Source organism: Ambystoma mexicanum, chromosome 11 (genome assembly GCF_040938575.1).
Source record: "Ambystoma mexicanum isolate Mex_15411 chromosome 11, UKY_AmexF1_1, whole genome shotgun sequence".
NCBI classification, from domain to species: Eukaryota; Metazoa; Chordata; class Amphibia; order Caudata; family Ambystomatidae; genus Ambystoma; species Ambystoma mexicanum.
This window is the reverse complement of record NC_090934.1, coordinates 115986163-116058251: the sequence shown is the minus strand read 5'-3', so window position 1 is coordinate 116058251 and position 72089 is coordinate 115986163.

The following is a 72089-nucleotide window of genomic DNA, read 5'->3' as shown; positions in this document are numbered from 1 at the left end:
TCACTCCTACTAGGCCTGCATATTCCTTGTAGCTCACTACTGCATAATGGAAGTGCTACAACAGACTACTGTCAGCATTTTTGGCACATACTTTGAATACACTATTGGCTTTCAGCGGCTAATGCTGTCATCTAAAGCCCTGATTGGCAAGGTTGCAATTTTGTGTATCACTACATTCCACCCCTATTCAAAGTGTGTGCGACAATGCTGACTAATACCCATCAATATAGTATTTAGTGCAGTGATAAAGACCTTGGGGCTTTGCAAGAGGTTTAAGCAAACTATCTTCTAGCGGTTAGTCAGCGTGGCATGCAAGGTTAGTAAAAACACTACCTAAACAAAAATGTACACAAAGTGAACAGTGACATATACCCTTGCCAAAACCTGGACTACACAAAAATACCTAAATAATTATTGTATAACTGATTGTCAGTTAAAAAGCAGCATGCAGTTAGAATGTCAAGGCAATCCGGTGTAGTCTAATCTACAATGCACTATTGCATTTATGTATGGTTACCAATTCTAAACCTGGCAGCCTTTCACTCTAAGGGCCTAACCTCCCCCTGATCCCAGGGCATTCAAACGTGACTATGGGCTGTGTGATTAGACACTTCCCCCATGTATGTGGAACCCAACCAGAAACCATCTAATTTCGTGAACAAGGTGAACCCATGGGCACCAGGTTATCAAAATAAAACAATTCTATTAATTTGCATCAAAGCTTGGCATGTGTTATTCATGCAATCAAAAGCAAGCGATTTGATCCATATGTTTGCTGGCAACTGTAGCTCTGCGTGCCAGTGTGTGGAGGATGGTCGCCCCCACTCAGTAAAAAGCCAACACCTGCTGATTAAACAATGTTTACCATAAAATGCATCATGTGTATTTAGCAGTCTTGTTGACCTGCCCTATGGCAGAAAGAATGTCTTCATACCTAAAATTCTGCCATCTCCAGTGGTTGCCAATACTTGTAGCAGTGTTGGGCGTATCAATGGGCCCCACTAGGCCAGATGTTCTATAGCAGAGCTGGCATCAGAACCCATAGTGGCTAGCTTATTGTGCAGAGTTTCTATGTCACAAGCATATAAAGCTCCTGTTACTCCCCGCTGCTCCTGCAATTAATGAATCTAGCTCCCTAGCTACGTGCACTCTGGTGATGGGCCATAGAAATGGACTCCATTTGTAGCAGCTTGGTAGTACTAAGGAAACATTGCCTCGTGATAAATCTATGTCTAAGTGTATCACTGTAATAATAGAGGTGTGCATTACCAGCCTACAATTTAAATGTTGCCTACTACTGGAAAATCTAACATGTTCACAGTGTCTACCTATTGTGACTTGGAGAATACCCTTCTTCAAGTGGGATATCTACCATATACAATATTAGTTTTAGCTACAAACACCATACTACCATCCGGCAGTGGCTGTTTCATCACACCATTGTGTGAAATGCATTTAGTCAAGTTATAGTCCATAAAATCTTGGCGAGAACACTCGCTGCAGTTCTTGGTCAGAAAAAACATCACATTAAACAAATTAAACAAATCATTGTATCCATTCACTGAAACATTTGGGCCTTGGATTTCATAGACACCAGTTATATGAGTCAGTGACAAATGATGTCTGACAATGTGCCAGGCCAGAACGCTAGCAATTCCATGTGGATACTCATTTGTAGCGCTTTTCCAAATAATTATTCCAAATGTCTACAATCAAAAGGTGACTCTTTGCATTGGTGTGCTGGAGACAGCTGTCCCCACAAAAACATGAAACTGGTTGATTTAACAAAAACCGTGTCACACACTGTGTCATAAAATCAAACATCAAGTCAGTCATGGTTTCATTTACCTGCCTTAAGGCTGTAAAAGTATCCAGTGTTTCAAAAATTACCATCTCAAATTAGAGCTCACACACTTGGCAGCATTACTTCAAATTAAGAATCTTAACCTATGCACAGTTGACTTTGATGTGCGCACTCATTTTATCTCAAAATAAATTACGCTCCTGCTTGCATAATCCTGCTGCCCCAACAATTCATAAATCATTTTCCTGCCTACGTGCAACGTAGAAGTTATTTTTTTTTTCAAAAAAGCAAACATCTCTGGTTAAAGCAATTCGGTTGGAAGAGCAAAACCATTTCGTTTTTTCAGATTCATCTCAAAAAGTGCATTTAAAAACCATTTTTCAATGTGTTAGCATTCAAGTGCTGTTTCACATAGCTGTTTGTGGTGCATGATGTCACAGTCCACAACTCATTGTCCACAGTCCTTTAAACAAGAAAGGCAAAACATATTAGCTGAATCATTTGAATGTGTAGCATCAAATATTTGATAACTAGCCAAGTCTGCACCGTGCCAGTTCAGCAAAAGTTATTACTCTGTTGGACACCTTTCGCAGGTTGCAGAACAAATGTCCTCATACGTCATGCATATTAGCAGCATTGAGTGCGGTGCAGGACATGTTCAACGTTCATATATTTCATCACGCAGTGACTCGCTTTCTCTGAGAATGCGTCTGCTTGACTGATCAGTGTCACCCGCAAATTGCACACATCTACCTCAATCATGGCACGCAACTGTCTTGCTTTTTTGCCTGGGCAAAATACAAACAGAAATGTTAGGATTTCATCAAAAGTACAATGTCATTATTCTTCACATTAGGATGTCATCAAAACTTCAATATCAGCGTTATCCACCCCTTCCCTTAACACCACCCCCATCTTCAGAAGTCTCATCAGGTAACTACACACTTTATCATTGCTACTGCAATTATTTGTCACCCTTCTGCATGTTATTGGGGGATTATTTACACTCAACCATACGGGGTGTAACTGCCTAATCACAAACTCATTTGTGCAATGCGATCATAGTTGGTCAATGGTACCTCAGACTGATCTGTGCTTTTACAAAAGCCATATAATAAGTACCCAGGTCGCACTTCTCAATGGATCAATGCTTTCCTTTGTCATCAGAGCGATCACGAATGTCAGGCGCCAACTTGCTTCCAGTGTCTCATGATCTTGATTTAGTTTGCCCTGCTGGCATCACTCCATATTTCAAAGGTAAAGTCTTTCAGTCCAATACCGCCTGCAGTTGTACAAGCAGCTTTGTTTATTTTTCTCCATACAGCTAGTGTCTTTCAAGCCTCTGGTTTTCCACTTGTCATTTTTTTTTTCTTCAAAGGGTGTCTGCTGATTTCTTGGACCACCCCTTTGAGCGCGATAGTCTAAGTCAGTTTCTTTTGTTGCTTCAACAAATCATTCATTCTTGCACTAAGCCGTGAGGCTTCTGGATCATGGCTAATATGCAGTGTTCATGTTGTACTCCAAAGCCCCACTCTGCATGTTGTCTCTTGCAAAACGGCTACCTTTGTCAGTTTTGCTTCCATCTGGAATGCCATAATGTCTTTGTCAGTTACTCCAGCTCTGGCAATGTAGCTTGCATTTTTAAACAGCTGTGTATTTTCACTTCTCAAAGCGCCTAGAGGTTTCTTCTCCAGTGCACAGAGCTTTACTTCAGTTCACATCACATGGAGCACTGGAATGCAGCTTGCACAGCAATGTCGCTTTACTTCACATCACATCACATGGTGCATGGGGATGCAACTTGCACGGCAATGTCTCTTGAAATGGGCAGCTGTCTTTTCTTAGCCAATCACAGATGCACAGATTCCCCAAATGTTCAGATGTGATGTGCCCATGTGCCATCCTGCATGCAGCGTTTGGTTTCCTTCCAGTGTTGATACTGGGCAAATTCTTTACTTCTGCTCAGCTCTGTTATTGCATGCCGGTGTTAGAAAGCATGCATACATCAGCATGTAAGGTAGATTGTGCTCTTTTTCAATTTCTCACTCACAGCAATTATTGCCTTCAGTTCTGTTTCAGCATTTCTGTCTTTGCCCCCCCCCTCCTCAGTTTTTGCTCACACTGACGGTGTCTCTCACAGGGGATGGAATGCAGGAATGTCATTGTTTATCTTTCCTGTGCACATGGCAGCGCCATACCACACAGCAAGCTTATCTCTTTGCTCTATAACTCTTAAACTGTGGCGGCTTCAATGAAAGGCACTCATTTCAGACAGTTCATCCAGATTAACTCTTTCTTGCACTGCTTTTCTCCAGCAACTCAGAAAAGCTCCCATATCTGCCAGCTTCTGTAAACACCATTTCACTAAACAGGAGTGCAGTATTCTGCTTATTTCTGCCTTCCTCCAACAGTTTTTTTTTTTTTGCGCACCTCGCCCAAGACAGTGCAAGTTATCTTCAAGGCACAAGCTCTGCACACACAGCAAGACTCTTATTTTCAAAAGAGGCACTTTCTTGTCATCAGATTCTACTCCATGTAATTTAGCAAAATGTCAAAGCGTCTTTTAGACTGTTTTGAAACTGATCAATGTTCCATTTAAAGGCATACGTTTTTTTTTCTTTTTCCTCGTAACCTTGTAGTTTGGCTTCACAATCTCACTCCAATGCAATGTGCGATCTTTCAAAAGAACCCGCAACCCACTAAATCTTTGTGCTGTCTTATCACACACAGATTTTTCATTCTGTTGTACCATTGCCAGAATATAACCACTTATTTCAGTGCATTTAAAAAATGCCATGTGTAGTGCAGCTCCCTGCACGTTTTTTTTTTCTGCAAGAGCAACCCACACTCTATATTGCTTGTGGGCTGTTAAATGTGTCAACAACATTTTTCACCATGTACCACAGTCAACAGGTCACTATTTCCAAAAACATACATCACTTATAACGCAACAGTACAAATCCATGGCATAGCGTGGGAACAGTCAAAAATACTCCAGGGGCAATTTAGAGGCAATTTAGAAAAATATAAATTGTCTTTTCCCCCCAAACCATTGCAAACTGATTCTGCAATTTCAAATGAATACACAAAAATCGAAAAACCAAATACCATTCACTCACTTTCTTTTTTAAGTGAGTCTCTCACCCATTATAAGCATGGCACAACTAAAATGCAATATAACCATTTTAGTGTGTTTCCTTTAAACACAATGCACCACCAGCACATGGAATTTACAGTTGCCAAAAGAAAAATAAACCCTTTAGGCTTTCAACACAGATGTTACTCTTTCTCCTAAACACGGCTCATTCCCCACGTTATCTTCAGGAATGTCAACACTTCAAAAGCATACATTTAAAAAAGCGAACCTTCGCCTCCGTACATTACAGCCCCCCACTCGCTAGCACACTGGGGCTGAATCAATGATTAGAATTACTATTCACAATTTGCATGTCAAATCCTCGCAACTATTTTCCCTGCCCTCATGACAGAATAGAATTGAGAACTCCGTCTCACTTTGCATTTCAAATTACAACTTTAAACTGGGGAAACCGCATGATAAAATTCTTTCCTAATTGAACATACATCTTTCTTGACCATTCATCGGAGCGCTTTAAACAAAGCCATTTCCCGCTTGTTTATCGCCTTGTACTCCCTGGCTCCATTCCCAAGCAATAAGTCAGTCACGACTAATTTACTGAAGGGAGTCTTAACCACACAAGCTATCGGCCACGGCAAGCCGACACAACGCTGCTGTCTTTTGAAGTCTCAGAGCTGCAGTGAGACCACCAAGGAAATGCGACAGCCTGCTCCTCACTCTGCACTGTGTTCTCTCACACAATTTGTCATTTCACAGCAAGGCACTGCTCTGCACAAATCCCACCGCTGCCACCAAATGTCTTGATATGGGCCAAATCTTCCTCGGGACCAGCCCTCGGGAGCAAAAAATACCCAATTCAGCCCAAAATACAGGTTCTATTGTGCTGAGCAGTGAACTCATGCTAGTGACAAATGACACCTTCAATAAGTTTTAGTATTTATTCTAAACAGTGAATTTCGTTTACATTTTGGGATTCAAGTTAGAGAAGATTACAAAGCACAAAACTTAGAGAAATGCATAATATAGAGAAACATAGAACTTAGAAACACATAGAGAAACATAGAGAAACACAGTCTTACGCCCCTTCAATCAGCCCTGGGAGACCATGGCCCTCATAAGCTAGCTGTAACAAGCCCCGCTCAGAGGACAGCGCTGCTGGGTGCCGTCAGAGCTCCAAATTCCGGGCACTTGATCTTGCTCGAACCAAGTCCACAGGTCGATCTCCCACCTGAGTCATGTGAGCATGCATATTTTATAATCTTGTGCTGTCCGTCCATGACGCACAGTTCCAGAACTTTCCCTGTGCAAAATATAGGCTGGCTCATGGAAAAACCCAGCTCTGAATTTCCACTGTGCTCCTTTTTCTGTGCCCCTCCCTGGAGCCCATCTGCACGAAAGCTCAGGAATGTCTTATCAGTGCCTTCCCAGAGAAAAGGAGATTAGCTTAGGGGCCATGCAGGGCTACCGTTAGTGAGGCAGAGCAAGCTCTAAAAGACATGCACTCATAGCTTAGTGTTCATAGCGCTTAAGACTGGCTATCTAAGCGCTATATAGGTGCCATAATGTTCCAAACACTCCAAAAATATCTATTAGCTACAGAGCTACATAATGTGACCTATCACTCCTACTAGGCCTGCATATTCCTTGTAGCTCACTACTGCATAATGGAAGTGCTACAACAGACTACTGTCAGCATTTTTGGCACATACTTTGAATACACTATTGGCTTTCAGCGGCTAATGCTGTCATCTAAAGCCCTGATTGGCAAGGTTGCAATTTTGTGTATCACTACATGGGGTAAATGGGAACAGACTCAACAATTCGTCCTATTCAGGATAGTATGAGTCATATTCATAATCAAAAGCAATGTGTTATTATTGTACCCTCTGCTGTGTCTCACTTCTAATGAGGGGAGAGTATAAGAGAGCACATGTACTGGACTGCTTGTGGCAGGAGCATTGGTAGCAGGCAAAAACGTGCTTAAAGGATGCACAGTTTCCAAATACCAAAATATTGGGACCAGTGTAATCAAGATGCAAAGTGGTGTCATAATTATTAACATATGTTTCCTACAGCAAAATCTTCTAGGCATTCTTTTAGTCTCTATCTCTATAATATCATCAGTGTTAGTGCAGGAGGGAGCAGGAGTAAGTATAGGCATTGTCTGCAATGTTTATCTCGGCAATGTTTGTCACAAAGAATTTCTTTACAGCAGCGCACGTTAAAAAGCAAAGCATTCAAATAGCAGCAAAGCATTCAGGCCACTTCTGGTTACCCTGCTTAATAAATGATAGCAAGCTTATGTGATTCTGCACAGTGCTCCAAAAGGTCCGAGCAAGCATCTATTGTGTTGGTACCATATGCGCCCCGCTTGTTCCCATGTCGTGATCACATTGGTCCTTCACTTTTCAAAGGTAGCACCGGGAAACCGCGTCTCGGAGCTTTCAATTTGATGCAGATTGATACATCTCATACGCTCCACTTCCCTAGGCCTCTGATTCCCATTTCATCTGTGTTGGTAAAAGAGGCAAAACAAACACGCAGATCAGATCACTTCCGGTTTTGAGAGCGTAGGTTGTACCTTATCGCTCCAGGTACTGTTGTGTAGCATGGTGACATCTGCTGCATTGATGTCATGGAATCTACAGGGATTCTAGAAGGGAATGCGGAGGAGAGAAGAGGACATTGAAGAGGCAGTTGGACAGACTGATTCATCTCCCTTCAGAGACTCCTTATTTGTTATCCCTTTTTAATATGCTTATCTTTAATTAATATACTAATAAAACCCCAGTTATATTTATCCGATCATGCCTCTTCATCTATGCTAAATGTTTGATCCATGAACAATGCACCCTCATCTCCTGATGCAGGATCAGTGCCAGCCTGCGATGCAATGAGTGAGGCTGCTGCAGTAGTCGGACAATGCTGAGGCACCTTTGGCCTTTCGATCTTTGTTGCAATCTTCCCAGGCCCTTTCTCGGGCTTAGGAAAAACTTCTGGCAGAGAACTGGCGATGGTGTCTGTGTGAACCAGTGCAGCTATTTCTCTTTCAGCGATCAGATCAGGCAGCTCTTTCAAAGGGAATGGAATTCTTTTCGTATGCGTAGCATGGATCCATGCCTTGCGACCATCCACTCGGACTGCAGTCTGTTTCGCCAGGAGGACCTGGTAAGGCCCCTTCCAATGCGATGCAAGTGAAGATTTCCACTCGAAATTCTTGGTCAGGACCCAATCTGCAGGCTGCAGACAATGCCCTGGGCCGTTATATCTGACAGGAAGAGCCTCCTGCACCTGCTGATGAATTAAATGCAAGTTTTGAGTTAACAGTTTACAGTAGTGATGAGCGAGGGGTATTCGATCTCTCTTAGATGCTTAGGCTGCGGGGCACTCCAAACATTTGCTGGTCTCCCCATTACAATCTCATATGGGGAGAGTCCAGTCCTTGCCTGCACAGACATTCTCATACATAATAAAGCTAATGGCAACGCATCAGGCCACTTCAACTGACTCCCTGTGCATATCTTTCTGAGTTTATTCATCAAAATAACATTTTGGCGTTCCACAAGACCAGCACTCATCGGGTGTCTGGCCGAGTTGAATCTTTTATCAATCTGGAGGACTGCACAAATCTGTAGTATCACGGCTGCAATAAAATGCGGCCGTTATCTGACCATATGACACGTGGCAAGCCAAAACGGGAGAAATACTCTTTTAACATTACTTTCGCTGTGCTCATTGCTGTGCAGTCTTTAAGTGGATAGTCCTCCACCCATTTGCTAAATGCACAGACCACTACAAGGACGTATTTAACATTTTGACACCTTTCCATTTCTATGAAATCAAAATGGATCACTTCAAATGGCACAGAGGGGGGGGCAAAACTACCCACTGGAGTCGTGGTTCCTTTTCCAGTGTTATGTTGCAAACAAGTCATGCAGTTTTGAACTAGTCTGTCAGCAGTTTTCCTAATGTGTGGATTCTGCCATACTGTGTCTAGATGCTGAATCTTTTTTTTAGCACATATGTGTTGGACTATGCACCATAGTGAACATCGCTGTTACATATGCATTGGGCAACATCCATTTATTACTCGTTTTGTCCACCCAGCAACCAACTATGTCTAATTTTGGTGTACCCTCAAACCAAGCTTTTATTTCATCTGCAGTTGCTTCTGGTTGCATCTCTTTAACTGTGGCAATTCCATTTTCTACCATGCGGGGTACCTCTTTCGACCTCTCAATATACAATTTTGCATGTAAATCAGTGGCAGTTTGTTTCGCAATTTTGTGTGCAAATGCGTTTCCCTTTCCAATGTTACATGTTACCTTTTTATGCACTTTCATTTCATTATTGCTAATTGTTTAGGAAGCGCAAGTGCGAACAACAATCTTACTATCAAAGTGCCATGTTGGATCATGCTTCCGTGTGATGTCAGAAAACCCCTTTCAGCCCAGAGTCGACCAAAATTGTGTACCATCCCAAATGCGTACTGACTGTCAGTATATATGTTTACATTCAGGTTTTCAGAAATTTCACATGCTCTGGTTAACGCTATTATCTCTGCAGCCTGTGCTGAATTGTATGGGATTCTTTTGCTTTCTACAATACTGTTCCGTGTCGTGATGGCATATGCAGCAGTTGATGTACCATCGGGTACTTTGAAACAAGAACCGTCACAAAACAGTTCTCCATCTGGCTCTTTCTGTCGGGTATCTTTTAGATCAATTCTTCCTTTTGTTTATTGCTCAGTAACCATTAAACAATCATGGGGGAATTCTTTTTCACCCGTTCTTGCATTGGGAGGTGGCATTAACTCAGCCAGATTCAAATCGCAACACCGCATAATTTGAATATGCGGTACAAATAGAACTATTTCATACCTCGTCAGCCTGGCTGATGTAAGGTGTTGTATCTGCGTTCTATTTAAAAGAACGTCTACTGCGTGAGGCACCATTATGGTTAAAGCTTGACCCAAAACCATCACCTCGGTTTGTTTTACTGATGCGGCAGCCGCAGCAACAGCTTGCAAACAGCCCTGGGTCAAGACAGCCAAAGCACAACCATTGTTTTCATGCACAAATAACTTTAAACTCTTGTCATAATTTGGTGTGCCCAAAACTGGAGCTGAGCACAATGCAGCTTTGAGCAGATCAAATGCTTCTTGAGATTCCAAACTCCATGGCAAAGGCAGAGCAACATCCTTCTTTGTCAATGCCACCATTGGTTTCAAAATCATGGCGAAGTTCGCAATCCACTGCCTTCAATATGAGGCCATGCCAATTATAGCTCTGACTTCCTTCTGCGTTTTTGGAATAGGCATACCAGAGATGCTTTCTATCCTTTCTGGTGTAAGTCTTCTTCCCTCCTTCGAAAGGAGGTAGCCCAAGTAGGCCACTTCCTTTCAACAATGCTGGAATTTTTTTAATGAAGCTTTGTGTCCATATGCTGCTAAATGTGTCAAAATGTAACTGTACTCTCTTTGCAAATGTCTTCTGTATCTGCTGCAATCAGTAAGTCATCAATGTACTGTAACAATATGCAACCTGTTGGTAGCTTTAGCATGTCTAGTTGTTCTTTTAATGCTCTACTATAAATACTCAGGCTTTCAGTATAGCCTTGTTGAATTCATGTGAATGTAAATGAACGTCCTCCTAGAATAAAAGCAAATAAATATCTGCTATCTGGATGTACTGGAATGCTAAAAAACACATTCTTCAAATCTACAACACTAAAATATGATGCAGATGCTGGAATCATAGTTAAAATGGTAGTCACATCCGGGACCAATGGAAATTGGGATCAACAACTTTATTCAATCCGCGCAGATCAATTATGAAACGGTACAGTATATCATTACTTCCTTTCTTATAAACCAGAAGAATTGGACTGTTGCAAGTGCTACCTGAAATCTCTTCAATTACGTTTCTTTTAATCAAATCAGAAACAATGCATTTCAATACTTTCTCCTCTTCCGCCGAGATCTTATATTGTGGAATGTGTGGTAATGTAATTCCTTCTTTCAATTTTTTTTTACTAGCTCTACCTTTAAACAACCAACATCGTTGTCATTCACTGCCCATATACAAGTTGGTACTCCACTCAATAATGGTTTAGATAGAAATTGTGATACAGGAGCTTTTTGTGGTGATACTGTCAAATACACTCCATCAGGAGAACAATTTTTATTTATTTATTTAACATTTATAAAGCGCTCACACAGCCCGCAGGCATCGAGGCGCTGTTACAGGAATTGTTATTTTTTTTTTCTTAGTTGCAATTGTGTTTTTTTTTTTTTGTCTTAGTTACGCATTTATAACACGCTTAAACACCCAGAGGTTTCTAAGCGCGGACCCGGGGATCGAACCTGTTGTTGCTTTGTGTCGTCTTGCTTTCAAGACGCGCAAGCTGCCGCTGAGCTATCCTCCCGGGACAATGAATAACCGCATTCAATTTCTTCAACAAATTTAAACCCAATACATTTTCGCCGCAATTTTGTGTCAAAAGAAATGGGCAAGACTCAGTGAATGGATCTAGTGTTAAAGGAACTGACTGTGACACTGGACTAATTACTGGTGTACTTGCGAACCATACTGAGATGTTATTTTGCCCTGACAGTGGTATATCTGGAACCTGGTGATGGTCAATTGAACATTTATGTGCACCTGTGTCCACTAGAAAAGTGTGCTCCCTATTCCCAACCGTCATTTCTACGTAGGGCCCTTTCTGGTCTATGGTAATAGATACTGGTTCCAACTCCTGTCTCTGGCTTTCCTAGTAGAACAGTGCATAGTTAGATGTAAAGTCGCCAGAGTAATATTCATTGGACTGATTATTGAAAACATTTCCATCCCCCGTACTATTCTGCTGTTGTTGGTTTTGGTTCTGATTCTGGTTGTGATTTGCCTGGCTGTTGTGAACCTGTGGCGCTCTTGGGTTTCTATTCTGTTCTTGTGTTCCCGGGCGACCTCTATTCGGTCTTCTTGGGAAATTCCCATTCCAATTCTGTATCTGCGGGCACTGTGCTCACCAATGGCCTTCTTGTCTACAATAGGCACATTTATTAAGCCCAATCGGACCACCGTGCATGTTGGAAAAATTAGATCTGGTTTGTGTGTTCCCACCACTTCTGTTATTGTTTGCTACTTGCTGCATTAATACCCTTGTTTTAAATTCCCTTTGTCCCTTATTTCTTTCTCCTTCTCTGCATTTACTCTATTCTCATAATATTGGGCCATGTGTAATACTTTTCTCTGTGATTTCGCATGCCATGCACTTTCAGATGTCATTATTAACTTTGGAATTTTCGGTAACAACCCTTGCACATACTTATCAACAAACAGCCTCTTCCCGGGTTCAGTACTCAAATCTTGGTCCCTGAAATCTGCAAATACTTCTTCAAATCGATTAAAATAATCTGTCACAGCTTCATCTTTGCCCTGTACGCAAGCCGTTAATTTGTCCCAAACAAATCTTTTCTCAGGTATTAAAATTTTCAATTTCTGTAATATTCGCACTGGTAAGGCCAACATGACCGGCGGCGGTTTCTCGCCAGCTTTTCTGTCTGTATCAATTCTAATCAAATTTTGCCATGTATCACCCAAAATATCTATATCATCTATATTCGTAATCTGTTTCCATATGTCTACAGGAAGAAATACAGGGATTAATAGATCAATATCACTCATTGTAAAAACAGAGGAATTAAAAACAGACTCAATTTCCTTATAGAAACCCACCAGATTTTTTCCAAGATCAGGGATCGTCTGCTTAATATTATTTACCTCCTGTCTAGAACAAGTGCATGAACGAACTGTGCTGTATAATGGGCTTCTATTAAACGTGGTGGATTTTCATCAGCGGCAGCAATCTCTACTTTCGGGACAAACATGGGGGGCACTTCTATCATAGGCAATTGTAAACTAGGTGTTTCCTCATCTGTTCCTTTGCTAAGTAATAAAGCTAAATCGAGAGAAAAGGCAGCCATTCCAGTTTCAGGTGAAAATGCTCTTTTGTATATTGTCATTAAATCAGGGGGACAGCATATTTTTTTTCTCAAATGCTCATCTTGCAAATACTCAACCATTACCTGCAATACCTTCCTCTGCATCTCTAGTGTATACTGACTAAACGTATCATGCACTTCTATTGGGGAAATGGTGACATCCGTAATCTAGCTAAGCGCCTCTCGCATACACATTTTCATCTCCTCACTAATAGGTTTTAACGGTGGTAAAAATCGCTGCTCGACATATGGCACTACCTGCTGATTCCCTCTTCTTTTCATCTCTTCATTCAATTGATCAAGCTCATTTTTAAACACAAATAGTCGGCCAACATGTTCTTGTACTTCCAACCCACTATCCCGCATACGAGAAAAAGACATTTAGATCCCGCAACTCCTGTAGTCCAATGTACCAGTCAATTTTTCCCATTTATACACAAGATACTCCCCCATGCATTATAACAATACCTGTTGTTCGCCAAGCCTCTTATAGTCATACATGGAGCTCTGCACGGCTCCCTCATCGTTACCTTCAATATTCATTTATGCCCCATCTTTCAGCTGCTCTTTCCTCTCTTTGCTAACCGTACTACGAGTTACTCTAGTGCTTCCTTTCACCTCAGGCCCCACCACAATAGAACTGCTTCCTGCAGGGGCTGCTAATTCACGCTCTGTCAGCAGTGGAGGAAATGGTGTCACGTGCACAGGGGGAGATGATGTAGATGGAACAACAGGAGTGGGGGGTGGCAACTGAGGTGGAGGAGCAATGGGTAGAGGTGCGGGTCAATACTACTTTGAGGACGTTCATTTCTTCATTCATTCAGAATTTTGTTTATTAGCTCATCTGATGTATGAAAATCTTGTTTTGGATATATTTTATGTATGCCTAATTGAAAGGCCCTGTCCATTCTTCTAGGATCCTCTGTCACTTTAAGCTCATCAAGTTCTAGCACTTTCTCTGTGATTGATTTTTGTCTACGTGCATGTTTCTCCCTAATTCTCAGACGGAGATTAGCTTCCTTCCTCCAGTCTCTAACGACATCAAATGCCACTGGGCGTGCTTTCTTGCGTAGCAATACTGATTCTAAGTGTTCTATATGTGCCAATTCAAAAGTCCCATCGCTAGGCCACTGCAAGTCTGATACATTTCTGGTCTGCTTTTGCCAAATTGCATTAAACATTATTGCCCCTACTCCATACTTCACATGCATTTCAAACGCTTGCGACCCTATGGGTGGCGCAACCTGGCCAGTTTCCAAAGATTGTCTACCGCAGTGAAATAATCCCACTAGGCAGGAAGACAATCTCCCAGGCATAATTGATCTTTACTTGTTTCTTACCCTGGGCATTTGATCTTGCAAGAGCAACACTCAATCAATATCAGGGTGATTAAGAATCGGGGCAACTCTCACCTAATGAATCAGTTTGTCACTCAAGACGCAATTTGTCCGTATACAGACGCAACCAAGAATCGTCGTGACTGTGTATCTGGCTCAATCTGTCTCGTTTCGGGTCCCTCGCCTCAATACTCTCTGGACGCTGCTCATTGGTCAGGGACCGGCTGTGTACAGATCTCCAAAGGAGTCTCCTATCACTTTTACAGGGGTGCCCCGAACACCTTTCGATCCCGGCTCAACAGCTTTGTCCTAGATTTGTTTTTGCCTTCTTCAAACTTAACGTATATGATGGAGCAAAAGGGGGAGGGTCCCTATTCGGGTGCCATTTTTTCTAGGCCCTGAAGACCCTCTGCATATGGATACTAAGGCACAATCACCATATACTAGTGATACGACAGACACAAGGTTCAATTTTCCAAGTACTATGGTTTATTGCAAAGTATGCTCAGTCGGACGACTGGGTCTAACGTCTCACAACGTGTGTCACCCAGAAATCGTGAGACGCAAGAGCGCAAACATCATTCAAGCAGTTACATATATACAAACAAGCAGGCCTTCAAGGCACATCAAAACCGCCCATAATGTATCTTCTTGAGCTAGGGTTCAGTGATTGACAATTATGACAAATATGACACATTATGACAAGTTTCTTACTCAATCTATTATACTTAGCAACAGTTGCAGACATAGTTCTTTGTTAAGGATATCGTGTTTGCGAGAGAGACATATTCCAAAGCACGTTATCTAGCAGTTTCTATTCGTGAACTAGGGGTTAGCCTGTTCTAATGAAGATCCGCGAAGGAGGACTGCTAGAAGAGTATAATTCATGCTTTATCTTCCTATCTAACCTCTCGCCCTGGCTTTTCAACCAATACCTGGCAACTCTCGCCCACTGCATTGCCATTTTCTGCTCAAATTTCCAGTTCTATGCTGACGACACTCAACTCATTTTCAGGCTGCCCTCTGCCACCTCCTCTCCCTCTCTCATCTCTGATTGCCTAACTGCCATTCAAGATTGATGTGCCGCCAATGATCTTTGTCTGAATGCCAGCAAGACGGAGATCCTCATCATCGGCACACCTTCACCATCCTTTCCCCTCACTCTCTGACCGGCCTCCCTTGGCCCTCCTCCTACCCCCACCTGCGAGGCTAAGAACCTCGGGGTCATCTTTGACTTCACCCTTTCCTTCTCCGCCCACATCTTTGAGGTCTCTAAAAAGTCAAATTTCCGACTGCACCTCCTCAGAGGTACTCTGCCTTTCCTCTCTTTCCCTCAGAAGCTCATGGTATCTCAAGCTCTGGTTCTCTCTAGCTTGGACTATTGTAACAGCCTCTTTCTAAATCTACCTGCCTCTACTCTCCGCCCTCTGCAACTAATCCAGAACAGGACTGTGAGACTTGTTCTTGGCCTCAAGCCCTGGGATCGTATCTCTCCAGCTCTGAAATCTCTTCACTGGCTCCCAGTGGATGCAAGGATTAAATTCAAAACCCTCTGCATTGTCCACAAGGCTCTCTGGGGCCTGGGTCCAAAATACCTTCAGCTATCCCTCCGCAAATACCTCCCCTCTCGAGCTCTTTGCTCCTCTACCTCCAACTCACTCAGGGTCAGTAATTTTTCTAAGAAACGAGCTGGGGGTAGATCTCTGTCTTCGGCTGTGGCTTCCCTCTGGAACAGCCTCCCTGCCACTCTAAAACTTGAGGAGAACCATCTCCGGTTCCGGAAGCACCTCAAGACCTTCCTCTTTTCTTCTGCCTTCGCTCCCCCTCTCCCCTGCTGATCTGTTCTCTCTTGGCACCGTTTACCTGGCCACCCTCTGTCTTTTGGGCCCAGGTACCTGCTCATCCTGTCACCCTGCCACACTGCCTCTGGGCCACCCCTTGCACTGGGGTCTGTAGCTGTACCCATACAGCCCCCCCTTTTTCTTCCTGCACTTATCGGACCTACCCTGTCTGCTGCCTTAAACCTAGCACTTGCAAATTGCTGGCTGCATTACCACTGTTTGTTTCCTTTATTATTTATTTATTGTTATTTATCTGTTTCTCCTCTGCTTTGCACTTTCCCCCTCCCCCCTCTCCCATGCACTTGCGCGTTCTCAATGTCACTGGGTCTAGTAAGATCGCTGTTTTGTTCTCCCCTGTTCCCCTCCCTTGCCTTGTCGCACTCTGAAACACTTGTGTACGAGCGCGATAGAAATAAAATATCAATCTATCAATCAATATTACTACAGCTTTAATGAGACAGGCCGGCACATGGGCCGCTGATTAAATGCCGTTTCTGCTTGCCTCCAAGGACTTTGTGAGGGAGGAAAACAGTGCATTCCTGTACTGTTTGGCATTCCTGTCTGGGTTGATCTTTCAACATGCAGTCTGTGGCCTTGCACCGTGTATGAGCTTTCAGAATATAATACTTTTTGCAAAGCATTTGACAGAAAGGAAAAAAGCAAATGGCGGATGTTACACAAGATGGACACCCTGTGGTTATACTGACGATTCTGTGTTTGCGATGTTGGTCATATGATGTGATTGGTTTCCGGCCAACATAATATACCTACTGTACTTGGTTAGGGTTGTTTGTGGACTTACAGTTTTCTGCATATTTAAGTAACTTTGGGTCTCACCCTAAGTTGCTAGGGGAATCCAGACGTTGACCCCTTGCTCACTGTTCTTAGAAAGGCACAGCTCCACCCTACTGATGAGGTCCAACCAGACCGAAACACGTGTCTGGGGTTTCTGTTGGCACTCTTGTTCAGAGGAGAATTGCTTAGCATTTTGGTGCGGGACTGCCCCGGGACCGGACAAAGACTGATATGTTTTAGATATTTCTCCTCTGTGAAAGCTAGTGAGCTAAAGACTGTGAGTAAGTCTCTCGGAAACAGGACTAATGTCTGGCAGAGGGACTCCCACAACCCTTCTTATTTTATGCATAAGACTTTTATGCATTAGGTTTCTGTTATGCAAACGCTCCAGCATTTGTGTGAGCATGTTTTTTAATGCTGGTGACAATGCTGTCGATGCCTATGGAATCACCCTGCATTTTACACCACCAAAAAGCTGGGGATTCCACAGAAATCCATTGTAAATGTTGTCTGTTATGCGCAAATGGCAAGCAGCATTGACTCATTTTGCACAACAGAGTGCAAAAGGGTGGCATGCAAGGGAGTATGCCATGTTTTTACACTGCATTTTTGCTCTCTGCTGTGCCAAGATGGACAATTAAACGGCGGTAGAGCGGTCTACGAAAAAGTGCAACAGTAACAGGTCCCATCTGCGTGATTTACGAGGACACAAACATGAGCTCCAAAGGGTTTTTCCCCGAGCGACAGTACAGCTCGGCATTTCCAATCCACCACCACAAAGGCTCTCAGTCTTCTCCTTTTGTGGGGGTCTTTGCAGGTGCAGTAAACCACTGGAAATGATACCTTGGGTGGAAACCAAGGCTCCCTTTGGCTGATTGAGAAACCATTATGCTCTAGACTTTCAGCTTTGTTTACTTTCAACAACACAGAAGAGGAGGGTCTGGGGTTTGGGTCACTACTTCTGGTGATTGGATGGGATTGTGGGTAAACTGAAGCAGTGGTGCACGTGCTAGGAACTGAGTAATGGCTCTGGCGAATCCCCCATACAACCCCTCCTGGTAGCACTTCAAGCGGAGGGTGGTCACTCCTAGTCCCCAGAGCCCTGCTGACATTCCCAGGGTTTGCAGTCAATGTGACTTCCTCATGAATTCCAGTTTAAAGCAGATCCTGTTTCTCACCAGGGGTCTGCTTTGGATTGCTAGACAGTTTGGACTACAACTCCCATCAGCCCTAGCCAGTAGAGTTAATAGGAAGGAATCATAGGAGTTATGGTCCAGGTCATCTGTAGAGTTGCAGATGAAAGAGGGCAGGGGTCTGACTCCTGCAGCTCTCCGGATGTTTTAGGCTGTGAGTCTCGTGACTAGTCACCATTGATGCAGGCTGGGGCTGATGGGAAATGTAGTGCAAAAGATCTGGAGATCCAAAGTTTGCAGGTAACTGCACTGGGAAACCAGTGGCCAGCTCCAAGGCACCCTGTCCAGTAATGACATGGCTATGAACGTCTTCTAACTCAAGCAATCAGATGAACCGCTCCAGTGCCACGCCACCTTCACCAAAATCAGTCTTCATAACATTTTGTCTTACAGATTTGGTGACTTTGAATCGACAAAATGAAGGGCAGCTTGTTATTTCGGTTGGAGGAAGAGGACCGAGGACATTATCCCATTTTCTTTAAAATGTGTACATTAGCATATCCAAAAATAAAAAGAAATAAAAGAGTATCTTTCCAGCACTGCTTTCCACTTAAATGGATTCTGCTTTTTAAAAAAAGAGCCAGGCTCCGAATTTCAATGCCCCACTTAGGAATAGCAGAAGAAGGTTGATTATTGTAATGGGTGAGTCAGGGCTCGCATCATCATTTCAAACCAGCGTGGACGGCCATTAAGTGGGGATGTGCCAGCAGGCAGCAGGACGCGAGAGGCGGTGGGGGAGGGGTATGAACGGTGCTCCCTAATGCTCTGCTGCTGTCCTTTCAGACTGGGTCAAAGGTCAGTGCGCCGAACTCCCACAAACCATTGCAAGAACGGAATCCTGCAGCAGGCGTGACTCGGAATCCACGGTCCGACCCCATACATTCCCGTGGGGTTTCATTAGAGCTTCTCTGCTGGCCGACTCAGATGTTTAATAATGTATCCTTTCAAATATTTAATTCCCATAAAACATTCGTCTAGCGTGATGGATGGGATGACCTTTTGAAGTACTATCCTACTTGCAGTAACTTTCCCACTTAGGAACGTAGGGAAGGGAGGGTACCCGGGTACCCCCACAATTGCTAACATAGATGCACACGCTGACATGTTTTGGCGGATAGCAGACATGCAGGTGGCCCATATACGACTCACCTCGCCCATCACATGCGCCTCTCTTACATCCATAAGACTAGTCTCCAGCTCCGTCATTGCTCTCGTTTACAGCTTGTTTTGTTTCTGAATTCTGTTACTGAGTGATAAGTCCCTCTTGTAAGGGAAAAACATGTTTTTTTCCAGGTTTGTATCATTCAGTTGGAGTTGTCCGTAAGTATGGTATGGTTTATTTATAAAGCACCTATAGACAGGCAAGTGTTTCAAAGCGCTCAAGTAGTAGTTGGAAAGAGATTTTCCTCGCTAGGGCATTGCAGTTCTGATCTCCATAAAACATTCCCTTAAGGTAGTTAGTTTCCGATGATTCCTGTGGCCATTTGTGATGTTTTTTTTAATTTATTTTTTATAAGGTTGGAGCAACAATAATGTGAAAATGACGTCTCCCTTTCAGAGGAAATTGAGGGTTTCTGTGAGAGGGAGGTTCTGCAGCAGGGGTGGACTGGCCTAGAGGGGACCCTGAAGATTTCCCTGTGGGCCTCTGCACGCGGGCTCTGTTTTGTGTGGTTTATTCTTATCCAAATCTACTCATAGGAAAAGAGTAGGGCTTGCACAAAATGTGTAATATGGGGACACTTTGAAATGACTTCCAGGGCCTCTTTTGGTTTGCAGTCCACCCCTGTTCTGCAGGGTACATTTTGAAGAATTTTCGGTTATTAAGGTTTGGCACCTCTGAGCCACAGAATAAAGTGTTCTCCTTAATATTAGAGTGTAATGTTTTCTTCTGACACTTGCATTCCCCCATACAAGGCTTCACCACCCATCTGCCCGTAAGCACTCGATGCCACAACCGATTGGGTTTCTACTTTGAATTTCCTTGTACAAATTAGAAAAGCAATTTGCCCAATGTCTCTGCTTCACACAGGGCTTGACTTAGGCTCCTCACTCTGATATTTACATCCTATTCATCCGTATAGGGTTGCCCCTGCCAAATAGTAATGTATGTAATTATGTCCTATGTAAAGCGCTTTAGATTAAAGCACTATATAAAAAACAAACGATGATTATTATTGCTAGTTGCATGCACGGGACCGCCAACGCTTGCGCTTGCTGGGCCCCTGCCTGCAATTTCTGAACACTCGCAAAGATGCGTGCTATTGTGAAGGGAAAAAGAAGGCAAACCACCCTTACACTACTCTTTTCCGCTGCCTTTTGTGAGAGATAAAAAGCTGCCTGCAAATATTACTTTACAGGCTGCATTTTGCAATGGATACCAATGGAATCTGCCTGCTATTTACCAGGTAAATCGGAGCAGTATGATGACATTGGAATCCTTTGCTTTTTACGCCTGCATGGCACTCGAATGCAGGCATAAAGCGGAGTGCTCCCCCAAGCTGGAGGAAGAAAGCGAAGCAGAGATGCAAACTCTGTCCTGTTGCCCACCTACGCCTTGGAAATGCAGAAAAATGAGTTGCATCGGAAAACGGAAGCATCATTTTTAACCTTAATGTTCCACTCTGCTTACTGGAAAATATGCTCCCACGGGATTGGCATCCCACAGGAGAGTAGTGGCCAAGTGTAAGACTGATCCTACCAGCATCCCTCAGGAGAGTGGCCTAGTCTAAGACTGCTTCCAACAACATCCCCCAAGAGAGAGGCCTAGTGTAAGACTGCTCCTAAGAGCATACCACAGGACAGTAGTGGCCAAGTGTGAGATGGATCCTAAGAGTATTGTACAGGAGAGTGACCTAGTGTAATACTGATCCTTTCAGCATTCCACAGGAGAGTGACGTAGTGTAAGACTGATCCAGATAGCATCCCACTGGAGAGTGGACTAGTGTAAAACGGATCCTTTCAGCATTCCACAGGGGAGTGACCTAGTGTAAGACTGATCCAGACAGCATCCCACTGGAGAGTGGACTAGTGTAACACTGATCCTGACAGCATCCCACTGGAGAGTGGCCTAGTTTAAGACTGATCCCAATGGCATCCCACAGGAGAGTGGCCTAGTATAAGACTGCTCCTAACAGCATCTACAGGAGAGTGGCCTAGTGTAAGACTGATCCTAACGGAATCCCACAGGAGAGTGACCTAGTGTATGACTGATCCTAACAGCATCCCACAGGAGAGTGGCCTAGTGTAAGACTGCTCCTAACAGCATCCCACAGGAGAGTTGGCTAGCGTAAGACTTCTCCTGACAACATCCCACTGGAAAGTGGCCTAGTGTAAGACAAACTCTAACAGCATCCCACTGGAGAGTAGTGGTCCAGTGTAAGACTGACCCTAAACGCACCCCACTGGAGAGTGGCCTAGTGTAAGATTGATCCTAACAGCATCCCACAGGAGAGCCGCCTAGTGTAAGACTGCTTCTAACAGCATCCCACAGGAGAGTGGCCTAGCGTAAGACTGCTCCTGACAACATCCCACTAGAAAGTGGCCTAGTGTAAGACAGCTCCTAACAGCATCCCACAGGGGAGTCGCCTAGTGTAAGACTGCTCTTAACAGCATCCCACAGGAGAGTGCCCTATTGTAAGACTGCTCCTACCAGCATCCCACAGGAGAGCAGCCTAGTGTAAGACTGCGCCAAACAGCATCCCACAGGAGAGTAGTGGCCTAGTATAAGACTGATCCTGACGGCATCCCCCAGGAGAGAGGCCTAGTGTAAGACTGCTCCTAATGGCATCCCACAGGGAAATGGCCTAGTGTAAGACTGCTCCTAACAGCATCACACAGGAGAGTGGCCTAGTGTAAGACTCCTCCTAACGGCATCCCACAGGAGAATGGCCTAGTGTAAAACTGGTCCTAACAGCATTCCACAGGAGATCGGCCTAGTTTTGTTTGTTTGATTTGTTTTTTATTTTTATTTTTTATTTTTTTTATTTGCTCCTAACAACATCCCACAGGAGAGTGGCCTAGTGTAAGACTGCTCCTAATGGCATCCCAGAGGGAAATTACCTAGTGTAAGACTGATCCTAACAGCATCCCACTGGAGAGTGGCCTAGTGTATGACTGATCCTAACAGCATCCCACAGCAGAGGGGCCTAGGGTATGACTGATCCTAACAGCATCCCACAGGAGAGTGGCCTAGTGTAAGACTGCTCCTAACAGCATCCCACAGGAGAGTGGCCTAGTGTAAGACTGCTCCTAACAGCATCCCACAGGAGAGCCGCCTAGTGTAAGACTGCTCCTAACAGCATCCCACAGGAGAGCCGCCTAGTGTAAGACTGCTCCTAACAGCATCCGACAGGAGAGTGGCCTAGTGTAAGACTGCTCCTAACAGCATCCCACAGGAGAGTGGCCTAGTGTTAGACTGATCCTAACAGCATCCCACAGATGATATTTCTTCTCGAGCTCTGCGCTCATCTGCCGCCAACTCCCTCGGGGTCAGTCGCTTCTCTAAGCAACAAGCTGGTGGTAGATCTTTCCTTGGCTGGGGCCTCCCTCTGGAACAGCCTCCCTAACTCCCTGAAACTTGAGCAGAATCATCTCCGGTCCGGAAGCACCTCAAAACCTTCCTCTTTGCTTCTGCTTTCTCTCCTCTCTCCTGTTGAACTCCTGGCTGAAACGGAAACTGCACTGGTCACCTGGCTACCCTCTTATCTCAGGCTCATGTCCCTTCCCCTGCCTTTGCACACCTGCACTGCCTCCCTGGCAACCCCTGAACTTGGGGACTGTTTTCTGTATTCCTACAGTTCCCTACCAGCACTTGACAACTTATGTCTGCACTTACCTTGTACTTGCCACCAGCTGGCCGCACCTTTTACTTATTGCTTTATTTATTCTATTTATTTGTACTGTCAATCCCATGTACTGCACTGCCCCCTCCCACTTGCCCCCACACCTTTCCCCTTCCCCCTGCACTTGCGTGATCTCAATGTCACCTGGCCTAGTAAGATCGTTGTCTCTGTGTTCCCTCTGTTCCCCCTCCCTTGCCTTGTCGCGCCTTGAAACACTTGTGTATAGAGGCGTTATAAATGCCATATCACATCACATCATATCATATCATATCACAGGAGAATAGTGGTCAATTGTAACACTAATCCTAACAACATCCCAGAGGAGAGTGGCCTTGTGTAAGACTGCTCCTAACAGCATCCCACTGGAGAGTGACCTAGTGTAAGACTGCTCCTAACAGCATCCCACAGGAGAGTGGCCTAGCGTAACACTTATCCTAACAGCATCCCACAGGAGAGTAGTGGCCAAGTTTAAGATGGCTGCTAACTGCATCGCACAGGAGAGTGACCTAGTGTATGACTGCTCCTAACAGCATGGCACAGGAGAGTAGTGGCCAAGTGTAAGACTGATCTTGACAACATCCCACAGGAGAGTAGTGGCCTAGTGTAAGACTGCTCCTGACAACATCCCACTGGAAAGTGGCCAGGTGTAAGACAAATCCTAACAGCATCCCACAGGAGAGTGCCCTAGTGTAAGACTGCTCCTAACAGCATCCCACCAGAGAGTGGCCTAGTGTAATACTGATCCTCACAGCATCCCACAGGAGAGTGGCCTAGTGTATGACTGATCCTAACAGCATCCCACAGGAGAGTGCCCTAGTGTAAGACTGCTCCTAACAGCATCCCACTGGAGAGTAGCCTAGTGTAATACTGATCCTAACAGCATCCCACAGGAGAGTGGCCTAGTGTATGACTGATCCTAACAGCATCCCACAGGAGAGTGCCCTAGTGTAAGACTGCTCCTAACAGCATCCCACTGGAGAGTGGCCTAGTGTATGACTGATCCTAACAGCATCCCACAGGAGAGTGACCTAGTGTAAGACTGCTCCTAACAACATCCCACTGGAGAGTGGCCTAGTGTAATACTGATCCTAACAGCATCCCACAGGAGAGTGGCCAAGTGTATGACTGATCCTAACAGCATCCCACAGGAGAGTGCCCTAGTGTAAGACTGCTCCTAACAGCATCCCACTGGAGAGTGGCCTAGTGTATGACTGATCCTAACAGCATCCCACAGGAGAGTGGCCTAGTGTATGACTGATCCTAACAGCATCCCACAGGAGAGTGGCCTAGTATAAGACTGCTCCTAACAGCATCCCACAGGAGAGTGACCTAGTGTAAGACTGCTCCTAACAGCATCCCACAGGATAGTGCCCTATTGTAAGACTGCTCCTAACAGCATCCCACAGTAGAGTGCCCTATTGTAAGACTGCTCCTAACAGCATCCCACAGGAGAGTAGCCTATTGTAAGACTGATCCTAAAAGCATCCCACTGGAGAGTGGCCTAGTATAAGACTGATCATAACAGCAATCCACTGGAGAGTGGCCTAGTATAAGACTGATCATAACAGCATACCACAGGAGAGTAGTGGCTTAGTATAAGACTGATCCTGATGGCATCCCCCAGGAGAGAGGCCTAGTGTAAAACTGCTCCTATTGGCATCCCACTGGGAAATGGCCTAGTGTAAGACTGCTCCTAACAGCATCCCACAGGAGAGTGGCCTAGTGTAATACTGATCCTAACAGCATCCCACAGGAGAGTGGCCTAATGTAAGACTGCTCCTAACAGCACCCCACAGGAGAGTAGTGGCTTAGTATAAGACTGATCCTGATGGCATCCCCCAGGAGAGAGGCCTAGTGTAAAACTGCTCCTATTGGCATCCCACTGGGAAATGGCCGAGTGTAAGACTGCTCCTAACAGCATCCCACAGGAGAGTGGTCCAGTGTAAGACTGCTCCTAACAGCATCCCACAGGAGAGTGGCCTAATGTAAGACTGCTCCTAACAGCACCCCACAGGAGAGTAGTGGCTTAGTATAAGACTGATCCTGATGGCATCCCCCAGGAGAGAGGCCTAGTGTAAAACTGCTCCTATTGGCATCCCACTGGGAAATGGCCTAGTGTAAGACTGCTCCTAACAGCATCCCACAGGAGAGTGGCCTAGTGTAATACTGATCCTAACAGCATCCCACAGGAGAGTGGCCTAATGTAAGACTGCTCCTAACAGCACCCCACAGGAGAGTAGTGGCTTAGTATAAGACTGATCCTGATGGCATCCCCCAGGAGAGAGGCCTAGTGTAAAACTGCTCCTATTGGCATCCCACTGGGAAATGGCCGAGTGTAAGACTGCTCCTAACAGCATCCCACAGGAGAGTGGCCTTGTGTAATACTGATCCTAACAGCATCCCACAGGAGAGTGGCCTAATGTAAAACTGCTCCTAACGGCATCCCACAGGAGAATGGCCAAGTGTAAGACTGGTCCTAACAGCATTCCACAGGAGATCAGCGTAGTTTTGTTTGTTTGATTTGGTTTTTATTAGACTGCTCCTAACAACATCCCACAGGAGAGTGGCCTAGTGTAAGACTGCTCCTAATGGAATCCCACAGGGAAATAACCTAGTGTAAGACTGATCCTAACAGCATCCCACTGTAGAGTGGCCTAGTGTATGACTGATCCTAACAGCATCCCACAGGAGAGTGGCCTAGTGTATGACTGATCCTAACAGCATCCCACAGGAGAGTGGCCTAGTGTAAGACTGCTCCTAACAGCATCCCACAGGAGAGTGGTCTAGTGTATGACTGATCCTAACAGCATCCCACAGGAAAGTGGCCTAGTGTAAGACTGCTCCTAACAGCATCCTACAGGAGAGTGGTCTAATGTAAGACTGATCCTATCGGCATCCCACAGGAGAGTGGCCTAGTTTAAGACTGATCCTAACAGCATCCCACAGATGATCTATCTTTTCGAGCTCTGCGCTCATCTGCCGCCAACTCCCTCGGGGTCAGTCGCTTCTCCAAGCACCTGGGCAGAAATACACCTGTGTAGACTTTTGTACCCTTTGTGTGCCATGTATACACACTGTTTTATTTGTTGTTCCATTCCTCCTTAAGAAGCCATCCTGTCCAGTATTGGGGGCATAGATAGTCATCAGTGTCAGAGGGAGGCCTTCGATTTGCACATTCACAAACAGGAATCTAATCTGCCTTGTTTATCTGATAGGGTTTCCTGAATCTGTACGTTGAGGGAGTTGGCGAAAGCAATTAGTACACCTCTTTTCTTCTCTTTGTCATTATTATGTCAAAATTCTACTTGTGCAGAAAATGTTCTGCCTTTTTCCTTTTTATAGGGGAGTTTATCCCCCTGATATTATATGTTAAGACTTTCAGCCCCATCTCCTGAAGGTAGTGTTCTGTCCTTCATGATTGGCCTAGACTCGTTTGCTTGGTTCCTTGGCCTTCCAGTGGGTGACCCTCCCCCCTCCCGGTCCCTTTCCCTTATGTCCCAACTGAATTCCTCAACTTTCTCCCCTTCCCTCTCCCCCACCCCTGTAACGTCCCTGAGGAGGGCTCTTGGCCCTATGATCGCTTGGGCGTGTTGCCCTTCGTGCCATGCCCTCTCTAACTCAAGTATCACTAGGTCGTGGGGAGTCCTAAACCCCACTAAAATGTCTCTGATGATACCTGGACAGCCCCCAGTCCTCGCCGCCTCTGGGTGTCTGCTTAAGGTCTCTTCTATATCTCTTTACTTGCTTTTGCCAGTATCCTTGGTGGTCTTCCCATTGTTTATGACCGGATATCGAGGGTGGTTGCTAGTTGGCCTCCTGGTTCTTCGTGGGGCGATTGTGTTTTGAGCTTATTGTTTTCCACCCTCTCGAGGCTCTCCACCCCAGCGTTGGTTTGCCACCGCTGGCTTGTTCCCCGTCCTTTTCTTGAATGTTCATAATACGTACGCCTTCTTCACATGTGGTTACTCTCTGTTGCTTCCCCTCCCACGTAAATAAAAGGCTGAATGGGAATGTCCATTTATATCGAATTTGTCTTGAGACCAGTTCTTTTGTTATTGGTGCCATCTCCCGGCACTTCTGGAGTGTCGTTTGGGCCAGGTCCTGGAAGAGATGTATTTCTACCCCATTCATCCTCATATGATCCATCATCATTGCTTTACGAAGAATCTGCTCCTTTTGCGTATTTGAAGCCATTGCGATTAGGACATCCCTAGGACGGGCCAATGGTTCTCCTGATCTCTGCAGGCCTACTCTGTGTATTCTATCTATCGGCACCTCGACTTCCTCATCCTCCTCTAATATGTCTCTGAAGACCTGTTGAACGGCGGTCCTGAGGTCCTTTTCTTCGACTGTCTCGACCATATTTTTAATTCTTATATTCGATCTGCAGGTAAGAATTTCTAGGTCCTCACATTGGATTTCTTGGTTGTGGGACAGCTTAACCAAATGCTCCTGCACTTCCGCGTAATGTTGCGCTTCCTCATCCACATTCTGCACTGTTTTCTCCAGGATGTGTGTTCTTTCTTCTACGTCCACTTTCAGCTCCTGTACTGCTTTTTCATCTCGCCCTTCATTGTCTCAAATTGAGTGTGCATGGAGGTCATAAATTGTTATTGAAATTCCCTAAACCAGGCTCTCATATCCTCTTTGGTAGTCATGTCGGCTCTTTCCCTCTCCATTTGTGCATTCTCTTCCTTCCTCTTTTGCGTTATGGCCATTGGGTTCGCAAGCTTGTCCGCCCCCAGAGTTGTACCAGATTCTGGTCCTGCTTCACTTTGGTGGTTGTTGCTTGTGTCTGGCGTCCCCTGGATTTGGACATGTGTGCTACCCTGGCTCTGATCGTGGCCTGTGAGCGATCTGGTTTGGCCCCGTTCCCTTGGTTTGGGTCTAGCTTGTCGGTGCATGTGTACTCTCACTGCTGGGTCCGGTTTGCGCCTCTGACTGTGTCATCCCTGCATCCCTTGGCGTCCACGGCCTGTTTTGTGTGGTTTAATGAGTCCTCGGGGGATGAGAGAGTGAACTGCATGTTTTAGACTCATGTTTCTTTATTTGCCCTTCTGGCCTCCTATGGTGTCTGTCATGTGTCTCTCTTTGCTTCCTGATGATTTGTTCTGTGGGTACCCCCGCCTTTTTTTGGCTGTTATCGTTGGCAGCTCTATGGGGGGTTTCTGTGTTTATGGTGCTGCCCTGCTTGAGTCCCTCACCCCCTCTCATCCCTTTGTGCTGTCCGGGTGGGGGAGTGGTGGGATCCCGTTAGGGATCAGGGAGATTGCTCTCTCTTATTGCGTCCCAGGGGCCCCTCTCTGGGTAATATGGCAGGGGGGTGTGGGTGTCCCCCGCTGGCCCTTTCTGTGATGTCTCCTCACCTTGAGTAGACCCTCGATGTGTCTGCCAGCCTGGCACTACGGAGGCGCTCCGGCAGCCTCCCCGCCTGTTCTGTGTGTGCCTGGGGCGGGCCTGTCCTTATGCGGCTGCGTGGGGTCCTTGACTAGTCCGCCGTGTGTCTGGGTCTCCTGAAAGGGTGGATCGCGTGTCCTTGGGCATCTGCCCTGGTATGGCCCACTCCCTGCGTGGAGCCAATGCTTTTGGGGAGGATTTCTCACGGGCTCGGATCTTCCCGCATCTCTGCTACCCCCCCCCCCCGGGAGCCTTTCAGTTTCTTTGCTCCGTCGCCTGGTTATCCTCGGAATCTGGCCCTTGTGTCCTCTCAGGCCTCCTCCAGTAGTTGTGGGGGTGTTCCTTCTCGCCTCTGTCCGCCCTCTCCTACTACTCTGGTTACTGGGTCCCTCCATCTGCGGGGCGAACGGCTGCCTGCTATGTCGGTTCGGGAGACGAATCCGCCACTTCACCCATCCTCTCGCTCGTTCCTGGGTTTGTTTGCCTCGGCGGGTCCTCCCCTGGTCCTCGTCTCAGCGGGGTGGTCCCTCTGCTCTCTGGCCGCGTATCTGCAGCAGGGCCAGGTGTAAGAATTCTTCTAACGGCATCCCACTGGAGAGTGACCTATTGTAAGACTGCTCCTAACGGCATCCCACAGGAGAGTGGCCTAGTGTAAGACTGCTCCTAACAGCATCCCACAGGAGAGAGGCCTAGTGTAAAACACATCTTAACACCATCCCACAGGAGAGTGGCCTACTGTAAGGCTGCTCCTATCGGCATCCCACTGGAGAGTGGCCTACTGTAAGACTGCTCCTAACGGCATCCCACAGGAGAGTGGCCTAGTGTAAGACTGCTCCTAACGACACCCCACATGAGAGTGTCCTAGTGTAAGACTGCTCTTAACAGCATCCCACAGGAGAGTTGCCTAGTGTAAGGCTGATCTTAACAGCGTATGTGAGGGTTGGGCCCACTAACTTCTAGCTGTGGTGCCTTCCATCCTCTGGGCACGCGCCCAGTGTCTCTTTCCTCTCTGGGAAGTTTTGGACTGTGTATTTAGTTCCTGTATGTTTTACCTTGAAGGCCACCTGCACGCCAGTGGTTCGTGATTGGTGTCTTCCTCCAATATGTCTGCCTCCCACGATTCATTGAATTTGAATTTGTATCATATGCAAAGAAGGTACGTGTGCACCGAAGCACTGTACTATATGCATACACATTACACCATGAATATTAAAATGCCTATGAAAAACAAGAGACAAACAAAGCTTCAATAAATCAAATTATCTAAAACAGTATCTAGAGCAAAGTTTTCAATAGTTTCCTGTATTCTAAGTAATCAGATGTCATGCACCAATTTAAAAGAAGAGCATTCCAGCGACAAACAAACACCAGAAAATGATCTCTTAGTATGTTATGTTATGTTACTTGGCATTTATATAGCGCTCTATATATCATTGGTATGACTTCAAAGCACAGGGGACCGTAGTTCTGGTCAGTAGAGAGAGAGTGTTGTAAGGTGCGTGGGTGCACCAGATATGTGTGCAGCTGATGTAATTGCTGGATGGTAGCTGCATCCTAGTGTTAGGTGTGGTGCTGAAGATATCAGTTGGATGTGTGCAGTCTGGTGGGTGGACACCCAGACTGGGATCTGGCTGCCTTAGGCCTAAAGCACGCATATGTGAGCAAGTAGGCCGGGATGTGCTCAGCTAGCTGCGTTTTATTAGGGGGATGAGGTGTTCATGGGGTAGTATTCGTATGTGAACAGCTAAGTCGAATTAATCAGGGGTATAGCTGTGTTCTAGTTGAAAGGAGGTGTATAGTAGAGAGTAAGCATACTGATATGATATGATGGTTATCTTTAATGCGCCCGAGAAAAAGCACGATGGCAGGCAACAGAGTGACACACTGACACAGAGACAGGGCTGGTTTACAGCGTCGGGAGGGGGATATGGATATATAGCAGCAGCATGGGAACAGGAAAGCAGTGTATACAGTGATTCACGTGTGGGGCATGTTGACATTTACATTCGCATTTCTATTGAGTAGATGAAGATTGATGAAAATTGGCCACTTCCAGCAGAAACATTTCCCGGCTCCCGAGACCATGCAACAGCCCCTGCCCACCAGAACAGAAACCCTCCGTCTAGCAGTCAAAGACTGAGGGCCTGGGAATGAAGAGCTTTGTGAAAGATACAAGCTCATTTAAAAGAAAGCCTGGCTTCCAAATGGAGCCTATAAAGGGTTTTTAATATAGGGCAAATTGGCTCCAATTTTCTTGCACCGTCATATGAAAAGCCTCCCTTTGAAAGTACCCAGAACGGCCTGTAGAAGGTCAACCGAAACCGATTTCCATAAATCAATTTAAGAGAATTGAATTAACAGGAGATGAAAGAGGTTTTACGCTCTCAAAGACAGCAAGTGAAAGGTAGCACCCTTTACAAAATCATCTACATGAGGGATAAAAGACAGACAGGAATCGAATGAAATCTCAAAGAATAAGCAGACAAAGCAAACAAAACAAACTCTAGAATAAGAGCATGAAGAATGAATTGACGTCTGAGGGTTAAAAAAGAAAACAAAAGAAATGTGTTTTGGAGGCATTACATTTCACAAAGTGAGAGGCCATCATGCTTCAACTCCCAGCAAACCATCTCAGAGGTGCCCGCAGAAGAGATCTCAATATAGAGGAGGCTGTCATCAGCATACTGGTGGGTGTGGCCACCGCAGTCAGCGACTAGATCTCCACTGGCTCCTTCCAAAGACTAAAAAGCATGGGAGCAGTGACGGACACCAGGAGCACCCCAAATGGAACTAGAAGTGAGGCAGAGGGGGCCAGTCCCACAGTGACCAACTGCCTCCCATTAAGCAGAAAGAACGGAGCCCCTCAAGGACCCCCGTCGAAAACCCACCCGCTGAAATGAAGTATCAAGGGGTACCCCACCCACGCACCTCTTAATTACTCATTCACAATGCACTACAACAGCATAGTATGAAATTATGGAGCTATTTGAGGTTCACTCTGAAAAAGTCGGGAGTAAGAAAGAGTTACTCATTCACAATGCACTCCGATAGCATAGTATGAATGTATTGATTTATTTGAGGGTTTCTCTGAATAAGTGAAGAGTAAGGATGAGTTACTCATTCACAAAGCACTCTGATAGCATAGTTTGAATGTATTGAGTTACTTGAGGTTTACTCTGGATAAGTCGGGAGTAAGGAAGAGTTACTCATTCACAATGCACTAGGACAGCATAGGGTATCCAGTCATTTTACCGAAAACAAAAACAGAGATAAGTTTTAACGAGAACCATAATACCGAAAAAATACAGAAAATATAAATTAAATATATGTATATGGTAGTGGGGTAGGGGATTAAATAGGTGGGGATGGGGCTAAAAGGATAGAAAAACACGGGATTTGCGGGGCACCCCCCAAATTAAAAAACTTTAAAAAAAAAATCTGTATGTTTTCGGTATTTTGGTTTCTTTGAAATGTACCACTGTGATTTTACCTTTGGTAAAGTCACATATAACCTAGTCTAGCATACATGTATTGGGCTATTTGAGGTTTACTCTGAATAATTCGGGAGTAAGGAAGAGTTACTCATTCCAAATGCACTACGATTGCATAGTATGAATGTATTGAGCTGTTTGAGGTTTACTCTGAATAAGTTGGGAGTGAGGAAGAGCTACTCATTGTAACTTATTTTTAAATTAAATCGGCCTCCCACTTTTAGCAACATGGTGAACCCGAGCATTTGCATTTTTACGCAGTGTTTCTGGAATGTGTGCCTTAAAAGGTCACTTTTTGACACATTATTTAAAACAATCTCTTGGGTTGAGCCCCTACTCTCCCAATCCCCTTTAATCCACCCGAATTGATGTGGTTTCGTTTATAGCATTCGAGCCAATTCTAAGGGAATCATTTGCACCCTACCACTTTAAAAGGTCACCAGTGACATTACATTGGCACACATGCATCGGTGATGTTTGACAAATCAACTGCTAGATTAAGAGAGCCCCTTAGGTTGGATTTGGAATATGGCAGTAGGAACTGCTTTGCATCATTGGTTCTGTGCCTGGCAACTGCCAGTTCTCTAGTTGATGACACAAAGTCTAATTGAGTAAACCCTTGCACCTAGCAATGCCAGCTAAGATTAACTTGCTATCGCCATCAATTTCCAAACCTCAACTCCAAACCCAGATCTGTGCTATCCTAACCTTCAGAAGGCCCAGAGAACACAAGGATGGCCATCGTCTAAACCTCTTCAGTGCGCAAGTACATTATAAACCCAAGCCTTAAGATGTGTACGCCTTGGAGTTATGCATCAAAGGATTTTCATTCTATTTGGGGACGTTGTAGGGTCACAGAATGGGATATACGTTTCCGCTAAGCATTCCCGCTCTGCCTTCAAATAGCACATAGTTTTCACCAAGAGTGTATTGACAAACTGGTGGAAAACCAATGAATTCCGATAGACTCAGCCTGACTTTGAGCCCTCGTGAAAGGAGCCGGATTTCATTGCATTACATTGCAAATACCGCCTGCAAAGTGTAATTTTCAGGCAGAATTTCCACTTTTTCTAAAATGGAGTGGAAAGTAAAGAGTAAAGGCCATGGTGGCAGTGTTTTGCTCTTCATTTCCAATCTGATTTGGAAATGACCAAAATTGCATGGAGGGGTCCTTGGACACCATCACCCCTGTTCTATTTCCGAATTGTAGCATGTGGCGCCCATGTATTCTGAGAGGGCCTGAAGGTTGTCGGGTAGCATGTGCTGTTCCACGGCCTACCTTATGATCCACTATTGGATGGAGCGGGAAAGCTTTCGAGTGAAAGAGCAATTTCCACATCTAAAGCTGCATCGTCCATTCAGTGCCGGCCTTAGTGGCAGCAGCGCCCTGGGCAGAAAAAGAACAATTTGGGGTCTTCCCCATCCTGCCGCACCACTGGTCAATTAGGTGGCGGGGGTTGGAGGCACCAAATCTTTCTTTTTGTGGTGGGAGCAGTCATTTTAAAATTAAATGCGCTCGTGGGAGATGGCGCATTTAACAACAATATGGTGCTGTGGCAACTTATTAAGATGATTATCGCCCCACTCCCGTGCCGGAACAGGGTGGAAATGATCTTAATAGGGTGGCAGCAGTGCCCTGGGCAGAAAAAGAACAATTTGGGGTCTCCCCCTCCTGCCGCGCCCCTGGTCAATTGGGTGGCAGGGGTTGGAGGCACCAAATGTTTCTTTTTGTGGTGGGAGAAGTCATTTTAAAATGAAATGCGCTCGTGGGAGATGGCGCATTTAACAACAATATTGTGTTGTGGCAACTTATTAAGATGATTATCGCCCCACTCCCGTGCCGGAACACTGTGGAAATTATCTTAATAGGGTGCCAGCATTCTATTGTTGTAAAAGGCGCCCGCTCCCGCAAGCGATTTTAATTTCAAAATGACACTTCTCCAACCACGCTAGCTCGGGGGGGGGGGGGGCTTTGAAAGGCTCTCCTGATCTGGCGGCCTGGGGGACTACGGCGCTGCATCCAATGATGTGATAAAATACCTTAGTCAAACGATCTCCTATATGGATCTTGGAAGCACTGCCTACTGTCCTGGATTGCTTTGGAGCATGGCTCTTTGCAAACCATGGAAGTAGGATCTGCGGTCATGCAGGTCTTGCATATTTTCACATGTCGAGCATCGCTCCTTTGACACAAAAGCAAACTCAAGAACTTGTCTCTCCCTTTACCAATGCTCTCATTTCATGAGAGCATGATGACACTTGTGTCTCCCGATGATTGTGGTGAAATGGCACCACTCGATAGAGAAGTGGTTCAAGACAACCAAAACCTTGACAAAATCCTCAACATGATTTGATCATTTATTTTAAAATGAGGAGTCTACTGGTTAAACTTTTTTAGGCACAGTATGGAAATTGAGCACCATAATGAGAAATAAGGACATTTTGAATGACAGGGTTCTTGCACTTAGCTCAGAGGCACCACTCGACCATCACCAGCAAGAAACCTTAATTCTATGAGCGATACACCAAGAGATACTTTTGAGCCTACGTTGGAACATTTTCAGGTCTTCCCGCAGATCTTGGAGACGTTAGCATAATTGCCTGTTCTTTGTCCAACAGTACGAACAAAAAGGGAAACTTCAACGGCAAGCTTCGAAGGCGGGAATCCCACCGGGAAAACCAGCGCTGCACCTGCGGAGAGATTAGGGCTGCAGTCGGATATCATTATGGGGAGATCAGAAGTAATAACCCGTTCACATGCTCCGACACGAATGCTAATCAGGCCTCATTACTGCCTTTTTGAGTTGGAGGCATAGAGAAGCCGGGCGAGGTATGAAGAAAGGTCAGTGAGCGGCGTACAAACTGCGCAGAGGCTGAAAGGGCTTTCTAGGCTTGGGGGGGGGGGGGATTTGAAGAATCCCGCCTTGCTCGCCGGCTGTTAAGCAGAAAGAGCAGAACAACAGATCTATTTCTCAGCGATTAAAGGAACAAAATTCACTGAAAGTTGATTATTCCATTTAATAACACGTCCTCCACTTGGCAATCATTACGTTTTGATTTGGTACCCTCAGATCTTTCAAGTAGTAGTGTTTCAGTGGAGGTGAGTGATATCCATTCCCTGCAAAGAAAGATTGCCAAGCCCTTCCTTGCGGGGCTCTGAGCCTGAAGCCCACCGCATTGACGACACTTAATCAGTATCGTTGTCTGGAGAGGGGAGGGCTGTTTAGCAATGCCAGTCAGACTGCCCGTTTTGGGGCAGGATCTAGCTGTTCTGTATATGGGACAGTGTCAAACTGATTTGCATAATGGTTTTGCCCCACACAAATCACACAGAGTAGCTCAACAATGATAGAATGCTACCCTGCCCCCAGTAGTTAATATGTGATGGCTCAAATGTGTCCTTTCGTTATTTCTTAAAAGAAAACTGTATCACGTATGCCTAGCTCACAAGGCACACTAGAACACACCCCTTGATACACCAGGAGCTTTCACCATTCCAGTGCACCAACTACCCCATGACAGTGCCTTTACCTCCGTGGAAGTGTAATTCTGTAAGGTGTTGGCACTAGGGAAAACATTGCCCTTGTGCAAAACATTTTTTTCTCTGAATGCCCTTTTGCACCAAGGGAATGTTTGCACTAGTGCCAACACCAAATGGGATAAGCGCTGGGAAAATTCTTCCTTGTTGGAAAAATGCCTTCAAAGAATATATTTCTTGCAACAGGGACATTTTCGCACTATTTGCTGATTAGGCACAACATTACACTTGCACCAGTGCAAAGTTTCTGTAATATGGCTTGAGTGTTTTTCAATCTATGATTATGAAGCAATTAATGCTTGCAATTTGAAGGTCCAACCATGGTGCAGGGTATAAGGCACCGACCTGGTGTTCTTATTGTGATTTAAATAGTAGCCATTTAATGTATGCTTGTGGCGGCTAGCCTCCTTGATTGTGGCCCCATGTTATGTTACGTTAATATGCTTTAATACTGTTCGATATCACCACTAAAGCAGTATCAGAGCACGTAGGCGTGCCAGTGTAGTGGTTATCTGTGCCCCTGCAAGGGTATCCAGATCTTAGTTTGCTGGAGGAAAGAACATGAGTAGGGGGAAGATAAGAGGGTGGGAAAGCCAGAAACAAATGCAACCCACGCAGGCAGGGAAGCAGCGAGGGAATCATGTTTTGTGATAGCATCGGTTGCATGCCACTCCTGTTGGGTGGACCATTGTTTTGCAAAAGGGAGAGGGTCAGCGTCCTAAAGTGTTGTGATCATTGGGTTGGGTTTCCAAGATTTGAAGAATTGTAAGAATTGTAAGTCAGTACACAATGCATTGTGCTTTGGCAATTCTAGAAGTTTGGTGGATTATTAGCTCTCTGATCTCTATGCATTGTACCAAGGTCAAACTCCAGAATGCTCATTCCGGGACTGCTATGTCTGAGCCAAGGGTGGCGTTGTGTAGGGTGAATGTGCCAAAACCTGATCGATAAAAACAATCACAAATAGACCAAATAATCAGTGCACCATTTGCGAGGAAAACAACGTTTTATTACATGCAAAGGTATCAGACCATACCGGAGAACCGAACCAACACAGAACTCGCCCCACACAAAGAAGTTACATCTGTATAGCGGTAAACTGCGAATTAACAGAACTATTCATAAAAAAGATTACCACATGATCCTGCACTCCCCATTGGATAATACCTATACACAATTCTAATGATTCCCTATATTCCATTACGCTATTGGTCACACATTATATAAACACGTTCCCCTAAACACGTGACCTACTACAACATCATTATGAAACTTAGGAGTTGATTAACTTCCAGGTACATTGTTAACAATAAAATATTCTTGACTATCACATGATGTGCTCTCCCCCATCAGGTTCCGATCAAAAGTTTGAATAGCAAGGTCAACTCTGCTTCGATAATGCACTGGCCCTCCTCATCATACCAGAGACTGTGGCATGCACAAACAGCGCCCTGACCTTGTTGATACATTTATTGGCATCACCCCTGCTCTTCCAATCCCAAATCATGGTACAGCCATAGCACGTTTTTCCCTTTATTTCTCTGGGAACGCAGGGACCCATGAATGACACGATCAGGGCCCCACACACAGGGTTTGCATTTTGCTTATTTATTAATCCCTAGAGTGCAGCACTTGTAGTTCAAATAGGATGACCGTTCTTCTGGTGAGGGCAGTAGTGCTCTAAATCTTCACCAAACCTCTTGGCATCACAGAACTCCATGCCCTGCTTGCATGAATTTAATCTTCAAAGGGCGTATCCCTACCCTTCCTCCCTGGACGCAACATTCCTTTCCCAGCTCCTCCGAGCTCCTCAGCTGGGCTCAATTGACTGTTATTGGCACGGCTGCCTGTGACCTTGACATCATAACTTCTCTGTGGGGGGAATGAAGGGGGACTTGTCTCAGAGCTAACTGGACAGAGCCGTAGCTCCACGTTGAGACTTTTTCTCATATTTTCAAAAACGCATCCTGAAACATGCCCTAAAATCCAACATGGCAGAATTCTAGCTACCTTATCCCCCGGACCGCTCCTTTACCACAACACTTCTCTGACTCCATCTCGTAGGCCTTCCTATGTCAGCTACCTGCTCACACATCCCTTAAAATATAACACTGTACACTACTGCTAAATACAAAATACATCACCCTATGTTCAACCTCGGCAACCGCAACATGAATACATTGTTGCTCCTTCTGTATGGTTTTATGGTGTTTCTAATATGCGTCTAAGCTAAATAAAAATAGGTGCATGCACCTTCTGCTGCGCCCAGCGAGAACTGCATGCACTAGGACCCCTGCTGATATATTGTTTCCAGTCTAGGATGTTGTAATTGTTTCCAAAACTAGCCAAGAATAGACTATTTACAAAGGTGAATGTTGCTGGTTACAGAAGGCGAATGAATGAAGGAAGGGAGATGTACCTAAGCACATGGTGTCTGTGTTAGTTAGAATTTCAGATTTGCAGGATATGCCCAACACAAGTGAAGAATAATCACAATGGCAGTAAACTCACAGGTGTTAGGGGATCAGAGGCGTGGAACAAATTGATGCCAACAAGGAGACTTCAGCAAAATCACTTCAAATTCTGGAAGGAATTGAAGACCATCCTGTTTCCCCTTAAAAGAGCTGTTGGAGCCACCATTCTTCCTAGGTTGGCAAACAGTACCATTGACTTCAGTAATAATTAGGATGCTGCTACTTTCAATCATGCAAAAGAAATGTGGGCAGACTTTGACCCACAATTCTCTTTGGTTATGAATTGAGAGTCATTCCCTTTTTTACAAAAACACTCATCCTTATAACCTGCACCATGCATATTACAATAATTAACCAATTTAAAAAACATGATTCTTTAACTGTGGAATGTTGTTCTTTTTGGCAACTTTCCTCAGTGACAATGAGTTCAATGACATCCCCAACATATCTGCTTATTGTCTGCATGCCATCTAGTTTTGCCACCCTCACCGACTTCATTCAGTTTATTTGGGGTGCACTGAAAAAGCCCCTCTGGCTCCCATTGCAAGGGAAGTTTTTCCCTTTATTATTCGCTTTTATGTGTACAATGTGGCCCGATTTGGGGTTGTTTTACTGCAGATAAAATGCTCGAGGGAGAAACGACTAAAGATTATTTGTTCGAGACAATGTTTGGTCGTTTCTCCCCTGAACATTCCCAACGTGTCCAAACCTTTCCCCACCCACACCCCTACCCACCCCACCAACACACCCCTGCCACACCCCCATGCCTTTACTTACCTTCAATTTCCGTCTCACTGGTCCCAGCAATGCCAGTTCCTTTTCACTTCTGTGATCGGGGACCGGCGCATGCTTCCGATAAGCTGCAGGGGTGTTTCCCTGCAACCTCTGCTCACTATACTGCACAGTATATTTAGTGGGGTGTTGCGGGGAACACTCCTGCAGCCTTTATTTTTGTAGTGTCAGCTGAGGGGGTGTTTCCAGCAACCCCTGCTCACTATATTGTTTAGTATAGTGATCATGGTGTTGCGTGGGACAACCATGCAGCCACTGCAGCCTTTTTTTGTTCTTTTTTCTTTTTTGGACTGCGGGACAGCTGCAGGGGTCTCCCCCGCAACCCCCGCTCACAGTATAGTAAGCAGGGGTTTGGGGGACACACCCGCAGCCCTCCACCGAATCCAGATGACCTACCCAACCAAAAGTCCGAAAGAAGGTCGAACATTTGGTGGTACCTTCTTTCTGAGTTTTGGTTGGGTAGGTCATCTGGATTCGGTCATTTTGGCCAAAACCTGTGGCACAAGTCACCTACATTGGAATGCTACAGGGAAACAGTGTGCTCCTTTAACATTTATTTACATTGCATCCCAGTTACTTTTGTGAAATGTTCTAAACAGGCGTGTAGCACTGAACTGTGTCTCACCATTATTTTCTATTTTTATTTTATTGCATATTGATTAAAAGACAATATTAACAATGCAAAAAACCATTACAAATATATTATGATCATTTAAATACAATAGTATCAATTAATGTACTGCTAAAAACAACTTACATCGGTATAACACAAAAATAAATCAATAAAAAAAGAATAAGCAACAGTGCCAAGAAAGAGAAAAACAGACCAATAAAATGAGTCAACAACCGAAAAGCAGCTAACAAACTGACAGGGTAATTCATAGAATTCAGCGCACAAGTAGCGCACGCGGCTGGCGCACAGCGTGCGCGTGCGATAGTCTGCGCCAGCCGCGTGCGCCAAAACCGAATCCGGCGCACAGCGTATTCATGGATTTTAGCTTCCCCAGGCAGCCGTGGCGCACAGTGGCGCAGCGACTCGCTGCTGCGCCAGTTACGCCCCCAGGTACGCCCCTTGCGCTGGGAAATCTCATCAAAATCCCAAACCAGCGCAAGGGGCAGCGCTAACCCTGGACCATCACGGCAAGCGGCCCATGCGATTTCCAAGGGTGCGCGTGAAGTTGCACACGGCATAATCCAGGCTACGTCCATTACATGGTTGCGCGGGAAGTGTCACACGCGAAAAGCTAGGCTACAGGAATTCCAGGGGTGCGCGGGAAGTCACACACGCGAAAAGCCAGGCTACGGGAATTCCAGGGGTGCGCGGGAAAGTCCCACCCGCGAAAAGCCAGGCCACGTCCATTACAGGGGTGCGCGGGAAGTCCCACCCGCGAAAAGCCAGGCCACGTCCATTACAGGGGTGCGCGGGAAGTCCCACCCGCGAAAAGCCAGGCCACGTCCATTACAGGGGTGCGCGGGAAGTCCCACCCGCGAAAAGCCAGGCCACGTCCATTACAGGGGTGCGCGGGAAGTCCCACCCGCGAAAAGCCAGGCTACGGGAATTCCAGGGGTGCGCGGGAAGGTCCCACCCGCGAAAAGCCAGGCCACGTCCATTACAGGGGTGTGCGGGAAGTCCCACCCGCGAAAAGCCAGGCCACGTCCATTACAGGGGTGCGCGGGAAGTCCCACCCGCGAAAAGCCAGGCCACGTCCATTACAGGGGTGCGCGGGAAGTCCCACCCGCGAAAAGCCAGGCTACGGGAATTCCAGGGGTGCGCGGGAAAGTCCCACCCGCGAAAAGCCAGGCCACGTCCATTACAGGGGTGCGCGGGAAGTCCCACCCGCGAAAAGCCAGGCCACGTCCATTACAGGGGTGCGCGGGAAGTCCCACCCGCGAAAAGCCAGGCTACGGGAATTCCAGGGGTGCGCGGGAAAGTCCCACCCGCGAAAAGCCAGGCCACGTCCATTACAGGGGTGCGCGGGAAGTCCCACCCGCGAAAAGCCAGGCCACGTCCATTACAGGGGTGCGCGGGAAGTCCCACCCGCGAAAAGCCAGGCCACGTCCATTACAGGGGTGCGCGGGAAGTCCCACCCGCGAAAAGCCAGGCCACGTCCATTACAGGGGTGCGCGGGAAGTCCCACCCGCGAAAAGCCAGGCTACGGGAATTCCAGGGGTGCGCGGGAAGTCCCACCCACGAAAAGCCAGGCCACGTCCATTACAGGGGTGCGCGGGAAGTCCCACCCGCGAAAAGCCAGGCCACGTCCATTACAGGGGTGCGCGGGAAGTCCCACCCGCGAAAAGCCAGGCTACGGGAATTCCAGGGGTGCGCGGGAAAGTCTCACACGCGAAATCCCAGGCTACTTCCATTGCAGTGGTGCGCGGGAACGTTTCACACGCGAAATCCCAGGCTACCTCCATTTCAGGGGGGCGTGGATAGTTCAACACGCTACTCGGATCGTTGGGTCTTCACAGGTCTACCCTGTACAGCCTCCACGTCCCCTGCATGCAGTCCACACCACAGGGGATTACCCTGCACACCTGCTCATGACTCCCACCCCCCAGCAGTCATGGGGCACCCTCCACCAGGCCCCCACCCATGTCCCACTCATGCCTCCCACCACCCCCACCACCCCAGCAGTCAGGGGCACCTGCCAGCAGGCCCCCACCCATGTCCCACACATGCCTCCCACCACCCCCACCTCCCAGCACTGTGGGGCACCTGCCAGCAGGCCCCCATCCATGTCTCCCACCACCCCCACCCCCCAGCAGTGCAGGGGCAGCCTCCACCAGGCCCCCACCCATGTCTCCCACCACCCCCACCCCCCAGCAGTGCAGGGGCAGCCTCCACCAGGCCCCCACCCATGTCTCCCACCACCCCCACCCCCCAGCAGTGCAGGGGCAGCCTCCACCAGGCCCCCACCCATGTCTCCCAACACCCCCACCCCCCAGCCACCAGGGGCACCCTCCACCAGGCCCCCATCCATGTCTCCCACCACCCCCACCCCCCAGCAGTGCAGGGGCAGCCTCCACCAGGCCCCCACCCATGTCTCCCACCACCCCCACCCCCCAGCCACCAGGGGCTGCCTCCGCCAGGCCCCCACCCATGTCTCCCACCACCCCCACCCCCCAGCAGTGTGGGGCACCTGCCAGCAGGCCCCCATCCATGTCTCCCACCACCCCCACCCCCCAGCCACCAGGGGCACCCTCCACCAGGCCCCCATCCATGTCTCCCACCACCCCACCCCCCAGCAGTGCAGGGGCAGCCTCCACCAGGCCCCCACCCATGTCTCCCACCACCCCCACCCCCCAGCAGTGCAGGGGCAGCCTCCAGCAGGCCCCCACCCATGTCTCCCACCACCCCCACCCCCCAGCAGTGCAGGGGCAGCCTCCACCAGGCCCCCACCCATGTCTCCCACCACCCCCACCGCCCAGCAGTGCAGGGGCAGTCTCCACCAGGCCCCCACCCATGTCTCCCACCACCCCCACCCCCCAGCCACCAGGGGCACCCTCCACCAGGCCCCCATCCATGTCTCCCACCACCCCCACCCCCCAGCAGTGCAGGGGCAGCCTCCACCAGGCCCCCACCCATGTCTCCCACCACCCCCACCGCCCAGCAGTCAGGGACACCTGCCAGCAGGCCCCCACCCATGTCCCACTCATGCCTCCCACCACCCCCACCTCCCAGCACTGTGGGGCACCTGCCAGCAGGCCCCCACCCATGTCACCCACCACCCCCACCCCCCAGCAGTGCAGGGGCAGCCTCCACCAGGCCCCCATCCATGTCTCCCACCACCCCCACCCCCCAGCAGTGCAGGGGCAGCCTCCACCAGGCCCCCACCCATGTCTCCCACCACCCCCACCCCCCAGCAGTCAGGGACACCTGCCAGCAGGCCCCCACCCATGTCCCAGTCATGCCTCCCACCACCCCCACCTCCCAGCACTGTGGGGCACCTGCCAGCAGGCCCCCACCCATGTCACCCACCACCCCCACCCCCCAGCAGTGCAGGGGCAGCTTCCAGCAGGCCCCCACCCATGTCTCCCACCATCCCCACCCCCCAGCAGTGCAGGGGCAGCCTCCACCAGGCCCCCACCCATGTCTCCCACCACCCCCACCCCCCAGCAGTGCAGGGGCAGCCTCCACCAGGCCCCCACCCATGTCTCCCACCACCCCCACCCCCCAGCCACCAGGGGCACCCTCCACCAGGCCCCCATCCATGTCTCCCACCACCCCCACCCCCCAGCAGTGCAGGGGCAGCCTCCAGCAGGCCCCCACCCATGTCTCCCACCCCCCCCAGCCCCCAGCAGTGCAGGGGCAGCCTCCACCAGGCCCCCACCCATGTCTCCCACCACCCCCACCCCCCAGCAGTGCAGGGGCAGCCTCCACCAGGCCCCCACCCATGTCTCCCACCACCCCCACCCCCCAGCCACCAGGGGCACCCTCCACCAGGCCCCCATCCATGTCTCCCACCACCCCCACCCCCCAGCAGTGCAGGGGCAGCCTCCACCAGGCCCCCACCCATGTCTCCCACCACCCCCACCCCCCAGCCACCAGGGGCTGCCTCCACCAGGCCCCCACCCATGTCTCCCACCACCCCCACCCCCCAGCAGTGTGGGGCACCTGCCAGCAGGCCCCCATCCATGTCTCCCACCACCCCCACCCCCCAGCCACCAGGGGCACCCTCCACCAGGCCCCCATCCATGTCTCCCACCACCCCCACCCCCCAGCAGTGCAGGGGCAGCCTCCACCAGGCCCCCACCCATGTCTCCCACCACCCCCACCCCCCAGCAGTCAGGGACACCTGCCAGCAGGCCCCCACCCATGTCCCACTCATGCCTCCCACCACCCCCACCTCCCAGCACTGTGGGGCACCTGCCAGCAGGCCCCCACCCATGTCACCCACCACCCCCACCCCCCAGCAGTGCAGGGGCAGCCTCCAGCAGGCCCCCACCCATGTCTCCCACCACCCCCACCCCCCAGCAGTGCAGGGGCAGCCTCCACCAGGCCCCCACCCATGTCTCCCACCACCCCCACCCCCCAGCAGTGCAGGGGCAGCCTCCACCAGGCCCCCACCCATGTCTCCCACCACCCCCACCCCCCAGCAGTGCAGGGGCAGCCTCCACCAGGCCCCCACCCATGTCTCCCACCACCCCCACCCCCAGCCACCAGGGGCACCCTCCACCAGGCCCCCATCCATGTCTCCCACCACCCCCACCCCCCAGCAGTGCAGGGGCAGCCTCCACCAGGCCCCCACCCATGTCTCCCACCACCCCCACCCCCCAGCAGTGCAGGGCCAGCCTCCACCAGGCCCCCACCCATGTCTCCCACCACCCCCACCCCCCAGCCACCAGGGGCACCCTCCACCAGGCCCCCATCCATGTCTCCCACCACCCCCACCCCCCAGCAGTGCAGGGGCAGCCTCCACCAGGCCCCCACCCATGTCTCCCACCACCCCCACCCCCCAGCCACCAGGGGCTGCCTCCACCAGGCCCCCACCCATGTCTCCCACCACCCCCACCCCCCAGCAGTGTGGGGCACCTGCCAGCAGGCCCCCATCCATGTCTCCCACCACCCCCACCCCCCAGCCACCAGGGGCACCCTCCACCAGGCCCCCATCCATGTCTCCCACCACCCCCACCCCCCAGCAGTGCAGGGGCAGCCTCCACCAGGCCCCCACCCATGTCTCCCACCACCCCCACCCCCCAGCAGTCAGGGACACCTGCCAGCAGGCCCCCACCCATGTCCCACTCATGCCTCCCACCACCCCCACCTCCCAGCACTGTGGGGCACCTGCCAGCAGGCCCCCACCCATGTCACCCACCACCCCCACCCCCCAGCAGTGCAGGGGCAGCCTCCAGCAGGCCCCCACCCATGTCTCCCACCACCCCCACCCCCCAGCAGTGCAGGGGCACCCTCCACCAAACCCCCCACCAACCTGGATGACTCTGTGCCATCTTCCCCCGTTGGGCCCTGCGGGGTCCCAGCTGCCCCTTCTGCTGCCGAGGAGTCCAACTCCGACCTCCGCCTCTTGGACCTCCCCCGGCAGCTGCGGCCTGGGACGCGGCACCAGACTCCTCACTCCCCGACGAGATCACAACTTGGGAGGGGATCCGGGCCTTGCGTCTCCGGCTGGTGGTGCGACCCCTGCCGCTGTGCTCCACAGCACCTTCTCCGCCCTCTTCATCAGTTGACGCTGCATACAGGGAGAAAGAAAACACAGGCATCAGGGCACTGTAAAATGGACTCATACACACATGAACGTTATACATGAGTGGCACTGGTAAACCTCACACATGGCATCACAATCCCCAACACACATGTCATTTCAACTTGCACACATGAGCCATACCACAGCCATAATGCAACAGGCAGCACCATCCATTCACATACAACAGCATGAGCAGCCAAAGGTCATCCACACATCACATGCAACATAGGGAGTACACTACACATGCACACACAACACCAAACCTGCATGCATGTGTACACCTCCGCCAACTGTCGCAGTGTCTCGATCGACATCCATGTCACACCTGACAATCGTTCCTCCACATCCTGTGCCATGCAAGCCCACACACACAAGCACCATCCATGTGTCACACATGAGACCCCTCGCATGTGTCACCCTCACAGCCCTGTACACCCCCCCTACTTGGCCACATAAAAATACATCTTCAACCTGCACACTCCTGGCACACCACCACACGCACAGCTTACAATCAGTATGCATGTACACTTACAGCTCGACTCCAGACGGGTCTGCTTCTCAAGGACCTGGATGTGGAGCGCTGGGGATATGCGTTCCAGGACCCTCATCTGATCTTCAGACAAGTGGCCCCGCCGCCCCTTAGCATCCGCTGCTATCATGAGGCGCCGGGCCTTGTTGAGGGTCCTGGACCTGAAGTCCTCCCAGCGCTTCCTGACATGTTCGTAGTCGCGGATTGCCACCTCCTCCGCGTTGATGGCAGTCAGGATGCCCATCCAGATCAGAGGCCGTCCTTCCTTGTCGGCGCGCAACCTTCCGAAGAGGGCATCATACTGCCCCAGGACATGCTCCACCAGGACACCAACTTCCCTGGCACTGAAGCTGGTGCCCCTCTGCCTCCTTGGCCGGGGGTTGCCACTGGTGCCAGATGTTGTAGTGCCCGACATGGCAACCCCAGAGGCAGGAGTGGGTGGGCAACTGGGTCCTGGGGCTGGGCTGTGGGGCGACGGAAAAGGAGTCGGGAGCCATTGGTTCCAGCAGGGGTGTTCACAGCAACAGCACCCCTGGCTGATGTGCAGGCAGCAAATGGCAGGGCACGTGGGCAGCAGGCAGTCAGGCAGCAGCAGATGGCAGGTGGGAGCGTGCTCAGGGCTCTGGGGGGCAGTAATTTGGCCTCCTGGGCAGGAGCGTGGTCTACCGCGTGTGAACGCGTGGCCAGCTTGATACGAGTGATTTGGCATGCGAAAATCCAACACGTCTGCGTGTAAATCGAGGAAAGGGCCTACGCGTCACCAGCGTATGCGCGTCTATGAAGTCACGTGCACGCGTAGGAAAATGTTGCGTGACACGTCCGAGTGTCAAAGCGTGTTATTGGTGGAAATAGCCCTACACGCAGAAGTCACAAAGCGTGTAATTGGAGAAAATGGACCTACACGCAGAAGTGACAAAGCGTGTAATTGGTGAGAATGGACCTACACGCAGAAGTGACAAAGCGTGTAATTGGTGAAAATGGACCTACACGCAGAAGTGACGAAGCGTGTAATTGGTGAAAATGGACCTACACGCAGAAGTGACAAAGCGTGTAATTGGTGGCAATGGGCCTAGCACGTACACGCCGCGTAAGTGACGCTGTACGTGTGGGCCTGCATATAAGGTACGTGTAGAACACCATTTCCTTGTACGTGCTTTTCGTGGAGAGCGAGTGGGTGAATTCTGTACTTCTTGTCGTTTCACACGCGATTTACTTCACGGCGTTTCAAGTTCGTACTCCCTGTTACCTCTGACAGCTTTTTCTCTTTTTTCTCTTGTACTGGTTTACCTGGGCCTGTTCCCTCAAACAGTGTTCCCTTCTACTGTTGTCCTGTCTCCTCAGACAGCGTACCATTCTTCTTTTGGCGGGGGTGTTGTCAACGCGCACACACGCGTCTTTTTGACGCTTTTCTCCCTGGCAGACGGTGAGTTTCGCACGCATCTACCATCTGTGCTTGCCCCGTGTGTCACATACCTCTTCAGAGGTCAATCTAGGCTGCGTGTGACACGCATACGTTCATTTTTGTGTTACTGGATGCCACAGCGTAGTGCAGGGTTTTCCATCAGCACACGTGGTCTAGGAGGGGTATTGTGCACATTCCTTAACTTTTTTGGGGTGCCTGTGCGTTGCGTGACCCGTCATCTTTCCCCAGGGGTGTCATATAGCCTTGCCACTGCACTAGGGTACGAATACCATCTGGTACCCAACCCCTTTGACACCCAATTGCCCAGGACAATTGTGCACACCGACTCCCATACGCACAATAACATCAGTGCCATGGCTGGGAGGCGTGCAAGCCGTAAGGGTGGCAAAGGTGGCCGAGCCACACGTGGTGGCCGTGGAGGATCCACTAGGGGACGTGGTTGTGACTTGCAGGGTGCCCCTGTCCCCCCCAGTCTGGAGGACCAGTCAGGGACACCCATGCCCCCCCCCCCCCCAGGTTGAGGGTCATGTGGCTGATACCAACCCTGATCAGCCCTTGTTGGACCAGCCCATTGTGGCACCAGACCTGTCCGAGGGTGATCCCATCGCTGACATCCAGGTCAGCAGGTCCACTGCACGTGCACCGGTGCACATTGGTGCCATCAGGGCACGCGCATCTATGCCAGATAGGTCATCTGCTGCCCCCCGTGGCCAGGGTGTGGCTCCATCCACCCCACCTCTCATACACCCTGCCAAGACTGTGTCGGTCCAAGTTCATGCACCTCAGATCAGGCCTGACCCTATCCCTCTACCCCCAATGCCTGCACCTACTCCCATGCTGAGTGTGCAATCCCACACACCCAGTACTGAGTCCACCACGGCTCCTGCCCCTAGTGTCCACAGCGGCGTAGGACACACTGGATCCCCACCCCCTTCCAAGCGGAAGAGGAAGAGTGCACGTCCGGCACAGGCTGATGCCCCAGGCACGGCTGCACAGTCCGGCCCATCAAGGAAGCCCAGCTTCACAGACGCCGAACTGAATGCACTTGTTCAGTATGTGTCAGATCATGATAGGGAAATGGTCATCGTTGCAGGGTCCAAGACCACACATGCCAGACGCCAGGCACACTGGCAGACCATTGCTGACAGAATAAGTGCCCTTGGAGTAGTGAGGCGCACAGCTAGTGATTGCCAGAAGCGCTGGAATGACCTTAAGCGCAGGGCAAAGGATAAGCTGGCCTCAAGTCATGCCGCAACCTTGGTGACTGGAGGTGGGTCCCCAGCACAGGAAATAGAACTCACACCACACGAGTCCGTAGCTGGATCCTACGTCACCGAGGGACAACTCCAAGGTGTGGGAGATCTCCCTGATTACGAGGCATCATCCGGTGAGTGCACATGCATGTGTGTATTATCCATGTGCATGGTGTGTGTGTGAAGCATTCATGTTGGGTGCCTGTCAAGGGGGTGTGTGGCAGAGTTGATAGTGGCACCCATGTGCCTCATCCAGTATGTTCAGTGCAACACCATGTGCCCACAGCACTATCCCTACTGGCAACAGTGCACATATGGCCCTACACCATGGAAGTTCCCCTTGAATTGTCATTTTGTCACTACATTGTTGCTCATTCTCCCCTGTCTATTCATCTGATGTCTTACATACCATTCCTAGACTTTCCCCCAGCCATTCAAGTTTCATCATCACATGCCTGACATGCAATGATACCACATGCTAATGCGTCCTCTGTATATACATGGCACTCAACATGCTGTCATACTGTGGATGTTGCCTTGACACCCACCTCCTACCTGTGTGCTTTGGTACCGTCTGGTTTCGAGCCCCATTCCCTCACACTCCATGCTGCTCTTCATGGTCTATCTTCCATGACTTCTACAGTTCAGACCATCGTGCCCTACTCACGACACCTGCTTGCTAACAGTCAAATGAGGGCACCCTGCCCTCCAATGCGACCCACCCTATTGCTGACAAGTACATCTGAGCCTACTCAAAGCTAACTCTCACTGACATCTGCTCATACATGCCTTTGCCTGTCCCATGGACCCTTCACATGGTCCCTGTCCTCTCTCCTTGCTCCTCTTCCACCGTCAATGGTGGGACCCGTTGGGGTGTACTCCTGGCCTCCTTCCAATCCTCAGAGGCCACAATTGATGTGTATGGAAATGGGAGCATCTCAGTCCAAGGCCCTTAGGCCAACCTCATTCTCCTTGAGAAATGCTACCCACATCTCATCAACTTCCTTTCCTCTCCTGCTGTCCCCCCTCCTCTCTCCTCATCAATCCTGCACTGCCTCCCTGCACCCTCCCATGATCCTTCTCCGCCTCCCACTCCAACTCCTACACATGCTGCACCTCTGATCTCTAGCACTCCCCGTAAGTCCTACAAGGCTGTCAACCTCCTCCACAATTACACTCCTTTCACTGCGGCTGCATCAGGCATTCCTCCGATATCTGTCACTTACATGAGGTTATGCACCTTGACATCCTTGGTCTCATGGAAACATGTCTGACGGCCAGCTCTGTCTGCATCCTTGACACACTCCTACCTGATGGTCAGGAGATCCTCTCCTTGGCCCGCCACTACTGTGCAGGGGGGGGTGTGCCCTTGGCTTCCCTGAGGGTATTCCTGCCACTGTCACTCCTACGTAGACCTACTCCACTCTGGAATGGCTTGTGTGACGTCTCTCTCTACCGCACCTTGACATTCACAAACTGTGCGTACTGTGTCTCGGAAAACTGGTCAAATGTACTACTTCCTTTCTGAGTGTCCTCACCTCTCCTCCTCACTCATGTCCCCAGACACAGAAATCCTCTTCCTTGGTGCTGTACGCATCCACCTGCATGCTTGTTGACCCCCCCACGTGACCTTCCTGTGACCTCAGCAACTCCCTCTCACCCTCTAGACTCCCGTCTGTCCCTACTCATTCTGCAGGGCACACTCTTGATGCTCTGATCTCATCTGACATTCCCCTCTCCGTCCATCTCTGCACTCCTCTCTCCTGGAGTGATCACATTCTCCTCTCCTCCCAGCTCACCCTCACCACCCCACAGGCAAAGCCACCCTCACAACTGTCACACACCTTCTTGGTATTCCAACCCATGAAGTGTGTGTCAGTCGAGGCTCATGCTGCCAAAATCTCCCCCCCATCCAGCTCCCCCTTAGGCTCGCTCCCATCCTGACAGGGCCCACTCCATGCTCCACTCTATGTCAGGTACACTGGATGTCTTTGCCACGGACATGACCACCTGCCTGAAGCCCCATGCCAATGCTGAGTCCTGGCATGACTCGGACCTTGTGAACCCAAACCACAGGTGCCGGGTGGCAGAGAGGGAATGTCCTGCATCATGCTCATCCTCTGGCAAACTGGCCTGCCGCATGCTCCAAAGGCAATAGCGTCTCACCCTTTTCACCAAGATGAGATCCCCAATCCAAGGGCACATATCTGCGGCATGTGACAACTCTGCAGGACACATTGAAATCTGCAAGGACCTTGCCGAGCCAGACGCAGTGTGTACCTCCCCTGTCCCCTCCGAGCCCACAGCACTGCATGACTGTCTCTGTACCCCTATAGGCCACCCCCCCCAGCACTTGTCTGCGCCTACCACCATCTGCCCTTGACGTTAAGTCCTACTTACCTTGTACAGCACTTCCAGCCGCCACTTCCCCTTGCACTTCATTGTGCCACCCACCCCTGCACTTGCGTGACATGAATGACACCAGCACCAGTAGGATTGTTGACTGGCATCCCCTTCTGCCCCACCACCCCTCAGTGCTCCGCTGTACCTTCATACATTTCTGGACCGGTGCTTCACGAATGCTATATGAATCCTTTACAGGTGATGGGGAGGTGGAATCTCATTGTTTACTGCATTTTGTTGATGTAGACAAGGCACTGTGCATCGTGGCCAATTGGGACTAGCAGATCCATGTACAACATGTTAACTTCTTGATGTGATGATGCAATGTCAGTACCAGAGTGGTTGAAATCCAAATAAGTTGCCCTCCTCTCCCTCTTCACTTGGTGGCTATGTCACATGCCATGTGTGTGATGGCATGTGCCTTTGACATGGCAATCACCGGCCAATGTGTGATGGCAGTGCTAGGCAGCATGGTGAGCAGGCGTTGCTCTCCAATCTGTACATTGAGTGCCCAGAGCCTCCCCTCCAGACCCAGTGATGGTGAATGCATAGGAGGTCTCCCAGTCATGTGGGACATGTGTCGTAGAACTACTGCCTCTGTTGGTCATCAGCCCTTGTTGTATGCCATGGTGCTAATGCCTGTTTCCATTTCTCTCTTTCATGTCTTTGCAGGGGACGAAGCACTTGTTGATGCTGGGGATGTGGTGGTTGAGCCCACCCAGGAGGGCAACCCGGGCCGACCTTCCACAAGTGAGGGACGTGGTGTGTTTGTGGGTGAAAACCCACAAGTGCTGCAGGTCGTGCTGTCGAGGGGTGTCTCTGGGGGTTCCTCCCCCGGGCAGTATTCAGGTGTAGACTCGGAGGATGACACCTATGTGCAGTCGCAGGTGAGTGTTCTTGGGAGAGAATCTCCTCTGTCCGACCCACCTGCAGCCGGGCCATTGCCCTCAATGGGGATGTCAGTGTCGGCAGCTCAGCCTCCGGTGGTTACGGATGCAGGGCCACACCACACAATCTCTGATCCTGTTCCTGGGGCTGCAGATCAGAGAGGGAATGCAGTCCTGCAGCCTGAGGCCTTGCCGGCCCAGCAAGGCGCAGTCCGCCTTGCCCCAAGCAGGTGTGGTGCCCGCCAACGTGGTGGCCGTACGCCACCTGGCAATACCGCTTGGGAGCAATCCATCTACGGTATGGCCACCCAACAGGCTGCATCATCCGAGATGATTGCACAGGCCATGGATAGGGTGGCCACTTCCATTGTCCCCCCAGAAAGGCTGATGGAGCGACTGGAGCAGGCTACAGAGTCCATCTGCCAGGCACACAGGGAGGACATGTTGGCGTCCAACATGGACAGGCGGGCGGCACTGGCGACTCTGCGGGAATCACTTTCCATGGAGTCCCAGCGCCACAGGGAAGGCCTGAGGGAAGAATTCCATCACCTCAGGTCGACCCTGTTAGAGCTAGAGGCTTCATCCCATAGAAGGACAGAGGAGCAGCTGGAGCGTCTGACACGGACGCTCTCGGCCGAGATGCAGGCAACTCGTGCGGAGGTCAGGTCATCCCGGAAGTTACTGCATGGGGACCTCCGCATGATTATGACCCAGAACCAGAACTACCAGACCCGCCTGCTTGCAGCCATGGAGGAGCAAACTCGTGCTTTGCGTGGGCTGCCTCCCATTGTCACACCATCTTCTGAGGCAGCTCCGCCACCTCCTGAGTCAGCTGCAGGGTCTGGCCAGAGCGATAGCGACTCATCTCCCACAACAGGGTAGCCGTGTGGGCCACGAGCCTATGGGGTGTTTTTTTTTCCCATGATCCACACAGGTGAATTGTGGCGTGCATCCTGTCCTCGGACCTCATAGGTGGCCCCCCCCTCCCCGCCGGCCCTTTCATGGCCATTTTTTCTCATTTTTTTTTCTTTTTCAAGAGTGTTGCCTTGTGTGGGTACCTGGGCATACACTGTATTGTGGCTGGGCACATGCAGGCTTGTCCTGAGTTTGGTTTCGATGCTTGGGTACCAGACATCCACACCCCTCCTGCTTCCGTTTCCATGGGCTTGCAAAGGGTGTGCCCAAGTGACAGCAAATTACACGGTGACATTGGACTCCCATGAGCTGTTGGCCTGTCCATAGTCAATACTGTGTAGACATTCATAGTGTACATTGCTGTTGCACCTAACTATGCATGATGGTTTGATATGTGCCTCTACTTACATATGTTGCTCATGTTTTGCAGGTATTTCACACAGTTCTTCACACGGGCATACTCTCTGGAGTCAGACTACATGTCGGTAGATGTGCACTGACACTTTTGCGTGGCGCCATCACTGTACATCTGGACGGTGAGGACATACCAGCAGAATCAGGTATTGAGACTACCATTGATTACATGCATTGTGTCTTGTTTGGGTGGGCTTCAGGGTGGTTTGGTGTGTAATTTGATTGAAATTACTCTTACACAGGTGTGTAGTAGTGGCTCCATCGCGGTTAGCTGTTCAGGTGCGGCTATGTTCCATTTGGGCCACTGCTATTTGTGACACCGGTGTCATGTTGTGATGGCCAGTTTGTTTGCTCTCACATACCATGACATGGTGTCCTCAGTGGCGGGACTGTGAAGGGAATGGGTGACATGGCAATGTTGTCATGTAGTGAATCGCCTGTGGCAATGCATATTTGATGGATGGAGTTGTGTCTTTTCGTCGTGATGCATTGCTGGTGTATGTGTAGGTAGGGGTGCACACATAGTGACACTTCCATGTTAACAATCTCAGGCTGATGTGTTTCTGACAGTTTATTGTCAAGTAATTTTGTGACATTGTCAGGTAGTGTCATCATTGATTGTCAGATGGTATGTGCCAGAGCAGTGTGCACTAGCCAGCACTGTGATTCCTAGGTGAAGAAGTTGGCCACCAGTTGCGTACGGGCTGCCTCCCCCCGTGCCCTTTCCCCTCCCATGCGCAGCGGGCGTGCATGTGGTTGTGGATGTGGGGGCACCACCATGTCCACGGGCAGGCCCCGGCGTGTTGCAACGTTGTGCAGGACACATGCTGCCACTATGATCCTGCACACTAGTGGGGGAGCATATAACAGCTGCCCGCCAGAACGGTCAAGGGAGCGAAAGCGTGACTTCAGCACTCCGAATGTGCGCTCCACTATGCCCCGTGTTGCAATGTGGGCTGTGTTGTACCTTACCTCGGGTGGCGTGGTGGGGTTCCGGATTGGGGTCATCATGTGGGGGCTGATAGGGTAGGCACTGTCCCCTGCGGAGGTGGTGATGGGTATCATTAGTGGTGTTGTGTCATGACCCAGTATCTGACATGCATGCATGTGCAGTGGCATTCATGCTCACCAAGCAGCCATGTATCTCCATGCCGGCCAGCCTCTAGGTCCCGGCATAGGGTAGACATTCTGTAGATGAAGCTGTCGTGGGTGGACCCGGGATAGTTGGCATATACTGATGTGATGATTCCCTTGGCATTGCATACAACTTGCACGTTGATGGAATGCCAGTGCTTGCGGTTTCTATAGATGTGCTCTGTTGCCCTGGGTGGACGTAGAGCCACATGTGTGCAGTCAATTGCACCAAGCACTTTGGGGAATTGAGCCACACCATAGAATTCCTGGATGCACGTCCTCCTTTCTGCATGAGTCCTGGGGAGATATATGTGCCTGCGGACTGATGGGCGTGCAGTGATGATGTTCAAGACCTGGTGTAGACAGCGTGACTGCGTGGCCTGTGACACACCACCCACTATGGCACTTGTCCGCTGAAAGGATCCAGTGCCCAAGAAGTGCAGTACATTCAGGACCTTCTGCAGGGGGCTGAGTGCTTGGGAGCACAGGGTGGGTGATGTGAGGTCATCCTCCCACTCACTGACCAGGTCCAGTATGATGTGTGCTGGAAACCTGTACCTCCCATACACCTGGTCATCAGGCATCCCGAATAGGCTGGTTCTGGGTGTGAATATTCTGGCCCTGACTCTCCTCCTCCTCCTCCTTTGGTAGCCCACTGCCACTGCTGCTAGGAACGGTATGTTCATCCTGGCATCTGGCTTGTTTGTAGAAAAGTGCGCTAATTAATGCTTTGCGCGTGTTCTAGGCGAGCGTGTGACCCTCGCACCCCTGGAATCTAGTTCCCACTCCAATAGCGTGTGGAAATTCCCACGCAGCAGGCATACAGGTGCGCTGACGTACTTGCGTGTGTAAGTGCCCGCGCACCCCTGAAATACACGTACATAGGCCAATCGCGTATACGCGCACTTTTGGCCAATTACACACGATGAAATACACGTACATAGGCCAATCGCTGAAATACACGTACATAGGCCAATCGCGTGTACGCGCACTTTTGACCAATTACACGCGATGACACTCTGACGTGCACTATTTCCACGTGTGCTCCGTCATCACGTGCTGAGTGGGGAACGCCCGTGCGGATCACGTCAGACGCGCTTACGCGCTGAGGGACTCTGGTCCAATAGAATCGCGTATGCGTGCTGACGCACTTACGCGCTAAGGGCCTTTCCTCGGATTTCACGCTGACGTGCAGGATTTTCACGTGCCAAATCACTCCGTATCAAGCTGGCCACCCGAAAACACACGGAACACCACGCTCCTGCCCAGAAGGCCGAGTTACTGCCCCCCAGTGCCCTGAGCAGCCTCCCACGTGCTATCTGCTGCTGCCTGCCTGCCTGCCTGCCTGCCTGCTGCCACCGTGCCCTGCCATTTGGTGCCTGCACATCAGCCATCTGCAGGGGTCCAGTTGCTGTGTCCACCCCTGCTGGAACTGAAGACTCCCAACTGGGATTACATCGCTCCACAGCCCAGCCCCAGGACCCAGTTGCCCACCCACACCTGCCTCTGGGGTTGCCATGTCGGGCACTTCCACATCTGGCACCAGTGGCAACCCCAGGCCAGAGGGGCAGAGGGGCACCAGCTTCACTGCCACCGAAGTTGGTGTCCTGGTGGAGCATGTCCTGGGGCAGTATGATGCCCTCTTTGGATCGTCCCGCGCCAGCAAGGAAGGACGGGAGAGGATCTGGGCCGACTGTGTGGTTGCCATCAACGCGGAGGGGGTGGCAACCCGCAACATCAAGAAGATCAAGAAGCGCTGGGAGGACTTGAGGTCCAGGACCCTTGTGAAGGCCCGGCGCCTCGTGGAGGGGGGCCGGGGCCGCATGAGTTCCATCCAGAAGAGGGTCCTGGAACGCGTACGCCCAGCGCTCCACGCCCAGGTCCTTGAGAGGGAGGCCCGTCTGGAGTTGAGCGGTAAGTGTGCAAGCATTACTGTGTGAGACAGGGCATGTTGCGGTGTGCTGGTTCTATGATACTTGCCTGTATGTGTGCCATGGGCCATGTATGCATGTATGTGTGCAGGGACATCATGGTAATGCATGTGCGACCAGTGATGTGTGACCCACATGGTTGTTGCATGTGTTGAAATGCGGCATGGGGAGCCCTATGCAGATTTAGGACATGAGAGCATGCCAGTCTCTGTACCTGGACATGGATGGGGGTGAAGGATGGGTGCTGATGCCAGGTACATATATGGTAGCCATGTCTGTGTGCCTGACCTGCGTGTCTGTGACTTGTGCATGCCATGGATGCATGACACATGTGTGTGACAATGCACAGATTCAGTGACGCACCCAACTTACCCTTGTTTCGCCTGTGTTCGGTGTGTTTGGGGCCAGATGGATGTGACTGAGGTGAAGTGTGTGCATGTGATATGCATGAGCCATGATGCATGTGAGTTACATATCATTGAATGTTTCAAGAGTCAATTGGACATGCATGGAAATGTGCATGGCATGCACCATGCCTGTTACTGTGTGTGTTTTGCCTGGACTGACCCATGTGTTGTGAAGGGACATGATGGAAGTGTACTTTGACAGTGGTGCTCATCTGCTATTGCTTCCTGTCTAGGGGACCATTGTACAGTAGCCTGATGCTTGTGTCCTTTGTCTCCCTCTACGCAGCGGCTAGTGAAGAAGAGGGCGGAGACGGCGCTGTGGAGCAAGGCGGCGGGGATGCCCCCACGGCTGCAGCGGAAGGGGTGGGTGAGCCCCCACAGGGGCCTGCTACGGCGGGAGACGGTGAGGAGCCATCCAGGTTGGTGGTTTGCACAGAGGAGGAGGAGGCCGACACTGGTGCACACATGGGGCCTGGTGGGAGCATCCCTGCTGGTGCAAGTGGTGCAGTCCAGGGCCAGGGGCAGGAGGCAGCACAGGTCACCGTGGAGGTGCCTGTGCATGTCGCTGTCCCTGACCCTGTGAGTGCACCACCATGCACCAGCAGGGATGCCCCGTCCCAGGCCCGTCCGCAGGTAGAGGGGATGTCCATGTCAACTGACTCCCCTCCACCTGCGGACGTGGGAACCCCTGGCCGCGTGGAGAAGGTCCTGATTGGGGTCGCGATGCGCACGGCTGTGATTCGTGATGACCTGCGTGCTTCCCGGGAGGAGCACGCACGTCATCACGAAGTGCACCGTGCCGACGTGGCCCAATTGGGATCGGCCATGTTCGGGGGGTTCCTGCATGTGTTGGCCAATCTGACGGCCCTCTCCTCCTCTGTGCAGGCTATCCACCGGTCGTTCTCCTTGCCGTCTTCCGGGCCAGATGCCACCATGGCCCCCTGTGGACCTGCCCCGACCAATGCAGCCAGCTCGGTGGGGATCCCATCCCTGCCACAGTTGGGAGTCGGAGGTCCAGCAGGGGTGGACAACACAGCAAGTGGACCCCAGCAGATGGAAGATGTGCCGGCATCATCGGGCAGGGCACGTGCACGACGGCGTCGGTGGTTACCATCAGCCTGGATGCCGTCGTGCTGGCAGAGGCAGTGGCGTCGGAGGCAGCAGCGGGCTCGACGTGGGAGGCATCATGGCTCAGGGCCATCAAGATCAGAGGGGCAGGCATCGGCCGGAGGGCAGGGCAACCCTGGCATGGTGGTGTGTTCCGTGTGGGAGGAGTTTGGCCAGCGGATAGGTGCGGAGCGGCAGCGGGCGGAAGAGGAGCGGCTCGCCATGGCCAGGGCGGAGATCTCCATGCGTCGGGCATTGAGGCGGGCTGAGTGCCTCGAGGAGGCTCGCAGGGAGTTTGAGGTGGACATGGGGTTGTCCCTGCGAGACCTCGGGGCCAGGACAGAGTCCCGCCTCCAGGACATCAACATGGAGTTCGAGGATGCCCTGGCCAGCATCACCAAGTGAGCCGCAGGACTTGCCCGCTGCCTTTGTATATAGTTATTTAGTTAGTTAGTGCTAGGTTTCCTTTATTTATTTTTATTATTTTGGACCGCTCGGACAATGGCCACTTTTTTGTACATATATATTTCATTAGTTAGTAGTAGGTTTCATTTATGGTGTTGGGCTCATGGACCCTGGAACATTCCTGTATATATTGTTATTTTTTGGGAGATACATTTTTTTTATTTCTTATTGTTTACACCATGACGTAATGGTTTTTCTTTGATTTCCTACTACATGGTATTGCTTTGGACAAAATCTATTTATTTTTTAATCCTTTGTTTTTTGGTTTATCATTTTTGTTCTCGGACATGGACCTATTATTTACTTAGCCACATAGTTGTATGTTTTAAAAGTTAACTTATTTTTTGTTTTTAATACATTTTTATATTTTCTTACACTTGTGTTATTTTCTCATTGGTTTCTTACATGTCATGATATGGGTTTTGGCATTCACTTGCACCCATTGTGTATGTGTGTGTGACGGACATGTGTTCTTTTGCATACTTGCCATTGGGGTTGTGTCATGTGATTGCATTCACTATGTGGGTGCATGCAATCCTTGCCTGGGTGTTTGTGCTGGGTATGCTGGCCATTACTGCCATGATTGTGTATCGTCAGGACCTGGGGCCAGGGGGACATGTGTGGGGGCCTGCTGGCAGGTTCCCCACAGTGCTGGGGGTTGGTGGTGGTGGGAGACATGGGTGGGGGCCTGGTGGAGGCTGCCCCTGGTGGCGGGAGGGTGGGGGTGGTGGGAGACATGGGTGGGGGCCTGGTGGAGGGTGCCCCTGGTGGATGGGGGGTGGGGGTGGTGGGAGACATGGGCTGGACATGGGTGGGGGCCTGCTGGCAGGTTCCCCACAGTGCTGGGGGGTGGGGGTGGTGGGAGACATGAGCAGGTGTGCAGGGTAGTTCTCTGTGGTGTGTGCTGCCTGCAGGGGCCGTGGAGGGTGTACAGGTAATGCCTGGGAGCACACAGCCAATTCGCGTGTGGAACTTCCCGCGCACCCCTGAAATCCACGTACCCGGCCATATCGCGTGTGGAACTTCCCGCGCACCCCTGAAATCCACGTACCCTGACTAATGGCGTGTGGAACTTCCCGCGCACCCCTGAAATCCACGAACCCGGCCATATCGCGTGTGGAACTTCCCGCGCACCCCTGCAATCCACGTACCCTGACTAATCGCGTGTGGAACTTCCCGCGCACCCCTGAAATCCACGTACCCGGCCATATCGCGTGTGGAACTTCACGCGCACCCCTGAAATCCACGTACCCTGACTAATCGCGTGTGGTACTTCCCGCGCACCCCTGAAATCCACGTACCCGGCCATATCACGTGTGGAACTTCCTGCGCACCCCTGAAATCCACGTACCCTGACTAATCGCGTGTGGAATTTCCCGCGCACCCCTGAAATCCACGTACCCGGCCATATCGCGTGTGGAACTTCCCGCGCACCCCTGAAATCCACGTACCCTGACTAATGGCGTGTGGAACTTCCCGCGCACCCCTGAAATCCACGTACCCGGCCATATCGCGTGTGCAACTTCCCGCGCACCCCTGCAATCCACGTACCCTGACTAATGGCGTGTGGAACTTCCCGCGCACCCCTGAAATCCACGTACCCTGACTAATGGCGTGTGGAACTTCCCGCGCACCCCTGAAATCCACGTACCCGGCCATATCGCGTGTGAAACTTCCCGCGCACCCCTGAAATCCACGTACCCTGACTAATCGCGTGTGGAATTTCCCGCGCACCCCTGAAATCCACGTACCCGGCCATATCGCGTGTGGAACTTCCCGCGCACCCCTGAAATCCACGTACCCTGACTAATGGCGTGTGGAACTTCCCGCGCACCCCTGAAATCCACGTACCCGGCCATATCGCGTGTGGAACTTCCCGCGCACCCCTGCAATCCACGTACCCTGACTAATGGCGTGTGGAACTTCCCGCGCACCCCTGAAATCCACGTACCCGGCCATATCGCGTGTGCAACTTCCCGCGCACCCCTGCAATCCACGTACCCTGACTAATGGCGTGTGGAACTTCCCGCGCACCCCTGAAATCCACGTACCCGGCCATATCGCGTGTGGAACTTCCCGTGCACCCCTGAAATCCACGTACCCTGACTAATCGCGTGTGGAATTTCCCGCGCACCCCTGAAATCCACGTACCCGGCCATATCGCGTGTGGAACTTCCCGCGCACCCCTGAAATCCACGTACCCTGACTAATGGCGTGTGGAACTTCCCGCGCACCCCTGAAATCCACGTACCCGGCCATATCGCGTGTGGAACTTCCCGCGCACCCCTGCAATCCACGTACCCTGATTAATGGCGTGTGGAACTTCCCGCGCACCCCTGAAATCCACGTACCCGGCCATATCGCGTGTGCAACTTCCCGCGCACCCCGGTATACACGCACACGTTTATTTTTTTTCTCAGCGCGTGTCTGTGTTTGTGGGTACCCCTTTGTACGTCATTTGTCCTGGAGGGCCACAGTATTGGACATTGATCATGTCTGTATATAGGTGCTATTTGTTGGCGCACCTTTTAGCGCACATTTCTTGCAGGCGCAGAAACGCTACCGCCTGCTTTCTTGTGGCGGTCGTGTTTGTGCCTGTGCGCTGCTTTGAGCGTGCGCTTTTTTGCCCTATTCTATTCCATGAATACGTGTTGTATGCGAGCGTTTGGGCGTTCCGCGCACTTGCCTCCTGTACTTCCCCCGTGCCGCCCACATTCTTCCCCATTCCGAGTGTTGTGCCCCATTTTATTCCCCATTCCGAGTGTCCCGCCCTGTGTTCCGCCTACTTTAGAGCTGTGCGCTGCGCTCGGAGTGATAGCGCAGTGGCCGTGGCGCACGCCGTTGGTTGACCTGTGCGCCGGCGTGCGCCGCGCACTTTTTCAGCGCACGTCCTCTGCTTTTCTTGCGCACGGACTTCCATGAATCGACGTGCGCTGGTTTCCCTGCGCTTTTCGCTATTTTTCGGCGCAGCGCACGTATAGGCCCCTCTGCGCCGGAATTTTCGGCGCACATTTATTCCATGAATCGGCCTGTGAGTGTATTATCAAGTCCAGGAAGGTAAGTAAGTGGGCACCACTTGTTTGAAATCCACTGTCAAAGGGATCAAAAAAAGTTGGGGTTATAAATCATCTTTCAAAAAAAAATCACAGGAGCTGGCTACGATGAGTCTGGAGACACCCTGACTCGTAAAACGCAAAAATATACAGAAGACCAGGTAACAAACCTGGCCACACAGCCGCTCTCTGTATAAGCCTTATCAAGGGCAGTGTAATTCACGAAATTAAAGTCAATTGATAAATGTTCTCTGTATTTGCAAAATGTAACTCATCCAAATAAATCTCTTAGTCAAATCCAAAAGTAATATGTATTTATCAAAAAGAAAATTCCAGGTTGGTCACTAATAAAGTCTTAGTGAGGCCGCGGCTAACTCATCCCATAATTGTTATAGACATAAAGTGCCAATGCATTTCGGAGCATACATCTCCTTCATCAGGGCAGGTCTAATTTACATAAACTGTAAGACATTTATATCAAAAAGCATCCGGTTTTGAAAAACAGACAAAATCATGATATAACCATGCGTGAAAACAATATAAACAAATATAGAAATATAAAAATATATAATAACAATAACATACCAATTTTCGACGAGTTGCAAGGTATATGGAAAAGGTGAATAAAGCCACATAGTAGGAAAAAGAAAAGATACCAAAATGAATAATGTGTAATTGAAATAACAAGGTCAATTTGAACATAATCAAAAAACCAAGGAAAGTTACCTCAAGGGATCGAGGTAGCCCGTGGAAAAAATGTGCGGGTAGTTGAATACAACTTCACGCGAAATCAAACGTATGGAAACCAGACCAAATCAATTCTTTAATCTGTAGGTGCAACAACATTTGTTTAGTCAGTTGTCTCGGAGTTCATCATAGACATTGGTTGTTGAGGTCTGCAAGCTTACCTGTACTCGTAAGGCTACGAGTGTACTGAGGCTGGAATTGCGGTCAAGCAGGGGACGCCATTCCGCATTGCCAGGGAACAGCGTTCCCAAGGTTACTCGTACTAATATAAACACGTGACCTAAATGTGTCCACTGATCGACATGGTGCATGCCGATAGACAGTTACACTCTATGCAATCAGACTATTAAAGCTGAAAATCATAAAAATAAAGAATTTACAGTAGAGCTGATGATAGTCACAGAATTGTAGAAGAAAAAAAGGAAAAAAAGGACATAAAAGACATACTGTCGATCGAACTCTATGTGATCAAACAATTCAAGTCAGAAAATCAAATGAAAAAGAACAAGAATTTGCAGTAAAGCTGTAGATAATTACGAAATTATAAAAGGAAAAGAATCATGAATAAATTATGTTAATAAACATAGAAAACATACTAATGATTGCACAGCATGCAATCAGGCAATTCAAGCCAAGAATCCAGTTATAAAAGAATTTACAGTGAGGCTATTGATAAGAGTAGAATTGTAGAAAGAAAATAACAGAAAATCAAATATGAGAAAAACAGGCTAATAGACATAGAAAACATACTGATAATTGTGTATAAATGAGTGAAAGTGTTCAGCAAGCATATTAAACACACTGCAATATATGGAAAAAACATGCAAAAATAGCATGTGTATCTAAACCATTGTATAAACAACTAATAGATGTAATCGTGGATAAATCGTATACATAAATACACCAGTCGCGTGCGGTAGCTCCCGGAAGGTGCTACCTTGGGTCCCAAACCTAAGTTCGGGAAGGGCGACAATGGTGTGTCAACGTTGGTAGTTGGATATTCATGTAATAACAATACATCGGGGACATGAATGACCCCCTTGAAGGAGTGAGGTCATCTGGAGCGTCCCAGTATGAATGTACATTGATAGAAGAAGGGAATCGTATATTAGTCATTCAAGTTTCAACATAATCCTCTTAAATCAAGCATGGAAAACAATGATTCAAATGTAGCAATGATAGTTAATCTCTTCATTTAGGCCATTTGGGTAGAGACTACCAAGTTTGTCTATCCAAAAGGTTTCTCTTTGGTTGAGTCGCAAGCCCAAATCTTCATGGGGATTACATTTCTTTAACACTTCAAGAATGACAAACCTAATTTGAGTCAGGTTGTGGCTCTCATCTCGCCAGTGACGTGCCACCGCCGAGTTGATGTTACATGTGCGTATGCACGAACGATGCTCGTTCCAACGTGTCTTTGCTGATCTCGTGGACTGTCCTACATAGTATTTACCACAAGGGCATTTTATACCATATATAATGTTCACACTGTCACACGTACCAAATGTCTTTAGGAAAATCTTGTTGCCTGTTCTGGGGTGGTATATCGTGTCGCCCTTGATCACCAAATTACAGTTGATGCAATGTAAGCACGGATAAGTTCCTGTGCGTGAAGTAATAAGTTCTTTCATCGGTGGCCTAGTGTGGACCAGTTCATCACGTAGGTTTTTGCTCCTTTGGTAAGCAAAGACTGGAAGTTGTTCAAATAAGTTCTGGACCCTCACATCATTCTTAAAAATACTCCAATGTTTCTTAATAGAATTTTTTATTTTATTGCTCTGAATGGAATACTTAGAAACATATACTGGAGTTTTGAGTTCTTTCTTGGGTTTGGTAGTGCTTTTCAAAAGGCTATCACGATCAAGGGAATTAACCCTCTGGACCGCCAAGTCCAATTCATCCTTTCTGTATCCACGTGCTTCAAATTTCTCTCTCATGTCCAATTGCTGTGCTAAGTAGTCTTCGGGATCGCTTACAATCTTTTTAACTCTCAACAGTTGACTGAAAGGAAGATTTTTAAGTAAACTGGACTGATGGAAACTCAGGCGGTGAAGTAAGTTATTGCGATCTGTGGTTTTACGAAACAATGTAGTGGAATAGTTGGCCTCTTTTTTCTCAATCTGAACATCAAGGAATGTAATTCTGTTTCTGGAGGTCTCTTTGGTGAACTGGATACGCTGATCGATGTTGTTAAGATATGAGAAAAAGTCATTGAAGCTCTCATCCGTGCCTGTCCATATTCCAAAAATATCGTCAATGAACCGCAACCAAAGATGTATATTTTTGTTCCATTCCTGGTTATTCAATATATGGTCCATTTCATACTTATGCATAAAACAGTTCGCATAAGATGGTGCCATAGTGGCCCCCATTGATGTTCCAGACACTTGAAGGAAGAATTTGTCTTGAAATTGAAAGTATGAATTCTCTGCAATAAATTGAAGGAGAGATAATATAAATTCTTTCTGTGCTCGAATTTCTGGTGCTTTTAACAGTAGCCATTCAACCGATTCTATCCCAAGGTCATGAGGTATGGATGTGTATAGACTATTCACATCAATGGTAAACATCAAGTGATCACAATCAAAAATAACAGAATGTAATTGCTGTAAGAAGTGTGTGGTATCTCTAACATATGTAGAGGTTTGTTGTATTAGAGGTTGCAGAAAAAAGTCAATATACACTCCCAGTGGTTGATTGATGCTACTCATTCCGGCTACAATGGGTCTCCCCGGTGGCTTAACAAGATCTTTGTGAATTTTGGGCAACGTGTAAAAATTGGGAATCCTTGGATGTGGGTTGTTAAGGAATTTGTAGGTATGTTCATTTATCCAATCTAATTCCAAGGCTTTATCCAACAACATCTCAAGGTTCAATTTGATAGAAAGAGTGGGATCTTGATCTAAAGGTGCATAAATGGTCCGATCTTGCAATTGTCTAATACATTCAATGTTGTAATCTGTAGTGTTCATAATGACTAAAGCGCCTCCCTTATCAGCTGGGCGTATGGTGATGTCCTTGTTACCATATAAATCTCTGATGATTTTCATTTCATGGGGTTTCATATTTCTGTGCGGTGGAATCTTGTAACTGATCCGTTCAATGTCACGAGTAACCAATTTTTGAAAAATATCAATTGATGGTACTGAGATCGGTGGTATGAAGCCACTCTTAGTTCTGAATTCTTGAAAATCTGGGGCATCCGAGATATTCTCGTGTGGTTCTAATTCCTCAAAGAATACTTTCAATTTGAGTTTTCTTATAAATTTGTACAACTCAATCTTGGTATTGAATAGAGTGGTACTATAGGTGGGTACAAAACTCAACCCCTTTTGTAGGGTATCCTCTTCAGTTTTATTCAAAGTTTTGTGGGATATATTTATAACTAAGTTTTCCGCAGTTGTAATCTCGTTTGTGGTTTGTTTCTTAGGATTCCTCCTCCCCCTGCGGGTTCTTTTGGACGAGCTCCTAAAAAAGGAACTGTCGTAGGTGTACGTGTAGATGGGCTGGCCGTTTGATTGGAATCGCTCGATGCTTGTTCTGTCGGGACCTCGGTCTCCCTCTGTGCATCTGAATCAGAGCTGGAAGTGTTATCTGATGGATACCTGTGGGGTCTCTTTGTTGCTATCGGGCCATACTTCTCCATCCATGTATAAACCTCTTCATTAATATAATCATATGTGTCCCTTTTGAACTTCTTCACCTTCTTTTGTTCCAACTCATTCTTATAATCTTCAAGTTTCACATTGATATCGTTCAGGATGATATCGTATTCTTCTTTCCCTAATGAGTCTACAAGTTCTTTCTCAATTTCCTGAATTTCAGTGTTTAGTGTGACCAAATTTTTTGATAATTCCTGTATAGTTAATAAAATCAGATCAAGGGAACATTTATTCAAAATAGCCTCCCATTTACGTATGAATTCTTTGCTTTCCTTGCACAGTGTTGGGCGAAGTTGGATCCGTAACCCTCTTGGTATACGTTGATTCTTAAAATAGCGACCTAAAGTGATCGCATGCAGTTTGCGATTTATCTCCTTCCGTATCAAGTATTCAAGTTGTTTGATGCGTTTGGCTGGATCTTTGGTTGTAGTGGAGTGTGTACCAATGCTTGTTTCACTGATCAGTTCTAGAATGGCTGCCGCCTCCTCTGTAGAAAACCCTAGGGTTTCTGCGCATTTGGATGACAGACCTTCGATGTCTTCAAAGGACATTGTATTGTTTAAAATTGTAGTAAGAGTATAAATTCCAATCTATATCAATGTGTGCCTCCACTCACATGTTCCAGGTTGGTCACTAATAAAGTCTTAGTGAGGCCGCGGCTAACTCATCCCATAATTGTTATAGACATAAAGTGCCAATGCACTTGGTTTGTTACCTGGTCTTCTGTATATTTTTGCGTTTTACGAGTCAGGGTGTCTCCAGACTCATCGTAGCCAGCTCCTGTGATTTTTTTGAAAGATGATTTATAACCCCAACTTTTTTTGATCCCTTTGACAGTGGATTTCAAACAAGTGGTGCCCACTTACTTACCTTCCTGCTCTTGTTTTTCCTTTTTTGAGACACATGTGAGTGGAGGCACACATTGATATAGATTGGAATTTATACTCTTACTACAATTTTAAACAATACAATGTCCTTTGAAGACATCGAAGGTCTGTCATCCAAATGCGCAGAAACCCTAGGGTTTTCTACAGAGGAGGCGGCAGCCATTCTAGAACTGATCAGTGAAACAAGCATTGGTACACACTCCACTACAACCAAAGATCCAGCCAAACGCATCAAACAACTTGAATACTTGATACGGAAGGAGATAAATCGCAAACTGCATGCGATCACTTTAGGTCGCTATTTTAAGAATCAACGTATACCAAGAGGGTTACGGATCCAACTTCGCCCAACACTGTGCAAGGAAAGCAAAGAATTCATACGTAAATGGGAGGCTATTTTGAATAAATGTTCCCTTGATCTGATTTTATTAACTATACAGGAATTATCAAAAAATTTGGTCACACTAAACACTGAAATTCAGGAAATTGAGAAAGAACTTGTAGACTCATTAGGGAAAGAAGAATACGATATCATCCTGAACGATATCAATGTGAAACTTGAAGATTATAAGAATGAGTTGGAACAAAAGAAGGTGAAGAAGTTCAAAAGGGACACATATGATTATATTAATGAAGAGGTTTATACATGGATGGAGAAGTATGGCCCGATAGCAACAAAGAGACCCCACAGGTATCCATCAGATAACACTTCCAGCTCTGATTCAGATGCACAGAGGGAGACCGAGGTCCCGACAGAACAAGCATCGAGCGATTCCAATCAAACGGCCAGCCCATCTACACGTACACCTACGACAGTTCCTTTTTTAGGAGCTCGTCCAAAAGAACCCGCAGGGGGAGGAGGAATCCTAAGAAACAAACCACAAACGAGATTACAACTGCGGAAAACTTAGTTATAAATATATCCCACAAAACTTTGAATAAAACTGAAGAGGATACCCTACAAAAGGGGTTGAGTTTTGTACCCACCTATAGTACCACTCTATTCAATACCAAGATTGAGTTGTACAAATTTATAAGAAAACTCAAATTGAAAGTATTCTTTGAGGAATTAGAACCACACGAGAATATCTCGGATGCCCCAGATTTTCAAGAATTCAGAACTAAGAGTGGCTTCATACCACCGATCTCAGTACCATCAATTGATATTTTTCAAAAATTGGTTACTCGTGACATTGAACGGATCAGTTACAAGATTCCACCGCACAGAAATATGAAACCCCATGAAATGAAAATCATCAGAGATTTATATGGTAACAAGGACATCACCATACGCCCAGCTGATAAGGGAGGCGCTTTAGTCATTATGAACACTACAGATTACAACATTGAATGTATTAGACAATTGCAAGATCGGACCATTTATGCACCTTTAGATCAAGATCCCACTCTTTCTATCAAATTGAACCTTGAGATGTTGTTGGATAAAGCCTTGGAATTAGATTGGATAAATGAACATACCTACAAATTCCTTAACAACCCACATCCAAGGATTCCCAATTTTTACACGTTGCCCAAAATTCACAAAGATCTTGTTAAGCCACCGGGGAGACCCATTGTAGCCGGAATGAGTAGCATCAATCAACCACTGGGAGTGTATATTGACTTTTTTCTGCAACCTCTAATACAACAAACCTCTACATATGTTAGAGATACCACACACTTCTTACAGCAATTACATTCTGTTATTTTTGATTGTGATCACTTGATGTTTACCATTGATGTGAATAGTCTATACACATCCATACCTCATGACCTTGGGATAGAATCGGTTGAATGGCTACTGTTAAAAGCACCAGAAATTCGAGCACAGAAAGAATTTATATTATCTCTCCTTCAATTTATTGCAGAGAATTCATACTTTCAATTTCAAGACAAATTCTTCCTTCAAGTGTCTGGAACATCAATGGGGGCCACTATGGCACCATCTTATGCGAACTGTTTTATGCATAAGTATGAAATGGACCATATATTGAATAACCAGGAATGGAACAAAAATATACATCTTTGGTTGCGGTTCATTGACGATATTTTTGGAATATGGACAGGCACGGATGAGAGCTTCAATGACTTTTTCTCATATCTTAACAACATCGATCAGCGTATCCAGTTCACCAAAGAGACCTCCAGAAACAGAATTACATTCCTTGATGTTCAGATTGAGAAAAAAGAGGCCAACTATTCCACTACATTGTTTCGTAAAACCACAGATCGCAATAACTTACTTCACCGCCTGAGTTTCCATCAGTCCAGTTTACTTAAAAATCTTCCTTTCAGTCAACTGTTGAGAGTTAAAAAGATTGTAAGCGATCCCGAAGACTACTTAGCACAGCAATTGGACATGAGAGAGAAATTTGAAGCACGTGGATACAGAAAGGATGAATTGGACTTGGCGGTCCAGAGGGTTAATTCCCTTGATCGTGATAGCCTTTTGAAAAGCACTACCAAACCCAAGAAAGAACTCAAAACTCCAGTATATGTTTCTAAGTATTCCATTCAGAGCAATAAAATAAAAAATTCTATTAAGAAACATTGGAGTATTTTTAAGAATGATGTGAGGGTCCAGAACTTATTTGAACAACTTCCAGTCTTTGCTTACCAAAGGAGCAAAAACCTACGTGATGAACTGGTCCACACTAGGCCACCGATGAAAGAACTTATTACTTCACGCACAGGAACTTATCCGTGCTTACATTGCATCAACTGTAATTTGGTGATCAAGGGCGACACGATATACCACCCCAGAACAGGCAACAAGATTTTCCTAAAGACATTTGGTACGTGTGACAGTGTGAACATTATATATGGTATAAAATGCCCTTGTGGTAAATACTATGTAGGACAGTCCACGAGATCAGCAAAGACACGTTGGAACGAGCATCGTTCGTGCATACGCACATGTAACATCAACTCGGCGGTGGCACGTCACTGGCGAGATGAGAGCCACAACCTGACTCAAATTAGGTTTGTCATTCTTGAAGTGTTAAAGAAATGTAATCCCCATGAAGATTTGGGCTTGCGACTCAACCAAAGAGAAACCTTTTGGATAGACAAACTTGGTAGTCTCTACCCAAATGGCCTAAATGAAGAGATTAACTATCATTGCTACATTTGAATCATTGTTTTCCATGCTTGATTTAAGAGGATTATGTTGAAACTTGAATGACTAATATACGATTCCCTTCTTCTATCAATGTACATTCATACTGGGACGCTCCAGATGACCTCACTCCTTCAAGGGGGTCATTCATGTCCCCGATGTATTGTTATTACATGAATATCCAACTACCAACGTTGACACACCATTGTCGCCCTTCCCGAACTTAGGTTTGGGACCCAAGGTAGCACCTTCCGGGAGCTACCGCACGCGACTGGTGTATTTATGTATACGATTTATCCACGATTACATCTATTAGTTGTTTATACAATGGTTTAGATACACATGCTATTTTTGCATGTTTTTTCCATATATTGCAGTGTGTTTAATATGCTTGCTGAACACTTTCACTCATTTATACACAATTATCAGTATGTTTTCTATGTCTATTAGCCTGTTTTTCTCATATTTGATTTTCTGTTATTTTCTTTCTACAATTCTACTCTTATCAATAGCCTCACTGTAAATTCTTTTATAACTGGATTCTTGGCTTGAATTGCCTGATTGCATGCTGTGCAATCATTAGTATGTTTTCTATGTTTATTAACATAATTTATTCATGATTCTTTTCCTTTTATAATTTCGTAATTATCTACAGCTTTACTGCAAATTCTTGTTCTTTTTCATTTGATTTTCTGACTTGAATTGTTTGATCACATAGAGTTCGATCGACAGTATGTCTTTTATGTCCTTTTTTTCCTTTTTTTCTTCTACAATTCTGTGACTATCATCAGCTCTACTGTAAATTCTTTATTTTTATGATTTTCAGCTTTAATAGTCTGATTGCATAGAGTGTAACTGTCTATCGGCATGCACCATGTCGATCAGTGGACACATTTAGGTCACGTGTTTATATTAGTACGAGTAACCTTGGGAACGCTGTTCCCTGGCAATGCGGAATGGCGTCCCCTGCTTGACCGCAATTCCAGCCTCAGTACACTCGTAGCCTTACGAGTACAGGTAAGCTTGCAGACCTCAACAACCAATGTCTATGATGAACTCCGAGACAACTGACTAAACAAATGTTGTTGCACCTACAGATTAAAGAATTGATTTGGTCTGGTTTCCATACGTTTGATTTCGCGTGAAGTTGTATTCAACTACCCGCACATTTTTTCCACGGGCTACCTCGATCCCTTGAGGTAACTTTCCTTGGTTTTTTGATTATGTTCAAATTGACCTTGTTATTTCAATTACACATTATTCATTTTGGTATCTTTTCTTTTTCCTACTATGTGGCTTTATTCACCTTTTCCATATACCTTGCAACTCGTCGAAAATTGGTATGTTATTGTTATTATATATTTTTATATTTCTATATTTGTTTATATTGTTTTCACGCATGGTTATATCATGATTTTGTCTGTTTTTCAAAACCGGATGCTTTTTGATATAAATGTCTTACAGTTTATGTAAATTAGACCTGCCCTGATGAAGGAGATGTATGCTCCGAAATGCATTGGCACTTTATGTCTATAACAATTATGGGATGAGTTAGCCGCGGCCTCACTAAGACTTTATTAGTGACCAACCTGGAATTTTCTTTTTGATAAATACATATTACTTTTGGATTTGACTAAGAGATTTATTTGGATGAGTTACATTTTGCAAATACAGAGAACATTTATCAATTGACTTTAATTTCGTGAATTACACTGCCCTTGATAAGGCTTATACAGAGAGCGGCTGTGTGGCCAGGTTTGTTACCTGGTCTTCTGTATATTTTTGTGTATTATCAAGTCCGCCACTCAGTCTCATGCCTCACAATTCCCCTCCAAGCACTGAGCTTTCAAGTTCAAGGACCTGAGGAAACCAATCACAGCAAGGGCTGATGAGGTGGAGGAACACCCCAAACATCTCTGTCATAAGTGTTCACTTTCAATAAAACTCATTGAGGGCACAAAATCCTTATAAAACAAGATACTAGGAAAAAATAAATTGGGACAGTAAATAACAAAATGCTTTAGGGTTCCTGGCTCATTATGATCTTCACAATAGCGGCAATAACATTCATTATGGTCGATGACCTTACGTCTACACAGGATCTCTCTCCTAGGGTATACATTCCATCACAATATGGTTGATCCACAGCGGGAAAGGAGCTGTCCACAAAAGACAGCCATGGGGTTCAACACCACATCCTTTCGGTTGTTCAAAACAAAACAACTGCCAAATCTTCATATAATGTTGGAGCAGTGCAATTGAAAAATCTATAATATAGTGATAGATACTTCCAATTAGCTCAAGCAGTGATAGAACATATCACAGTTTAAATCTGAGGGCTGCTGAAAGAACAACATTGGCAATCTTCAGCACTTTACGCCAAATGAGACTCTAGATTCCCTAGAAAGTCTACCACCGAAAATTGAAGGGTTTCAAAGCTGTAGATTAGCTTCAGGACTATTTTTCCCTCAAAATGTTAACTAAGGGAACTAAAGAGAATTTACAATACTTAGACTTAATTCTCCTCATCTATGACCCCAAGGTAGTTGTCTAAAGCATCAAGTGTTCGACAATTAGATTTTTTCTTGGGCTTCCTAAAATGGGAAAACCAAGGTAGATCAGACTGTCCACTTTATCTAGGCCTGCCAGATTTAATTTCAGTTGAAAACTTTCTGATTCCTACCCTTACACAATGTCAAGATTTTCATCTTTTTGATATTCATTTTGAGGGAATTCCCTATTGTGAAATCTGCAAAGGCTGAAATCGAGCGCTGTAACTCAATTGGAGTGCGATCAAAAAGTTAAAAGTCATTGACATGAGACAGCCATATCAAGCTGCATTCCCCTAATCTAGGGGCAACAAAGGAATACCTATCCAGAGTCTCGTCTACATCCGACAAATAAAGATTAAAGAGACAATTGGCTAGAATGCACCCCTGTTTCCGTCCG